Below are 72089 nucleotides of genomic sequence, written 5' to 3'. Positions count from 1 at the left end.
TACTCTGCGGCTGGAAGTGGTGGAGGACGAGGCAGAATGTGGCTTACTTGTGGTGGAGTTTTGAGGGTGCTGGGCGAGGCTGGCGAAGGCTTCTTGGCGTCGGAGTAAATAAATTTCTCGCGCCAATCGAGGATCTCTTCCGGAGTCATGTCGACGCTGTCGACGACGCCGTCCTGACTCATGGCTGCTGCAGCTGCTACCGCCGACGCACGCTGCCGGCGTTGCGCGGCAGGGGCGCGGGGGCTCGGATGTTTCGAATAAACGGCGATGAACCGAAGATGACAGGTCCGATTTCCGCTGAAGAGGTGTCGTTCGACAGCGGGTCACTTACAGCACCAGTGATCCAAAAATCACGAGAGTCGAGGCAAGAATTTGGACACAGCACACGAAAAAAGACGGAGCCGATGCATCATGCGACCACAGCGTTCGAAAGCTCCGAAGCGTCCCCCTTATTGCTGATAGTTTTTGATCGCGCACATGAATGTTTAAAGGTACTGCAGCCATAAAAGCTTCGCTTTAAAACTTATAACAGCGTTGCTCGTTAAATCTTCTCCTGGAACAAGCAACATACTCTGCAGTTAATTCACTCATCACGCCAGTCAATTAGCGTTAAATTGGGAAAACTCGAAACGCTTTCTGCAACTGTCTTTTACATATGCATAGGTGCCTAGTCGACAACTCAAATAATAGTGATGAGTGATAATTTCATCACCGCCTGTTATAGAAACGTACATGTGTGCGCCTGTAGATAACGAATATCTACATTGATAACACAGTGAAAGGCGGTGGACAAACGTATTCCATCAACCATAATCGGGCCACAAAAAAAAAATTTGCTGTCTCACGTGATCACAATCAAGAGCGATAGCACATAGCGGACGCTGAGAATGAAGATTACCTGATGCCTTTAGGATATTGCAGAAAGCATGTCCTAATCAGGCACCTTCTTCCCACGAACTACGCTGTGGCATACGGCCACAATTAGCTGATAAAGCGCGCCAGCCAAAGCCAATAAGGGTGCCTTTTCTCTGGCATATATCCTTCCCACGTTCCAAAAATGGTGGTAGGTCGTAGGTAATGATGCTGGCACATGAGGCAACAAAGACAGGGCAGAACGCAAATGAAGTGCCAAGAATGAAGGATACACGAAGAAAGTGTGAACGACAAATGGCACCACGAAAACGGCATCGAACAGTAGCGATCATTTGGACGGCAGCTTTCCTTCGGGCACAACAAATCTGGGCCATTCGTGCACGGCCCCGAGAAAGTGCCGACGCGACGTGGCCACGGAAGAAAGAAGGAAGCATAACCTTGGAGACCGGGCAACACGGGCCGGCAGCGAAACATCAGAGGCAACAATACATTTGCGGGCCGGGGGCACACGCAAAGAAATAACAAATAATGGATTGGCTCTTTGTCCCGGCTACGCCGGCTAAGTGGACCGCCTGGGGCGGATATATCAATAGAGCGTCAATGGAATAAAAGCAATACGTTCCCTCTCCAGCACCAGGGACCACAGGCGGATCTGATGCCGTATGCGATGGACGCTCTTAAAGTGCTCCGACCGCTGCTTTCTTCGCCACTTGGAAGGCCGTTTCTTTCCTTCTCTACTTTCTACACGAGGTGTTTCCAACACAAGTGAAACTCACCATTGTAAAGTTTGATTGCGCCTGTTTTTTTTTGTTTCTTTCCGGGGTAACCCAGCTATATACAAAAGCAAAATAGGAAGTAACGGCCTTTCGAGGGAAGCACGTGTTAAGTTTCTCGCCGCCATATACGACTTAGCAGTCATATGTACTAGTTGTGACGTGAGGGTTGCGTCTCGTTTAATCAGTGGCTCGCCACAGCAGCTGATTTGCAAACTCTGATTTGCCGTGGAATTCAGAGCGCCTATATCGTCGGCACTGGGTTAGCACAAACTGTCCCGATGATGGCCTTTTCACTATTACAGGCTCAGACTTAACATTCCGTATTCCTGCCGAAACAAAGTAACGCTATACACCTTGACCCCACAGACGGAGAATCGAGGGGCCTTTCACCGGATATTATGAGATAAGCAGCCGAAATGACCGCATCGCTGAGGCGTGTGATACCCATTATAGAGACAAACTCACGCATCATGTACGCGTGCTCCACTGGCAGAGTCTTCATTCCAGATTGGTTTTGGATGACGGACATCTGTCGGAGCGGAAGATGTTGCACCAGTGGAACAATATTCAAAGTGCAATGCGACCAACAAGTGAGCTCTTGGCATTTTTAACGGAGAGCGATTTCGCTCCCATGCTCTATAGAACGCCATGACGGGCACCTACGGACTGTGGCTGGCTTAGAGCATAATGTGTTAACACAACGCCCTGTAGTACTATCTACAGTTGACAGTACACTATCATAGTCATCTAACTGTACCTCCCTCGTTCTGTCTATGCATTTCCTTTTTTCTTTCTCTTCCATTTTTTTACGGGGATTAGCAGGCCGAAAAATTAAGGGCCTCTACGGTCGACTTCTCTGCTTTTCGTTAAAAAAAAATATTTGCGCTCTCTTTCTCTCTTATGCAACCTGCATTTGATTTTACCTTAGTAGAGCGGCAAGCCTCATCAGTGAAACGCGACATTTGTTGTCGCGCTCTGCTGCATTCTGGGATCCTTCATCTTGTCACTTTCATCTTTACAGGACAAAAAACAGCACGTGCGCCATGAGAAGTACCTCCTTCTCTCGACCCCCCGATATCGTTTTTCTTCTTTAGTTGTTTTTTCTTTTATTTAGCTTCATTCTATTTGCCTCTATTTTATCTAGAGACGCCAAATTTACAAAGAAAAATTCCCGACGTCCTGAACACATTTTTGTTTTATTTTTTAGACAAGTAAGTAAAAATAAATCTTCCAAGTGAAGTAGTTTTCACACTGTCCGCTACAAATATTTGTACCCAGGCGATGCTCTATGCTGTACAGCTAAAGAATGTGGACAAACTCTTAATATATTTTCTTAGCTTGAGTGGAAATACAGGATTAAACGGATCGGCAGCAGACAATGGGACAACAGTAGCTAAACTTTCTACAAACACAGCGAAAATATTTCGAGACAGGAACGCGTAAACAAAAACAAGAACACCAACACAGAAACAAGAACAAGCAGACAAAACACGTAAAATAAACCGCATAGATAAACTGCATGGTTTCAGTTTCAGCGGTTGACCCACTTTCCGCCCAACATTTTGGTTAACTGTTACGCTATTACTGCTCGTCATCAAATTTCGGCACGTTTCTCAGCGGATCAAGAAATAGCTAATATAAAATCACTTTTTTTTCACAAAATATGTTTTTTTTTCCCTCGACCATTTGCACCTATAAATTGATCTCAAGCTAAGAAATACATTATTTTCCTGTTACGAGCGAGAAGAAAGAGGGCTAACTAAGGGGCCCGATTTTTATTAATCATATGATCAGAAGCCTAGAAGCCAGCAAACGAAGGCACCAAGGATAACATGGGGAAAATACTTGTACTTACTAATTGAATTAAAAATTATAAATTAATGAAATTGAAAGTGGATGGAAAGAAAAAACTTGCTGCAGGTAGGGAACGATCTTGGCATTACGCGTGCGATGCTCTACCAATGGAGCCACCGTGGCGCCGTCTTGCTATCTACTTTATGGGGTATTGTTACGCAAATGGAAACTTACCCTGCAAACCTTTAATAGCCGAACTCTGTCGAGTGAGGCTAGCTTAGCAGGATTCTTTGAGGAGCTATCAGACGTTTGGGATATTATCGGTCATAGTGAAATTAGAACTGGTGAGGCTTATACATTGTTGAATAACGGCCATGTCCTCAGCTATAGAGGTCTCACTGATTAGAAGCAATACGGGGTAGGATTCCTAATACATAAAGACATAGCGGGCCACATTGATGAATTCTACAGCAGTATTGAGGGGGTAGCAGCAGTCGTAATCAACCTTAATAAGAGGTATAGATTATAGGTAGTACAAGCCTACTCTCCAACATCCAGTCATGACGATGAGGAAGTAGATCAGTTTTATAAAGATGTTGAAATAGCGATGGGCAAAGTTGCAAACTCGGTATACAGTAGTAATGGGTGACTTCAATGCAAAATTAGGGAAAAAGCAGGTGGATGAACTTGCAATTAGCCACTACGGCGTCGATTCTAGAAATGCTAGAGGAGAGATTCTGGTGGAATTCGCAGAAAGGAATAAGCTGAGAATAATGAACATCTTTTTGAGGAAACGAGGCAACAGAAAGCGGAGCTGGAAAAGCCCTAATGGTGAAACAAGAAATGAAATTGATTTCATACTTTCTGGCGATCGCAGCATAGTGCAGGATGTGGAAGTGATAGGTAGGGTAAAGTGCAGTGGTCAAAGGTTATTGAGGGCTAGGATTCACCTCAATTTGAACAGAGAAAGAGTAAAACTGGTCAAGAAGGAACGGGGCAACCTAGATGCAGTAAGGGTAAGAGCAGACAAATTTAGGATGGTACTTGCAAAAAAATATGCAGCCTTAGAACAGATATATGACGATGCTGATATAGAGGTAATGAATGAAATCGTAATGAGGCGAGCCTCAGAGGCAGCACTTGAAGTGAGAGGCAAGGCACCAAGGCAAGCAGTAGGCAAGCTCTCCCAAGTAACAAAGGACCTAATAAAGAAACGACAAAGAATGGAAGTGTCCAATTCAAGAGATAAGATAGAATTCGCGGAACTCTCAAAACTGATCAACAAAGCGAAAATAAGTGATATTCGAAATTATAACATGAGAAAGACTGAAGCCGTAAAAGAACGGACGCAGCCAGAAATCAGTAAGAAGGAAACTTGGCATAGGACAAACCAAGATTTATTCACTGAAAGATAAGCAGGGTAATATCATGAGCAATCTTGAAGGTATAATAAAAGCAGCGGAACAATTCTATACTGACCTGTGCAGTACCCAGAGGACTCAGTAGTACTCTATTCAAAACAATATTGAACAGGATACAGAAACTTCTTCTATAGCTAGACGTGAGGACAGAAGGACCTTGCAAGACATGAAACGGGGAAAAGCGGCAGGAAAAGATGGACTAACAGTCGATTTACTTTAAGGTGGAAGAGACATAATGCTAGAAAAACTGGCAGCTCTGTATACGAAGTGTCTATCGACTGCAAGGGTCCCAGAAAACTGGAAGTGTGCAAACATTATACTAATGCACAAAAAGGGTGACGTTAAAGAACTGAACAATTACAGGACCGTTAGCATACTCGTAGTATTTTATAAAATATTTACCAAGATAATCTCCTATAGAATAAGGGCAACACTTGATTTTAGTCAACCAAGGGAACAGTCTGGCTTCAGGAAGGGATACTCTACAATGGATCACATTCATGTCATTAATCAGGTTATCGAGAAAACCGCAGTACAATAAACCTCTCTACATAGATTTCATAGATTACAAAAACCCTTTGATTCAGTATTCATACCAGTATACCAGCATTCATAGAGGCATCGCATAATCAAGATGTACAGACCCTTTATGTAAGTACCCTGGAAAATATCTACAGTGATTCCATAATCCCCTTAATTCTATACAAGAAAAGCTGGAAGATACATATACAGAAAGGGGTCAGACAGGGAGACACAATGTCTCCAATTCTACTCGCTGCATGCTTGGGAGAAGTATTCAAGCTATTAAACTGAGAAGGTTTATAAGTACGGATTGACGGCGAATACCTCAGCAACCTTAGGTTTGCCGATGACATTGTTCTGTTCAGCAACACTGCAGAAGAGTTACAACAAATGGCTTAGGACTTTAACAGGGAGAGTGTAAGAGTGGGGTTGAAGAATAACATGCAAAAGACAAAGATGATGAATAACCGGGCAAGGGAACAAGAGTTCAGGATCTCAAGTCAGCCCGTGAGTCTGTGAAGGAGTACGTCCACCTAGGTGAGCTAATCACAGGGAACCCTGACCATGAGAAGGAAATTCACAGAAGACTAAACATGGGGTAGATCGCATAGGGCAGGCATCGTGATCTCTTGACTGGAAGCTTACCTGTGATCACTGAAAAAAAGGGTATGCAATCAGTGCATTTTACCGGTGCTGAAATATGGAACAGAGACTTGAATACTGACAAAGAAGCTTGAGTACAAGTTAAGGGCCGTGCAAAGAGCGATGGAACGAAGACTGCTAAGCATAACTTTAAGAGACAGAAAGAGAGCGGTTTGGAAAAGAGAGCAAACGGATATAGACGGTATTCTAATTGAGATTAAGGGGAAAAATCGCGCTGGGCAGGACATGCGATGCGCAGATTAGATAACCGCTGGACCATCAGGGTGAGAGAATGTGCACCAAGAGGAGGGAAGCGTAGTGGCGGACGGCAGAAGTCTAGGGGGTGCGAGAAAATTCGGAAATTTGCGGGTGCTAGTTGGAATCGGTTGGCGCAGGGCAGGGGTAATAGGAGATTGCAGGGAGAGGCATTCGTCCTGCAGTAGGCATAAAATAGGCTGATTATGATGAGGATGTGTCACTACTAGAACTAACTGTGGGAGTGTTAGCCAGCACCACCACTTACAAACCACGGCGGCGGATGTGGACCATCCTTACTGGTGCAGGCGTAACGAGTGCGTGATCTCTTTGGGTGAAGGCAACTGGTCTGTAAATGCACACGTGCTACCTAACCATCGGCCGAGTAATTTTTGTGTACAGCAAACCATTACGAGAAGTAAACAGTGTTGTTCCTGCTGGCTCGTGTGCAGCTGCCCGTAAGAGTTTTTAGGCAGGGTCGCAACCTTGGTCTCTCTCGAAGGCACTTAGGTCTGGAAACTCAGAAGAGCTGGAAACTAGTCTTCGAAATCATCACTGTCAGCCTTAGTGTGCAGCGAAGAATGACGGTATAGGCAATCAACACCCCTGTGACAGCGTCCGCTCTTGTTGTTGACGGAATAGCTGTACTCTTCAAGGCGAAATGCCCAGGGGGCCAACCGGCTAGATGAGTCGCGTAGCCCAACGAGCCAACAGAGCGAATGATGATCAGTCACTATCGCAATGCTCAGCCATGCAGATAGGGCCAGAACCTCTGAATGACGAAGACGACGGCTAGACACTCCAGTTCAGTAACGGTGTAGTTTTTCTCCGCTTTGTAAGTGTCGGACTAGCATAGGCCATGACATGCTGGCGACCACCGCAAATTTGAACAAGCACAGCGCCAACATCCACACCGCTGGCGTCAATGTGCAGCTCAGTTGACGCCTCCGGAACAATATGTCGCAGAACCGGTCCAGAAGTCAACAAAATTTTCAGCTGCTGAAACGCAGACTCGCAGCCAGCATTTCACAAGTATGGAGTGTGAGGGGAGAGACATGAGGGGAGAGGCAAGCTGCGTGAAATTCTTGATAGAGCGCCGGAAATATGAGCAAGGGCCGAAAAAACTTAGCATGTCCTTCACTGTCTGTGGCTGTTGAAGGTCGCGAACCACTGTTATCTTTTCGGGGTTTGGTGGTATGCCGTCTTTGTCGACCAGAAACCCTAGTAGGAGGGCTTCACACTCACATAAATGACATTTTTTGGAGTTTAATATAAATCCAGCTTGCTGGATACAGTCAAGAATGACCGACAGGCGCTGATTGTGCTCGTAAAATTTCCAGCCGTATATAATGACGTCGTCTTATTAGCACGTGCAAATGTCCCATTTGAGCCCACGGAGCGCTGTATCCATAAATCGCTCGAATGTCGCTGGATCGTTGTATAAGCTAAAGGGCATAGCGTTGAACTGAAAGAGACCGTCAGATGTTACAAAGGCTGTCTTCTCCTTGTCTAAGGAGTGCATTGAAACTTTCTAATACCTTCACCGTAAATCAACAGAAGAGAAATACGACGCGGAGTGGAGGCAGTCAATGGCGTCATGTATTCGTGATAGGGGTACATGTCTTTCTCTGTGACCGTGTTTAGGCCGCGATAGTCCACACAGATTCTCCGTGAGTTGTCTTCTTATTGACCAGGATCACAGGAGTAGCCCAGGGGGTACATGGTTTCTCGATCACTCCTTTCTGTACTATTCCTTCGACCTGCTCGGCGATGACTTCTCTCTCTGAACGTGGTACGCGATAAGGCTTCTGACGAAATGGCGTCGCTTGCCCTGTATGGATGCGGTGTTGCATACGAGACGCTGGTCGTGTATAGGACGCTCGTTGGTCTTGAGGAACACAAACACTGTGGCGGAGCCAGTGACCACTCCTTGAAGCAGACACTGCTAGAAGAACTCATTGCTAGAATGACGCTCACTAGAAGACGGCAACTCTATCCTTTTGCATTTCACAACTTGTTAATCATCCGCTTAAATTCAGCAGAATTATTATGGCGGCAAATGGGGTAGGATTTCTTTGCGGCAGTTGACATATCGACCGTTCCGACGCTGACAATGGCTTGTTCGTCATAGCTTGCCAGTTTTAGTCCTAGCGGAAAAATTATGGATTGGGTTGAAACGTTCACTGTCCACAAACGATTACAACCATCAGGGGTGACAACAAGGGAGCGAGGGACTATTACATTTTTCTTGAGCGCGTTGTTATAATCGTACTCGGCTAAACCACAGCAGGAACCCGTACGAGGGCGAGAAGTGTTGACAGGTACAAACATCGCAGGCTGAGCGGGTAAACACGCATCTTGCGACACGGAGAGGACGTCAGCGCAATGACTGGTTTTGTCTATAACTGAAGTTTGCGCATCGCGGTGAAGAGTAATCGCGCCTGTGCCACAGTCCAAAGTTGCGCCTCATTAACGTAAGAAATCAATTCCTAAAATAATGTCATGCATTCCGCGTGCAAGCACACTAAGTTGACTCCGAAATGCCTTGTCCCCTATCATATCCAAAACAGAACAAATACCAAGTGCGCGTAACATTTACCCGCCAACTCCACGAAAGGTAGCGTTCCGATTCCAAGAAAACATCTTTTTGTCGAAGACGATTTTTGAAAAACAGGCTCGTAACAGAAACTGCAGCCTCGGTACCAATTAAAGCAAAAGTACTCACGTTGTCAACTGAAACACACACGTTGCTTTTAAACTCCTGCCCTGGCTGCCGAAAGGCAGCTGGAAGTATTGTAAAAACAAAAGTAAATAAAATGAATCGGTTATATTGCTTGAAAAAAGAAAGAAACGGAAAAGAAGAAGTAAAAATAAACATTGTATGCATGCTCGACTGAACACAAAAATGTACCTCGAGAGCAGCTACGGAAGATCTCGAACTATAACGCTGCATGCCCGGAGTAGCAGGAGGAATAAACATTATTTGTGCACAGCAGATTTGAGACCTAGGCCTATCTACCTAGCTGACAGCCGCGAGCCCTCGGGTCCTGGCGGCCTCTTCGGCCTGCTGGATTGCCTTGAGTTTGTCTTCCGGTGCACAGTTGAGCAAAGCGGTCTCCCACTGCTCTTTGGTGTTGTTTATTTTATTCTGTGCGGGTGTCCGAGGACAAGCCCAAACCATATGTTGTAGGTCCGGCCTTCCTTGACAGAATCTAGATCTATCCATGCAAAGGTCCGGATAGTAGCGGTGGATAGGCCACCGGGTTCGTATATGTATCTGTTTGTAAGAGGCGCTATACCGTCGCTTGTCGTCCACTCACTGAGGAGTGTGCCGGGGGGAAATGCGCCCTTCCCAATTTATGGTGTTTGGTGATCTCGTTAAAACTGGTCATCCGGTCTCTCTCCATTCCCAGTATTTGTTACGTGTCACGTGCTAGGCCTGTCAGTTCTCGAGCCATGTTGTGCGCTATTGCGTTCCCGGGAAGGGAGGAGTGTGCGGGTACCCATATAATGTGAATGTCGCGATCTTCGCGAAAGTTGTTTAAAATTCTCAGCGCTTCCTTTTGCATAGTTCTTGATGGCTGTCTTGGAGTCGGTTACTACGATGCTAGCTTCCGTGGAAGCCATTGCCAGTGCTAAGGCAGCCTCCTCGACCACCTCCGCATTTTCTGTTTTTACCATCCCACTATAACCCTGCAGTCACCCTCTAGACTCGTAGCAACTATCGACATACTCTGTCGATTTGCGTAGTCCGCCGCCTCCACATAGGCCACGTCGCTCGCACTACGGAATCTTTTGTGGAGAGCTCTCACTCTTGTGTTTCTTCGATCTTGGTGAAACTCCGGCTGCCCATTTTTGGGGATTGTACGTATTGATAGATGCTCCCTTATTTTCCTTGGGATGTCTCTCCACACTCCGTGCTGCGCTTCGTAGGTTATCCCGATGCCCTCTAAGATGTGTCTCCCCGTCAAACTCTGTTTAAGCCTTTCATACTGCGCTACTCTCTGGGCCTCAATAAGTTTCTCTAACGTTTTGTGCACGCCGAGGGCCAAGAATTTCTCATTTGACGTATTTGCCGGAAGTCCCAAGGCTTGCTTATACGCCCGTATAATAATGCATTCTATCTAAGCTTTCTCCGCAGCGTAGAGCTTGAGGTAAGGGACCACATATAAAGTACGACTGATTACGAATGTTTTTATTATTAGAATGAGATTGTGCTCTTTCATGCCATAGTGCCTGTTCGATATCAGCTTTATTAGTCTGATTGTTTGTTGAACACTATTATCAAGTAGCCTAATGGTTTCTCCGTTATAGGCCGTTTTCAGATATGCGGAGTCCCAGTATCCTCAGGCTCCTCCACTATCGGTATCGTGGTGCCTTCCACTGTGACCACAATGCCGGCATTTCCATAATGCTTTCTCGACCCCGGCCTGTGGGTCTATAGAGCAGAAGTTCTATTTTTTGCGAGGAGCATCTCAGTCCCTGGTCTCTGATGTAGTCTTCAACCATGTTTATTGCTGCTTGAAGGGTCTCTTCCACATGCCCATCGCTTCCACCTGCCATTCAAAGGGTTATGTTGTCCATGTATAGGCTGCATCCAAGTCCTTCTATCTTTTCGAGTCTCACAGGAAGACCGATCCTTGCCACGTTGAATAGAAAAGGAGACAGAACTGAACCGTGCGGGATACCCTTATTACCTAGCTTGAGCGCCTCCGATTTGGATTCTCCGAATGAAAGGTTCAAATTTTAGTTTAAGTGTGAAATGACTGGCAATCTTTATTTTTGTTTTCATTTTAGCTTTTTTATGCTGGTTGTCAACTAGGGATATTGAACACTGTACATAAACAAATATGAATCCTACTTCGAGACGTCGTCGTTCCATGACGTCGAGAAGAAACTTGGTCGGCGTATACCATTGTGATCTGGCATCACGTCCGTGGTCACGAACTTGTAGAAACAGAAGGCCCACATAGAATTGCCATTTATTTAACATAATGACTGCGTTAATGGCGTGGCTACCATCGTCGAGCCTATAGGGCTGATGGCGCAGGTCCAATCTCTTCTTCTTCTACCGCTGGGCTCGATGAGTGCTGTCCACTGCAGTGAAATTTATTGCACTATAGAGTTAGAATGTACTAGAAGAACAGAAAGCTAAGCAGAGTTTAGCATGAGAAGTTCTTTCCTCTTTCTTGCCGGGATTACCACCATGTCGTGGTTACTTACGGAACAAGCTGCAGACTTCAGGCGTCGTTTGCGATAGTGTGGATGCGGCTTTCTATTCCTCTCTTCGGTAAGAAGACTTGACATGGCAGACCCTACACGTTCTACTGACCTTCATTGTCGTCTTTCCGTCTTTACGTCAACTCGCCTTTCTCTCTGCAAGTCAAGATCGAGACCTTTATTGATCGTTGTTGGGAGCCTATGCCCCGCTTTATAAAGATAACGGCGTGACTAATGACGTGCACGTCAGACGACGAAACTGCCTTTCACGGTGGCGCGACCGTGAATCGATTATATAAGCTGACTTATTAATTTTCGCCATAAATTTTTCTGTTCGCACCCTTGGCGCTGCAGCGTGCCTCTTTGTTGGGTGTGTCCTCCTGACCTTAAAGGGAACAGCATAAAAAATGTATTCATTATGCGAACAAATTAATCACCGCTTGTGAAGCAGAAACTAACCGAGAAGCAATGGGAGGCAAGAGGGATGGCGTCCGACATTACAAGCACGTCAAACTTCTACCTGCAATATTGTCTTGCGCTTCATTACGCCGCGTTTCTTCTTGATGTTCCGGTGAGGATTCTCTCCAACGGCGCCACATTATTACATAGTCTGAATGTTGCAACGCCGCAGTCAAAGTAGTGCCTGAGTGCACAAAATGTTCTTACAAAGGTTAGAAAGCTATGTGATGAAGGCTTCAAAGTTGGAAAACGATATTCTTGGTGATTTTTACCAAACTATGGGTAAGATTTGGGGGCTACACTACCGTTACACGTATGTTTTGTGCTGAGTTTTGTACGCGCTGTTTGGAAAGACTGCGTGATAAGTAGTGCTAAGCAAACAGGAAGAGGAACACTCTGTATGTTAATATGATCGTGTTGAGCCCTTTATGCCCGGAACATAGATGTACAATAAGATATAGAATAGACAAAAGATTGCTTTTTAACGTAAATGGACGACGTCAGTGCAGTAACACCTGTCTGCGTGGCGATGATGCGAACCGTGGTGAAAGCGTTCCAATGAATCTATATCGGCAGGTGCGTTCGTGCCTTGGTGAGTGCGTAGATGTCCACTGGTGTGAACAGCATCCTGACCATTGCATACATGCTTAAAAACCCGTGTAAGATGAGAATCGAAGTGAAGAACACAAAGCCACGTCACATATACGCATTATTTTAGCGGCGGCAGCTCGAAAGCAGAATACCAACGTTGTTGTCGTTTTTCTTTCCTTTTTTTCGGTACAGCCACAACATAAAAAAAAATAATTTCAGCTGTTCTAATCTCGAGGTCGTCTTTTTCGTCTTGTTTACATGGTCATAGTATACGGGGTGCATTATAGGAACGAAAACCGCGCAAACGGGATGGGGAAAATTCTTAAACTGGGAAACCCAGGCTGCAATCTTCTTAATCAAGTGTAGGGGCACTAAAAAATTTGGAAAATGAAGTCATGTACAAACGGGCCAAATTCTAGGGTCTCAAAACGTTATGTGGAGCTTCTTGGCCTTGGATTAAGACTGGCGAACGGCGCCTTGGGCCTTATCCACAACCTCGATGCCTCAAGATTTGAATTACTGGCGGCTTTTCTCTTGTGCCCATATAAAAAGCGCTGCTATCTTCGACTAACTATCGCACTTCACACTCGACGCAAGAGCGCCAAATGAAAATTTTGAACTGCCTTTGGTTTTGTTTTCATTTACCTTGCCTTCGCAGGACTGATTCCTGAAGGTCAACGTTTGTGTGCGTAACATGTTGTTTCAGATAAGAAAGATAAAGCAAGAAGAAGAAAGGCAGGGAGAGCAACTAGACCAATATCCGGCTTGCTGCTATACAATGGCGATAACGGAAAGGAGGAATAGAAAGAGAAATAAAGACGGAAAACGAACATACCGGCTCTGACAATGCTGGAAGAACTGATCTGGCTTTTGACTCAAAGTCATTTGAAAGTCGCCGACAACAGGAGCTAAAAGGATTTCATGCTTAAAATGTTTTAATTCATCAGTGATAGTTCGTAACATATTTTCGAGTGACCTGCTGGAACATAGAGCAGTCAGGGATAATACATGCACAAACTTGGAAAATAACTATCTTGAGTAATATAAAACAATTTAAATAAAACCTGCTCCCGTACTTTCCCGCACTATTTAATGTTTCGCTGCAACCTATACCGATAAGTTACGCCTCTTCGGGAATTTCCTAGAACATGACATGAACAGAACTTGAAGAACTTGAACAGCTCAACTGAAAACACGGGACAACGGTAGACTGACAAGGAAGCTGCTAAATTATCAACTGACTTTTATTTTCGCCCATGTTAATGCTAAAATGCTAATTAGGCTCTTCGTTAGGGCAGAAATTATTTTCCCACATTGCAAGTAACTGTTGGCAATAGTAACTGTTGGCACATTGCAAGCTGTTGGCAATAATGCGACACAGTAATCTTGCATTCCGAGGTGTTTTCCTCTAGACAAAAGCGATAGAAAAAAATTTATGCCTGATCACTTTACAGGAAAGGTTTGTGAAGGAAAGAAAACTCTCACGCGTAGTTGATAACTTTGGTAAGATATAGTCTGATAAGCTGTAGTGCAGTTGACCAATAAGACGTCATTACTAACATGACCACCTCGCATTGCAATACCTCGTTTATCAGTGACAATGCGCTTTGTTCGCCCCTCCCAATCATACGTAGTTCATCTGGAGCTGCACATAGCACTTGGTTTACTGAGTTTAATGAACACACGCACGAGAACAACATGTGTGCGTTCGTTGCACTGCTAAAGGCTTTGCCATTCAGCTCCAGACCATTCGCTTAAGCCAGAACGAGTGAGACTAAATACGACGTTCCTTTTCACCGAACACCCGGATACACGAAGACGCACTTGAGTCCATGGCGCCACAAGAACGCTATCCAAACGATTGTAGACATTGCCCTTTTTGGCTGCTAACCTTACGCCGGCGAGATCTTTCCACAACATGGTTGGTACCAAGACATTTCCGATAAGTGCAAGGAGATCCATGTATGCGAAACTGGTATAAGTATAGTTAGGGCGAATAATGTGATCCTTGAAGGGTTTCTGTAGATATTCTTGCCAGTCGAGGCCCGGCTGTGTTCACACGGCCTTCGATCTTAACGCTGACTGCTCTTACGTGGTCGCCTGTTTCGTCAATACCTTCTCAGTTACCCACTGCCACTTGATCCATTAGTGGCACTGACACAACTAATGGATGCCAGGAAAGTTGGTAAGCGCAAGCGTATACCCGATATCCGTCGACCTGATTCCAACCCATCTGCCTGCTTACCGATAAATCGCTTGGGTGGTCTGCTCTATAAACTCGGCACAAATTTATAGCAAGTTGGCGTATCTTGACTTCACGAGATAAATTGCCGTGCTTAATTTAGCAACCTTTGTCACATTCAATGTGCGAAATAATAGTAAAATATAAGAATGCCAAGCGTCCATGTACCTGGGCATTGGGTCTCCAATAGCCATGGGAAAGAAATTTGTGGAGTGTTTGTAGCCTTGGGGTTGTGCAGTTGAGTAAAACTGCATTGTGGGGAACCGGAATTGTTCGCTTTCAAACATATGATTTCCAACAATTTGGGGCCCTTCATCAAGAACAATATCTAGTTCATTTTTTCACTCTTCCTTCAGTGCAGAGAACCACCCAGTGCACCTGATATTAATTAAAAATGTGGGGAATGTCCCTGTCCTAAACTTGAAAAGCACAAAGTTAGCGAAAAAACAAACAAACGCAATTTGGCCTTAATATTCGCCATTTCTGAATTCTCGCATTGCCGCAGTAGAGCAGCCAGGAGGCCATTTAGTCTGAATGCAAGACGTCTTCTTTTTTATGCTAAAGCACATACTAAGGACAATAACACTCTGTAGGGCGGATTGCATGGGAAAACAATCTTTTGCATCGCTACTTTTGCTTAAAATTTTCGAAATGGGTGTACCCGTTAGCAGGGCACCCTTAGTGTACCCTTTCATTTATTTCAGGGTGTTACAAGGGTGTTTTGTGTGAAACATTCACGTTACATAATTTAAGGGTTCTCTGGCACTTGAACAGTTAACGCAAGTATGAAAAAGACGTACGGATTTGCTTCCCAATGATTTATGCCGAGTCATTATTGAGCTGCTCAGAAGGTCACAGTAGGCCATCTTGCTATTTCATTTAACATGGCGTTCCCGTTAATGAAATGGAGAAACATAGGTTCTCATTTTTTTTTATTCTCTATCCTTCCCTTGGCTACGTACCGCTGCCTTCGTTTATATTATTTGAGCGCGCGGTGCTGTTTGATAGCTGCCAAGCGTCAGCGCATCACAGCGAGTCAAATAGTCGTAGTTCTTCAGGCGCATGTTGTTTCTGGTTTATCATCGGCGCTGGCGTAATATCGTGCTTCATAAGCCTTGCACTGTTTCATGCAGTATAAATTGGAATAGGCCTTCGTTGGCACATGCGCAGCAGTCTAGCACGGATACGTACAAGGTACTTATTGCGGAGGTGGTGCGCCCAGTCGTAAAGTGGGGACTATCAAGTATTTTGTCCTCCTCTCGCCTTCCTTGTCTTTCCAATTGTACTGATAGGTTCCCTTAAAGTATATCACCTTGGTACTCGTTTAAAGCTAAATTGAAGAGCGGGAACAGCTTGAGGCACCAGAACATTTTTGGTGCGTTGTGTTATTCTTTCTAGCAGTATCAGTCAAGGGACCATGCGGTAGAAGTTCCGACTGCTAATCTGTAGGTTCGAACTTCGAATCCCGGTGGAGTGCTGAATGACTTTTTTTTCCTTACGTTGTTTAAACGTGTCGGAAAGCCTTTCGCTATTACTTCGGTGGCCACTCGAAAAACCAGGGTAGGGATAGAATAAGAGATGGTGCTGTAAAAAATAAAACCTAGTCTGCATTTCGGCAAAACAGCCGTTAGAAGAAAGAGTGCAGTTTGAGAGCGTCATCGTTCATATGGGTGCAGTAGTTCGCTCAAACGCCTCAAACCCTTTTTTATGGATGGGAAGGGTGAGTTACATATGCAATAAAGAAAACGCATTTAAGGGTGCAATTTTCTTGAGTGCGTATAGGTCTATTGTCATGAACATGAGCGACACCCCCATTTAAAATTCTAAATATATCAGCTTGACCTCAGGATCCGCTTCTCGTCAGATCCAAATAGGGGATGTAAGCCCCTTCCAGTGTTTTCTTTAGCGTGACCTTAGCAAGGGATGTTCTGGACCTTTTTAAGCAAAGTGGGAGAAAGCGCGAAGTGCAACTTCACAGCGAATTCGCATGAGAGGATCAAAACAGGACTTCACTATCATCGGCACGTTTGCAAGACAGATAAATGCCATGACAGCAAGTAATGACATAGGTTCACCCTGCAGTGTTATTAGCGCGTTTCGCTATTCTGTTTTTCTTTTATCTTTTGAAGCTTCATTTATGTTCACATACTGTCACTCAACGTCAACGCTCTGAGAAACCACACATCCCAGACAACTCCTGTTTCGGTAAACAATGTCACTTACACTGCTGCTTTCCCAACTCAAGTGTCATTAGGTGGGCCTCACGTCGGGCTCTTACTTAAAGGAAGTGTTTAAGACGAAGCCTTTCTAAGGCCGAAATAGGTGTGACAGTCCCTTCCGGCGCGGTGACAAAAAAGCTTCCCCAAGTATTTGGGAAGACTTCTCCGCAAAACACGACGGATGTCGGAAGTCGCTTTGAGATAACGAGATGTCAAAGTGAAAGGAGGCTCCACATTGAGAAGAGCCTGACCTGTCAGACATCATAATATATACTTAGGAAGGAGGAGGAGCTTTTCCACTCGGTTTGGAGAAGTGGCGGGCACGCACTGATACCCAGGCCAAACAGGTCACATATGCACGCTAAGGAAGCTTTAGCAAAATTAATGTTTGCCAGAATTGAGAACGTACCATCACACTGAAAGCACCATGAGAAAGAGGGCACTCCAAGATCAAGAAACAGCCTTTTGCACTGACACAACTATCCAAGCGGGAAAACAAAAACAAGAACAAACAAAGAAGCACGGGAAATAAAAGTAAAATATTTTTGCTGAACGAACAGCTTAAACCTATGGCAGCTCTGTATACGCACAGGGTGCGCATGAAGTGCGTCTTTTGCGAAATCGTTACGCTTTTGAAGAATACATGGAGATCATTCAGATCACTGAGAATCTTGCAATGCTGAAATTGATGATATTGCGTTGTCGTCTATGTGAGCGACCAGGCAGTGCTCTTATGCATTTAAATTGTTGCATAAAACCGCTAAACGTTGTCATCATCATCAGCATTAACCTATCTTAAGTCCACTGCAGGACGAAGGCTTTTCCCTCCGATCTCCAATTACTTTTGTTCAGCGCCAACCCATTTCAGCCAGCGCCTCCAAATTTTTTAAATTTCATCACCCCACCTCGTCTTTTGTCGTCCTCGATTGTGTTTTCCTTCTCTTTGTATCCATTCCGTAACCCTAATGGTCCACGGGTTATGTAAACTACGGATTAAATGAGCTACCCGGCTCCATTTTTTTCTCGTGATGTCAATTAGAATATCGGCTATACCCATTTGCTCTCTGATCAACACCACTCTCTTCCTCTGTTTTGACGTTACGGCTATCATTCTTCGTTCCATCCCTCTTTGTGCGGTCCTTAACTAGTTTTCGAACTTCCTTGTCAGTCTAGAAGTTTCTGTCCGATAGGTTAGCACCGGTAAAATGCACTGATTGTAAACCGTCTTTTTAGTTATAATGGTTAGCTCTCATTATGGATCTGAGTACGGAGGCTTACCATTATCACTAAAAGAAAGGTGTACAATCAGTGCATTCTGTATTTTATATGAAATTTTGCATTTCTGGCGTGAGTCTAGAGGCATTGACCCAATGTTAACCCCTAGAAGCAAGTTTAATTTGACTGAATACTTCAATCAAATTTTATAGCATCCAAAAATATGAAGAACGCTGATTAACTAATGGCATGGCGACAATTCTACTGTTTAATTTATACTGCTGCAAAGCTTCTCACTTTACCGAGATAGCTGAGTGACGCAATACGTGCGTGGGAAAGGAGAGGCAAAGCATATGAGGGAGAAAAAGAAAAGACAAACTGAGTGGACGGAACGTTGGATCTGATTTCAACATCGCTTCCTCTTACAAGTAGCACTGTGTACACACGCCGCTCCTGTGATAATATCCCCTGTCGTTAGCAGATATGATCCTGTCGCGTGGGCACAGCGTGTGCCGAGGCACCAAATGGAAAACAGGGGCCGAATATATTTACGGACAGACTTGTATTTCCTCCGGCTAATGTATTTGTGTGGGTGCGTGCAAGAAACGCAAACGATCAATGTCCCGCGCTGAGAAAAGGCCACGAGGTCCAGCCAGTGGTTTATTTCTCGCTGTGGCTACATCAGTGGCGAGAAAACAAAGATGCAAGGAGTTTCTAACAAACACTGTTAAGTGTAAACTATTGAGGGGTAAGAATAATAGCGTCCAAAGGGCTGTTTTAGCTTTTAAGGAAATAACTACTATGGAGAGCTTCCTCTCCCTATGTAGGATTTAAGAAATAAAGGCTTCCATTTGTTGCTTGTTCACCTTGCGCTATTCATGTGCGCATCTTCTATGTTTCGTAATATGAAGGGAAGTGCGAGATATGAATAAGAAAAGCTCATTTCACGACGTTCATGGCTTCGAACGTTAAAAGGCAGTTGTCGAACTTTGTTGATTGTCAAAAGTGCGTAAAATGTTAGATTTCACAGCCGTTGAGAATTCTTTAAAGCATTCTTGCAGACCAAGTGAAGCATTTCTTAGAAACTTACAAAAGTGCAAGTTACAAAAGTGCATATGCCGACTACAGCTGCGTCTGGGCTTCTGTTGTGACATGGCCGCAAGTACGCGCAAGGCTTCAAACACCTTTGACGTTAACATCGACGTACCTAAATAAACAAGGCCTCAAGATCTCGCCAGAAAAATGCGCATTGGCAAAGCGCAAAAATGCGTTTAGCCCAAAGCGAATGAGATCATACCATGTCTTTGTCGATGGTCAAAGCATACCTCATGCCAAGACGCACCGGTTCCTAGGCGTAATCATCGATCGTTAACTCTTCTGTAGTCCCCATGTGGCCTACCTAAAGAAGCACCTGACGAACGTTTCTAATATGTTCACGTTTCTCGTAGGAAAAATGTTGGCTGCGTCAGTACATGCAATGATGCAACTATACAGGACGCTCTTTCTTGGGTATTTGCCATAAAGCTTGCCTGTACTGACCAACACCTGCAGAACTAATGTCCGCACACTCGAAGGCGTCCTGGCCCAAACACTTAGAGTGTGTCTTTTATTGTCGCGATGCTCGTCAGCAGCTGAAACAATTGCGATTACACACGACTTCCCAGCCAAGACCCATATAGTCATGGGAGTGCTCAGAGCACACGTAAGAAACCTTGCTTGAGTTCCTACCCATCATGTAGCCTCACTGCCAGAGGATCGACAACGTGCCTCTTTTTGTCAGACCGTTCTGCCCTATCGGGCATACCTTCCATCGGGCTATACAGCTCCAGCGAGAGTTCCGTTTCACCCTTGGTGCTTGGCTCAAGGAAAAGTTACACTAATGGCACAACGAATACGAACAAAAGCCCAACTCTCGTCTCCAGCACTCAAGCAGCTTTCACTGCTCTTGCTGTACGAGACATCGACAACAAGCATCACCATCTATATACTGACGCTTCAACCATGGTGAATCGTTCTGCAGGATCGGTGATATTTCTTGCAAAACCCTCCACCATCACGTCCCGGTGAGTTCCAAGCCACTGTGTCATAAAGGGCAACGAACGCGCCGATGCAGCAGCACGATCTGCACATGAGGAAGGCTTGCAAGACTCCATTCCATTCTCAAGAACAGATGCAGCAATGAAAATTCGTGTACTTGCAAATGAAGCCATAAGATTTTTATGGAACACACCAAGCTTACAGCACACACATCTGCACTGACTGGACTCGTCCATTCGGCTTTCAAGCCCCATCTGGACTCTCTCGACTCGAGACAACAGTATTTTGCCGACTGTGGCTTGGGGTCACTTTCACAAGATATTTTGCTTTTCGAGTCGGTATGGAGGAGAGCGTGGCTTGCAGTCACTGTGGTGACGAGGAGACTATAGAACACGTACTTTGCCACTGTCGTCGATACAGCGCTCACCAGGTCTTGCTAGCGGCCATGTTGGCACACCTTGACGACAGGCCACATACAGAACAGATAGCCTTCGAATGCCGACATGAACTGTCGTCGCACCGAGAGTCGGTCACGGCTTTGCTGACCTTTTTACGTCCCAGTCGCCGATTAGAAAGACTATAACGATCCCGTTATCCCCCCTTTCTTTTTAACGCTTTTCTTTTGGTCCCCACTCTTATTTCCGTCTTTATTTACCCTTTCCCTTCCCATAGTGCATGGTAGCAAACTGGAGGATTTAACTCTGGTTAACCTCTCTGCCTTTCTCTCACTTGCATCTCTCTCTCTCTCTCTCTCTCTCTCTGTACAAAAGGGCACTCTCTGCAAGCGTGAGGAACACCAAGGGACCAAATGCATGGGAACATTGCCAAACGGCAAATTTTAGATTTGTTGTTTTCGCGTTCATGCGAACGGGAGAAGTACTATTGCTGCGCTTTTCTTTCATGCGATGAAGTGGTATAGTAGAACTTCAGGGAAGTCTCAGCACTTTCACTTCTCTGACCGAAATTTTCTTTGTTCTTTCCGTATGATTTGCTTTTTAGGTGGTGGTTCTGTTGGGCGCTCTTAACTAAATGAGAACAGGACGCAGAAATAACAGCATGGCAGTTTTGAGCTTTTCCCGGAACCTTTCATTGTGTTGTCAACAGTACAGCATTCCACTAGACGGTAAAAAATAGCTGACAATAGAACTGTTGAAGATATTTTTTGCTGTGAACCTTTTATGGTACCATAGCACAAAGGTGCAATAACACAGGGAACGGGAGGGGGTGTAGGGAAAGGGGAGCCTTTCACTGGCGCTCCGGTCAGGGGAACCTAATCAATTTTTCTTGCCTGTCTCCAACCTAGGACTCAAAAATGACAACAAAAACAGGCGGGTAAATTGCATTTTTTTTCTCTCTTTATGGAACTTGTGAACCTCTGGCTAATGTTGTTGAATGATGACTTTGAATGTATGCTAGTGCACACTTGACAAAATCGACAAATTATAGAGGCAAAATGTGGCTCCTGTTCATAATTTTGTGGTAATGTTTTCTTTTTCGCGCTTTTCTATTGACGTCTTGGGTTTCCGTTTACATCAGCTACGAAAAGCAATCTGTTACAGCAGGTCTTCCTTAGGAGAAGTGAGTGCTTAGTAATGTCGTAAGCTCCTTGCCTTTATCTTTATTTGAGGACAACCTTGGCTGCAGAAACGAAAACAGCCTCAGTGCGGCGATCCACCATCGATCTTAAGCCCGGCAGGAAAGAAAGCGGAAATTGACCGCGAAAGCAACCACCACGGTTAATTGCCAATGTTTGGCGTAAACACGTATTTTATCCGGAAATTGCTTCTCTCGTGATAATTGCGTTATAAAACGTCTCTTGTGACGGCAGGAATTAGGGCCGTTTTGAAGTGGATGCTAATAAATAAATGGAATAGGAAGGAAATGTTATGGATGAGGCTGATACATAACACTTGGGAAAGAAGAAAAAGAGAAAGAGAAAGCAGAAAAAGAAAAGAAGTTCCGATGCTTCCCAAGAAGAAAACAAAGCCAAAAGAAAAGCGCACGTGGTGCCATACCTACACAAGTTGTCTCACAATCTGAAGAAAGTTTCCAATAGACATAATATTAATTTGGTTTTCAGTGCCCCGTGTAAGTTGTCCTCGATATGCAATTGTATGAACAAGCGCGAAAGGCACCTGTGCAACACAAATCATAATACTCGTTTCACATAGTGCAGGCGCAATGTCATCTATCAAATACCGCTCAGCTGTGGAAAATCTTATATAGGTCAAACGGGACAGTGCTTCAATGAAAGAGCTTGTCAGCACAGCACTAACCTAAAGAGTGGCTATGGGAGTCATTTAGATGGACACTGTAACAAGTGTCAATGCACCCCAATATTTGAAAAGACAAACTTCATTGGAAAAGGAAAGAGTATGAAGGAAAGGGAAATAGTAGAGGCCTTTCATATAAGAAAGGAAGGCGATAAATGTGTAAGCACTCCCTCTCTTGCCTTGTCGGGAAAAGAAATCACATTTTTGGAAGAAAGATTAAAATGTTGTTGATTTGCAGATGTTTTTGCGACTGATGTGCGCATGCCTATGCTGAAAAAGGTATAAATGCCCGGTGAATTTCAAATAAACGTCCATTGGGCAGTCCGCACTTGTCTGTGGTAATTGTTTCCTTGTGTCCTCGTCTTTTTCGCGCTGTTTCACCTCAGTTCTGACTATAAGCAGTGCGGCGATCAACACATTGACACGTACTTTGTGGGACAAACTAGCTGTGACTAACTTACCCAGAAATGGGGCAGAATCGTCCGTATTTCAAATTACCTACATAACGTGCGTGCGCAATATGACGTTGTGACAAAGTATTGCGGCCCATCGGTGGTGTGTTGTTATCTTTTGAGCTAGTTAAAAGAACCGAAGCGGCTGCTATAACAGTACGCTAAAACAGCGGGGACGCAGCGTAAATGAAACGGCTCACCGAATACTAACACGGCATCACTCAGTGACCGCGAACAGAGGATGTCGGTCAAACTGTGCCCGTCTGGCCTACGTTTGGAGAGACGGTCCCGGCCTTCTCGGTGTGTGTCAATGAAATAAGTAAATCCCTTTTTCGGTGTATGACAGAAAGAGAAAACTCTGAAATGAGGTGAAGGCTGGTTTTTCAATTCACAGGAGGCAATGCAAATCACTCCCCACTCATGTGGCTCCTGAGCGCTAAGCGCTTTTGCGTGAACCTGATACACGAAGGAATAAAATAGATAATATAAATTAGCACACGCGTTTTCTCATCCGTACTGAGCAGTTGGCATGATGTTGTTCTTGTTTAGATCTGAATCCTAAGAATAAATGTCAAAGCTATACTTTAATGAAAGGCGGCGCAGCGATTGTATGTTGCTGTGACGAGCGATCAGCCGTGTCTCAGGTTTTCCAGCTTATTTCTAACAATATTTTGTAAATAGTAGACTGTACCATTAAGAAATATCCATGAAATAACCGTCTCGTTAACTAAATAGCGATGAAATTTAACTTGGTCACATCAACGTGGCTGCCGGCTCTTTTTGAGCCACGTCAATCGTCCAACCAGCCCAAAGAATCGTCAAAACGATTGCAGCAGCCGCATCTCCAGTGGTGGGCCTTGCACCTAATATGCGGAGCTATGGATTAGTGGTTCCGCATATTCCACCCCAGTGACAAATATGCGAAGGCCACAAGTAGTGCGTACTCCTGAGGAAGAAGCTGCCTACCACTAGCGTCAGCAAGAATTGGCTCGTGAATGGGCCCGTCATCGTTGAGCCTGCTTCACCCCTCATCACCCCTAAAATCACCCCTAAAACATGCTCACTACGCGAACCACGCAAAAGCGAAAAGAGGTGAAAGAATTGTCAAACAAAAGATTTACAATATAGACTGGTTGCGAAGTTTGACTTGAACTGTTTAACACTTGGTGTACCTAACAAAGCTTCGCTGTTCGTTCATCTTCCCCGACTGGATGGGGCGGTGGTTTTAGCTCATCGCCGGACACGCCGCCAAATTTTCCACTTCATGAGCTATATAATATTTTCGCAGTAATAACTTAGCCGACAATAAAACCCGGTTCCTTCTTTGCCTGATCGCCCTCACCTGCTCGCCTTCTCTCTAATCCCCGCTCCCCATACGCCTATAGGCCAAACAAGTGCTCTAATCCTGCCATGAGTCTTCCCCTTTACAGTAATCTAATTCGGGTGGACGAAGCCGCTCTCCTGAGGCTAAGGGCTGAGGTGGTCCTTGCCTCGTCCGTAACCTGCACGTGGGACAGACCAACAAGCCCACAGATTACGAGCAGTTAATTATGGGCGATAAGTTCCGCAGGACACTTATTCTTTGAAACGAAGCAGACAGACGCATTTATTTAAATATAGTATGCCTTATGGCATCGCATGGGTTTAAAATAACCTGTGAAGGCATAGCTAAAATCTCCGTCTCGCACACGCACACGCGCACACAAACACACACACACACACACACACTGACCGGCAGACGCGCACGCGTCCACACACTGTCTTTATTTCTTTACAGAAGGGGGAAATGGAACTGAAAGATGAGGAGATGGGGAGAAGGAGAAAACGCATTGAGTTCGCAAGCATACTGCTTTTGAGAGAGAACTCCTGGCCTGTTCAACTTTCTTGTCAAAAGGCGAAAACTGCGCATTGAGTTCTGCCACTTCGATTCTTTATTAGTTTTCAACGACTACGCCTACCTGTCTTCGGTGAAAGCGCGCGCTTCTTTTTAAATATCACCTATTGTACAGAGACGAGAAGTTCAGCCTTTCCATGTGAGAGTGGATAGATGGGCTGAAGTCTGCCTCAATGGGAAGATTTGCTTGAAGAAGAGGAATGCCCTAGAGTTAGCACTAAAACATAGCCTGTATGTTAACTTCCTTTGATGCATGAAAACTGCTTTCGGAGCACTCCGCATAAATTATGTACAAAAAAAATGCTTGCTCTACAGAGCAGCGCAATGATTTTGTGGACTAATGATTTCACCACTGGCGAAAATGAAAAACATGCATTGCTAACCTTTTCGCCCTTCACAAGCATATACTGCCACAGAAACAGGACCGCTTTCGTAAAACAGTCGTCGCGGAGTGTCCCATTATAACTTTTGGTATTTTCTCAGCCGCTATTGCTGTATCTCCCCAGAAGTTATCAGCACGAGGATTTCATGTCTAGAAGAGTTAAGCATATACAAAAAACACGAAGCGCAAGTTAAAAAGAAATGACTTCAGAGCTTAAGAACGTCGCTAGCCTCAAGCTTTTAGAAATGCCAGCTTAAACAACGTTTTTAGTGCGTAAGACTTGCGGAACAGCGTGACACGCAATTCCGCGCAACGTTGGGACTTGGTTTGCGCTGGCGCTAGCACGCGTTCCTCGTTGGAGACGGCTGAATGAGCGACAGCAGTGAAAATGACAGATGAATTTCATGCAACGTAGAACGTCAACTACAGTTTTCGCTAAGTGCCCCAACCCCTTAATCTAGAAAAAGTACACACTTATCTCTGACCTGACGAAACACTTGTACCTAGAATAGTCTAAAAGCGCATGCCATATATTCCTTATATAATATAGACGCCACCAAGGTAGGAAACTAGATCTCTAAAACAAGTCACAGGCTTGCGGTGGCACACCTAGCACAGTCAGCTGGAGGAGCTACAGAGCTCCATTTTCAGCAGCACGCACTAAAGTATATTTGCAGCGAAGTCTGCCTCGTTTTCGCGAGAATGATCTGGACTTTTCCCTCGGCGTCAACGGCGAGCTGCGGCTTGGTGCTTTCTGCACGGCAGTCTGCTGGGCCTGACGTTGGCTAGTTGTAGCTCCCAGCATTGTACGATTCTAGTACTCGCTTCTTCGGCAGTGGTTCGTAGCTTGCGAAGACGTGCCATAACGTGTACCGAAGTACACCTTATGGCACGCAGCACAAAGGATGTGTGCCGCGTAGCCTCGTTACCTAGGTATCGAGTCTATGCGGCCCAGATTACTTGACCCCTGGCACAATACGGTGATGTTGGTGTTCATGGTGATGATTTATTGGCATTCCCTTTGAAACGGGGAGGTGAAAAATTGTCACCTTGCCTGCTTTAGCTAACCAGGTCCAGCTACATGTAACATACAGCTGTAACTGCCGCATGTCGGGACACCTGGTGTCATACAACGCAACTCCAATGCAAAGTGTGCATGTATCGATGTTATGCGGTGCTCCTGTCACATTGCGTGACAAGTGGCACGTTTGAATGCTGCTGCTGATGATGATTATTATTATTACTTATTGGCATCCCTTTTCAAATGGGGTGGTGACAGTCACCTAACCTACTCGATCTAATCAGGTATACTTTGAATTTTTTTTCGTTCTGGAATTTGTACACATCTCCTTCATCTGTTCTTCCTCAAGGCAATCCATTGATTTCTTGACCGATTCCCCAAAGTGGGTAGGAGCCACATACATGATTGGAAACTCAAACAACCTTGTACCGCTACTCATGCAACTGCTACTTGGTGTTCGACCTGGTGTAATAACATGCAAATGCAATGCAAAGTGCGCACTTATCGACGCTATGCAGCGCACTTCTCACACTGCATGAAAAGTTAAAAGACAATTTGCTGCTGATGAGGGTGATAATTATTATGAATTATTTTATCGTTATTACAATCGGGGTAGTGGCAAATAGTCACCCACCTTCTTGTTTTAATTTGGTATGTCGCACATTGCTACGACTTTGCACCGCTGCACCACTATTACGACTTTGTGGTCCCGTAGCGCTCGTCACCCGTTTCGTGACAGAGCGTTGGTAGCGAAGACTCCGAGCCAGGCGTCGATGAGAATAACGAAAGGGATTTTATACATTATATACAGGTCATTGTACAGGACAAGATCGGATCGGCACTGGGGCCGAGAGCTCACACAAACGCGACTGTTCCCGCACGGCGATCTCCGGCGAAAACACGCGACACATCTCACCCCAGTCGGGAGCGACACTGTCTCCCGGTGGGTCGGCGGATCCTGTTTTTCAGGTGGCGCGTCGCGTCTTTTATAATCCCCGAGGAACCATTGTCACTCAAACGGCCCAATACAAAGTCAGCACTGGACGGTCGTCCGAGGGGTCCAACCAGCGACCGCGCTGGCCACCCGGGTCAAAGTTCGCGCGCGCGGTGACCTCCAGGCAAAGGGAGGTGCGGCGCCGGGCTGTCTGGCACTCGCCGACACGTCTGAACACGTCGCCTGTCGATGCTTCTCCCGCAGGACACCGCTGCCTGACGGCTCAGCATCTTGACTTGTGAAGAGAGAATTTGGGCGCTCGCAGGATAAATTCTGCATCTTGCAGTTTCGGAATCCGGGCTTGTGGCAATGGCACAACAACATGCATGACATGCATTTCACATGTGTATGGCACCGACCTGTGATTTTTTTCTTCTTTAAGACAATCGAACCATTCTTTGGCGAATCCCCCACAGTAGGTAGGAGCCTGGCAAAAGCTGCGACGGACACCTGCCACGGCCGGCGGTGGCGGTAGCGGTGGCTGTAGACAACATCGCCAACCGAAATGGCTATTGGAATGAGCCCATAACAGCTTGCGCTGGAAATAAGCATCATGTACTGTGTGGCAGAATAGTCTAAACAGATGAAAAATTACGGCTGTGCATCTCTATGTACGTAATCGGAGGGCGTCAAACTGGAGACCACTGTTGAGCTTGTTTTATGTCATGTACCATCATTCACTCAAACCTCAGGGATTCGCTGCCAATCTCGGCGATGTCATAGGGAACTGGTTGCCTGCTAAAGCTCTGACTAATGCTTACAAGCAAAGCAGCATGCAATGCATCCAAGGACGCTGTTCTGTGCTGATAAACAAGCTTCACATCTCGTTAGCTTATAGGTGGTTTAATATTTACGAGTGCAACTTTCCTTCAATGATTGTTCTGTCACGATAGACGTTGCTTACTGACTTCAGTTGACTGCTGCTGGTTACCACATTTATGTAAGCTTTCTTTCTTTATACTCATTTGCATAAGACCAGTATCATGCAATTTCTTAATTTTCCAGAAAATAGAAGCCTAAACGTCCATGGATTGACACGTTGAATACTTCCAGTATCACTTATGTATATTTAAAGATACAATGTGCGACATAAAAACAGTCAAGGCCTTACAACTCCACAACCTACCCCTCTAATGACGCAATATTTACTTCGCATGTGTCTGGTTTGTTCCTTAGGAAACTTGTACATCTTCCATAGTGCAGGAAAATGAGAAGCAATGCTCGCCCAGAACGCTATGCAGCACTTCAAACTTACTTCTCACTTACCCTGAACGCCTCAGGCATTGCACTGGACCATCTTTCAGCGACCTGAAGCAGATGCGTAGTATGAGAGCTATACTAGGTCAACGGACCTGTTCCCCTTGGTTATTTTGTGCGTGTGAGATAAATCAAATGTCTTCCATGAAAGAAGCGCGTAACGGGTAGACCATAATCAAGCAACAAAACTTTCTTGCGGATTGGTGGTTGATACGTGAATAATACACGTGCTGCGCAAGATGCACAATAAAAGAAAAAAAACACGAGGAAAAGGCTGAGCGCAGAGAAGACGAGGCTGCGCTCTGTCATGTCCTCTTTCTTTTTCTTTTCTTGTGCTTCTTGCGCATCACTTTCGTAATTCCTAAGCAAACGCACTGATTATTTTCGTACGACCAAGTATGAATGACACGTTATACCTACGTATAGCTCCGCTGCTCACAAACAGCGCTGGTTTCCAGTAAGCACTATTCGAGATTCCAAGTACACGATCGCAACCCAGTGGCCGCGTCGAGAAACAGCCGATGCAGGTTATAGCTGGAAGCGAAATATGGTCTCCTATCGCTGCAGGCACCAAATGCCTCATAGTTCTGATATCGTGATGCCGCCGCCCACACGCCCGAACTTAGAGAAAGAAGGCGGTTGTCGAAAAACCTTCTTTGTTTACTATTATGCGTGCCATCGCAGTCTAAAGAAAGGAATGTATGAGTTAATCTTTACCCGAAAGAAACAAATGACGCGCAACCAAAAGCGGCTTGGATAACAAACTTCCGCATTGGAAAAAGCTGACTGATGCTATACCGGTTTGTAAGAAAGACTTCCCTCGGAATCACTAATATATTTCCCGGTATGTAGAGCATTGCTTTATTTTGATATATTTTAAATATCTTGCTGGCGTTTCAAATCGCGGAGTGCACTTTGTTTTGCCAGGCGCTTGAAAAAATTATAGCGATATACGCTTGAGCTTCATTTGGTATTTTTTTTTAGTTTCCTGCCCCAGCATTAGTGTTACTAATGCTTTACGCAGCAAGAATATACTCGCTAATTTACTTTTGTCTCCCGGCACGGTAGCAAGAATGATAGCTGCCTCGGTAGGTCTGAAGTTGATCATGACACATGTTGTGCCGCGAGGCGACGTATCGTCTTGATAGTATGCTTTAGTTTAACGGTGTGAGCAGATGCTTTTTCATTCAACGTGTTGAGTTATCCGTTTATTTGCTTGCTAGAAATTCAGAAGCAACTGCAAACAGTGCTCATTTCTGCTTTGCAGCATTCGTCATGCGCACTGCACCGCTGGTTTGCTTTCCGGCTTTCAGACAGATAAATTCCATTACAACTGGCTCAGTTCGTTTCCAAGTCATGTAGTTGAACTAATACAAGTTTTTCTGCCCCCCTCCCCTCCCATAACAAAATTAACCCTCCCTAATTTTATAAACCTGCTGGAAGAAACTCAGCTTGGTCTGATTGGTTGTTATTCACTTCTCACGTGTCAAAGGGATCTGAGAATTCCTACGTGCGACAGAAAGCTGCGGTGTTTCCAAGCCCGGGCCCTACCTCGAACTCTGCGTACTGTGAGTGCGAACAAGCAACACTAATCGGACGCAGGCGACCTTGTCACATGTATCTGCTAACCATAAAAAGAGAGATTCATCCCGACTAACAAATGGAACTCTCATTTGTTTTTATCCCAAGACACACTGACCAGTTACCTATACAGTTTTAGTCGCGTTCTATCAGTGCAGCATACTTGTATTTAGCTTCTCAAAGCATGATAGAAGTTACTGCCTATATATTGTGAGACGCTATAAGTCATATACAACTCGTGTCGCAGTGGGTTGTTGCCTATATGAAGGTCGAAAACAGCCAATTGAGTGTCTTACATGTAGTAATGGAGAAACAAGTGCTTGCACCTCTCAAAGGCCTGCTATACACGCTATGCGGCATGACGAGAGTAAGGTCACATAGCTGGAATGACGACAATGGAACGACCACTTGGCGTCACGACGAGGAACACATACGTAGTGGCTCAAGCGGATCCACAACTTTAGTTACTTGGTTGGCGTTAAAAGATGGGTGGTTAGACGGAAAGACGGATAGATAGATAGATAGATAGATAGATAGATAGATAGATAGATAGATAGATAGATAGATAGATAGATAGATAGATAGATAGATAGATAGATAGATAGATAGATAGATAGATAGATAGATAGATAGATAGATAGATAGATAGATAGATAGATAGATAGATAGATAGATAGATAGATAGATAGATAGATAGATAGATAGATAGATAGATAGATAGATAGATAGATAGATAGATAGATAGATAGATAGATAGATAGATAGATAGATAGATAGATAGATAGATAGATAGATAGATAGATAGATAGATAGATAGATAGATAGATAGATAGATAGATAGATAGATAGATAGATAGATAGATAGATAGATAGATAGGCAGGCAGGCAGGCAGGCAGGCAGGCAGGCAGGCAGGCAGGCAGGCATGCTCAAAACGGCTGAATCCATTAAACAGTGTTATTCCCATTAAAACCTGATGAAGCTCGCTTTCGCAGGCCGGACATTTGCGCGCACAGCGCAACTATTTCTGGGGTTTCGTCGCTCAAATCCTTGAGACCCATATAAATAAGGTGGTGGGCAGCAAATACACTTTCGGCTTCGACAAAACACCGTGATTCCACGCCGCAAACGAGAAACGGCAGTGCAGCACCAAACGAAAGAGCCGCAGCGAATCTAGATTTATCTGTTTCTGTTTGTTTGTACAGCGTTTGCAGTACAGGTAAGGGAGTTTGGAGTTGTCGATAACATTCATCAGTGTGTTGAGGCTCGGTATCTGGGAAGAATTGACATTGGTGTTTTAGGTAATCCTTTGTAAGTGGGTGGTGGCGGTAGCGTAGCTGCAGGCAGGTTTAGCCTGTAATACATAGTCCTTTGTAGATTGCTGCGACAGCACTATTTGAGCTATTCGCGGGTAGCTCAAAGATGATGAGCTATGTCGTTGTGAAAATTTTGGCGCAAGAGTAAATTGATTTACGAATGTTTTCGCAACCGTTAAGTGCATGCGTCACAAGGCGCTTCCTCATTGCTTTAGAACGACAATGCTCTCATAAAAAAATAGAACCACGACAATATGGCACGTACACCTGGAAGATTGAAATATAGGGCAAACAGCTCCCACGAAACAATCGTTTAAGTGAACGGCACAAAAGGAGGCAGCATTTGCCCCTATGTCAACTTTGCTTGCTTTGAGGAAAAACGGCGATTCACGAAATACAGGAGCTCGAATCACAACTGCGGGTCGGCCTAGTTGGAACAGGCTCATCTTAAAACTTTTTGTGCGCAAACAAAGAGGGACGAAGAATAGGGGCAACACAAGGACGAGCACAAGGATAAGCGCTCGTCCTTGTGTTGCCCCTATTCTTCGTCCCTGTTTGTTCGCGCACAAAACGTTTTAAGCTCGAATCATGTTGCTTTGATCGCAAAGGACCATCGAGCGTAGACAAAACCTTCATATGTGAATCGCCAAAAAATGTAAAAAAGATAAAAAGCAACAGCGGTAACCAAGTGCTCGAATCTCCTCCCGTAATGGATATGGAAGATGATGCGCAAGATGCTAGAATTTCTATTTCGCCTGGCTTTTATTTAAGGCATCTTTCATTAGAAGAACTTGTATATTGCGCTTTCGTTGTTTAGGTGTGCCGCCATCCATTGCATCTCTCAGAATCCCTCTGAGAAATTCATATAGATAACACAACTGGCACAAATGCCAGCCCTTCGACGACAGTGTATACGAGCGAGAACAAAACAAAAATACCGTTTTTTTCGTCTTTTTCTTTATGGGCCTGCTATGTTGAACCTTAAGTGCACAGAAAGTAGTCACATCGTAATCATTTTTTAAAATCATTTAAGACTAATAGTTGCACTCATAATAAGCTTTAGCAATAAATACTTATTATACATTTTGTTTCATTCCATGGCTTTTTACAGTGGAGCTCCTGTACACTAGGTTTTGGCGTTTAGGCAAAAGAGATGGCGGCAACCACAGAACTAAAAGAGCTAAGCATAAACCAAACGTAAATCGCCAGGTATGCTCCAGCTGCGCGCAAGAAGTGTCGTAGGGTATTGCGATAAAGAATATCGTCATAAAAAAATAAAACAGGAGTAGATACTGTTGTATGGATTGCGGTTTGACGTCATGGGCTCTATAGGCAGACCACGTAACCTTACCTCAGTTCCCTTCTACCCGTGCAATGAGTACGCCACGTGAAAATCAAATTATGTGGTTTTACGTGCCAAAACCACTTTCTGATTACGAGCCACGCCGTAGTGGAGGACTGCGGAAATTTAGACCACCTGGGGTTCTTTAACGTGCACCTAAATCTAAGTGCACGGGTGTTTTCGCCTTCATCGAAATGTGGCCGCCGTGGCCGGGATTCGATCACGCGACCTCGTGTTCAGCAGCCCAACACAATAGCCACTGAGCAACCACGGCGGGTAGGCCACGTGCGGTGACGACTGTGGAAGAACAGTGCCTCTACTAAGAAAACCGCTGCGAACAGAAGCGGGAATGTGCGTGGCGACGGCGGGTATCACGGAATACGGACGAAAATTGTGCCCGAAACGCAAAGCGTATGCAGCTTTGGTTGGATCACCCCTACATACTGGACTATCATAGTAACTGCGGGTGATTTCAACAGAGACGTGTCTCGGCCAAATCAAAAGTGGTTCGTGGTGTTTCTCTTGCAAAGACTTGGCATTCAATGTTACACAAACATCAGTGTGCTCAAGATGGGTCATTGGTCCTGCATAGGCCTCACATTGGCCAATAACCTTTCCGGTGTCGCCACACAACGACAGGCCGCATATCATAGAGACCATAAAGCGATTGTAACCTTGGTGACCAAATAATAAATCAAAAGGAAGCAAACAAAATAAGGTTAAAAATAAAAAAAAAGCCTTTAGCATGCAATTTAATAAAACAACAAAAATCCAGCAAGAAACAGAATTCGTTGTGGTAGGTGTCTTATTTTCAGTCAACCTCTTTATTATCAACATATTATCATATATACAGCTCCTCTTTTCATCCACCTTCAGAGAGCGGAATGGCTCCGAATTTTCTGGTTGTTTTTGTCAACACACTTTCTCATTACGTAAATGAAATATGAGGTTGCGTGAAAAGAAAACGAAAGTGTGCAATTTAAAAAGAAAGAGCCTGATCCTGGCAAAAGAAGGCAGTGCAAAAGCAATGAAAAAGCAGGCGTTGCATACGCATAAGAAAGAAAACTGTGAAGAAATCTTTTCCACACCACCATTACTGGTTTAACCGAGCTGCAATCAACTAAGAGGGCAATCCTAGACATCCCTGCTTTAAGGTATCTCATAAATGCTTTCAGCCTGCCAAAACAGAGTAGGGTAGGAATATCTTTAATGGAGTGCCGGCAACCGATGGTTTAACGCGTCGTGATGCTGGTTAAGCGTCGACCCGGGGTTATACCCTACTCTGCACTACCCCAGTTGGGCCCGTTTGTAGTGGGCCATGAGTAAGCGATCTCGTTTAGTGAGGTCCAAAAATGCTTAAGATTACCTGTAACAATCAACAGAAATTCAATTTTATTGCCAGCATTAGCTCCTGTGCATCATTTGTAAATTTATTTATGCTTTACCCACAGTGCCAAAAAGGCATTACAGTCAGCGGGGTTGCATTTCGTCAAACAATGATAATACCAGCAGACATTCTTTGGCAATACATATAAACAAAGTTCAAGAACATGAATAAATTAACATGGCTTACTGAAACAATAAATAAAGCAATAATACATTAATGTTAGCAAAACTTATGGTAAAATATGTGTGAACAATGTTCTACAGTGGAAATCAATTAACATGAGCTACAAAAACAACACTGGACGAAACATGGGCTTCAAGGTAGGGGAGATAACATCAAGAATCTACGCTCACATCAATAGCACGAAGAAGCATCACAAGAAAGAACACTGATGGCATCGGAAGGTGATGTATTCAAAGCACGAATAGGTTTTCAGAAAGAAAAAGGCATGTTGAGCAAATCTTATCTTCTAATGCGGGGGCTACTGCGCTATAAACAGACGGACAACAACAGTTGAAATGGGCAGGACACCCGCAGGCAAATCTTACTTGCAGGCAGGTTCTTGAGCTTCAAGTGTGTGGTGAACGCGTAGTGACTGCTAATAGGTTGTATTATATGCCTCTCCTCTGCATACCAATTTTCTGAAAGATGTTCTGAAAAAATTTCAAAGGAAGTCTTTTTCGTCCAGTTTTTACCGTATCCCACTTGAATGATTTGTTAACATTTGTCAGACTTAAATTTACACCGACTTTTTTTAAACATACTGAGCAGCTAAATTCTGTATTGTCTCACGATTCCCGTTGTCATGCAGTGTGGGAAAGTCCCATACTACACACGTATATGCAAGTGCTCTTTTAAGATATGTTTATATAAAGTAACGTGTGCGTAAATTTGCTGCATAATTGAGAGTAACGTCTGAGAAAACCCATCGCCTTATCCACTTTAGTTGCATAACTCTCAACTTGTCGCTGCTAGGACAATTTGGCTGTGTAATACACCCTTCAGTATTTAAACTCTGTGACTTTCGTTATTAGTTTATTGTTAATAATGTAGGAAGAATTGAAGGAGTTAATTTCGCGAGCAAATGCCATATTAACTGTTTTAGTTTCATTGAATTCCATATGCCATTGATTACAGCACTAATAGATTTTATCTAGGTTCTTCTGAACAATTACACCGTTATCCGTTGTACTAATAGCTCTGTACGAAACGTACTCATTTGCATATAGCCTAAGTATTATGTCACACCTTCAGTAACGCCGTTTATGTGTAATAGGAACAAGATGGGCTCCAGGACGGAACGCTCAGGCACCCCGGATGTAACACTAAGTAAGCGCGACTGAACCCAATGTATAACCATGAACTGTCTTAATGTAAAGTAGCCGCGACCCGAGAGGCAATCTGAGGATGAATATTGTACATGGTCATTTTTTTCTGTGAGTAGAAAATCCGGTAGCATATTGAACGCTTTTCTGAAGTCCAGAAAGGCGCAGTCAATAGAAAATCCTTTTCCTAAAGCAGAAGCAAGATGATTCCGTTAACTGTGTGATATAAGAGCGTTCCCGAAATCCATGCTGAGAAGGCGTAACAAGATAATGACGATTCATTAGCACGACAGCAATCATGGAAAAGAAATATCGAAACTTTTGCAAGCAACACATCCGAGAATAATTGTACTGTAGTTCGCTACATCGCTTAGAGAGTCAGACTTGTGAATAGGAAAAATGATAGCGATTTTCCAGTCGTCTGGCAGGCAAGTCTCTACGAGTGATATATTATACATTAATTCCGAGTACTGTGATTCTGATGCAGCACAATACGAGAAAAAGGAATTTTAGGTGAGCCACCAGGGCCAACAGCTTCTAAAGAGTCTAAACTTCACAACAACAAATCTACGCCGCGCTCAGTGATTACGATATCATCCGTATCAACCAAACCCTGTAACTGTAATGGTCGCACGAACATCAAATGATATGTCAGGTGTGAAAACGGAACTGAAATAGCCATTGAAGCATTCTGGTTTATTGATCTCATCATGAACAATAATACCAAGTGCGAGTGGGTGTACAAGTAGTAACTCTTGACTGTTTTTTTTTTACCATTATTCCAGAATTCCAGAGGTTTTTACTGTAATCGCTTCTGAATAGAGTCAAGATACAGGCTTCAGAAGAACTTCAGTTTGGCCTAGTGGGTGTTTACTGGATATCATATTGAACGCATGCTGGTAGTACTTCCCTCAGGCACAGAAGGGTTTGGCCCCATATGACTCCGCTCATTCAACGATTGTAAAATGCGGGGTACTGATGCTCTGCTTAGAATCGGCTCTCCGCAAGTCGTGTGTGCACAGGATGCAGCTTGCCTTTGACAATGAGATTTCCTGTTTTAATACAGCGGGCTTCCCGGACTCTATGGTAACGCCAGTAGTGGAAACCCTCATGCAGAAGTTGAAATGATCTAGGAGCAAAGCAAGGGGAAGGACGACTACTCTGGCCATAAGACCTGAAGCGGTACCTTATATTCACAGGGTCACTCGCAATCTAAGGAAGGTGGCAGGCAGGTTTGGAGTCCCCCTTGTCTTTAGAGCCCCTTTCAAGCTGGCACGGCTCTGCCCCTGCATCTCCCGTGATCCTAAAGGAAGGTAAGGCTGTGGCAAGAACCATACCAGGCCGTATGCAAAATGCAATGTCGGAGTTGTGTACGAAATCCTCCTGGCGTGTGGCAAGTCCTACATGGGACAGACAGGACGGTGCGTGAATGATCGAGCCAGAGAACATGAACAAAAGTTAACGAAAGATGAATGGGCCCACTTGCCTGGACGCACTGCAGTGTCTGCCCCTGTGCACCACATTTTAAGGAGATAATGGTTCTGGGGAGAAGCCAGGACCAGAATGCGCGTGAACTGATCGAAGCATGTCACGTAAAAAAAAAAGAAAGGCCAAGACTATGTTAGTGACACTTTCATTAGGTTGTTTCAATCAGAGATAGATTTTTTTATAATTGGTTGCCCCACTAGGCTGATGAGTGTTCTTGTTTGCTGCGTTCTGCGTATGTTCTATTTGTCTCTATATGCCCACGATTAGCCGTGAATAAACCAGGTGAAAGTTACCGCCCGTGTCGCTTTCATGTTTTCTTCCGCTGTCCCCGTCTTTATTCACGGTGAATATGATATGCAGAGTCAAGATAGCTGTCTCGCAATGCGTGTTGCAACCTTGACTTCATGCGCTATTTTTTCATATATTAGTTCTACAGCGTTCTTATTTGAAGGTGTTTGGCCAAAAAGCGGGAGGCTATTTGTCTGTTTTTGTAAGAGGTCGCAAATTGTTTGTGAACCAAAGTTTTCTATTGCCTTGGGTCGCTGTTAGTATCAACGATAGTTCAAACATTTTCTGTCTCAAATCTGCCTCCCAGATCATTGACACTTATGACCTTAGCTTGGATTCTAAGTACAATAATATGTGTACCTAAAAGTTCACTTATATTACCTAGGTCTGCTTTTTTATTTATACACTCCATGTTTCAAGCAGGTAGTAGAAGATTGAACGAAAGCCAACAACATCTCGGACACCACAGCCTCGTGATTGCTTATTCAAGGAATAACATTCGTAGAAGAAGCGAAATCACGTCGATTAGTCAACAGCAAGTGTAATATGTTAATTTCGCTGACTGTTCTATAGCCATTCTGGTGCAGTGCAAGCGTATTTATTAAATTTATAATTTCTACTTTTCAAGCTCGCGTCACAGAAATGTTGGCAGATGTTCCGGCCCATTTAATATATAGCCCATCCATATGCCAAATCCTACGCCGTTGTCTGCAACACGAATTAATCAGGCTTTTGAAGCCGGGATTTATAAACATCCGAAGGAAACGTTTATATTCCATCGAAATATGCAGAATACATCGAAGATATGGATGCTCAATAAAAAAAATAAACATGTTCTTGCGGAAAAGTTTTTAACAATGGGTGCGTAACAATAAGAGTAACACTGGATTCCAGCTTCACCCCAAGCCAACTACGGCTTCGTGTAGAATGTATGTAGATGGTTCTCGTCAGATCTGATGTGGAGGTATACATTCCTTTTGCCAAAGATTACCTGAGTGATGCCACCTCAGTCGGTGATCTTGCGTCGGTCCAGCTCCTCTGATCGGGAATTATGAGGGAAGCGAGTCCTCTGTTCCCACTGTAATCCAACAAGTGACGCCTTCTACCTGTCACTAAATGTTAGCAGAAGACATTTAGCCAGAAACTCCACACTCATAACCGAAACTTAGAAAAAAAAGATTCTGGAGTGATGCCTCTAGGCAACACTCGTCCATAAAGGTTTATACGTGTGTAATCTTCAATAAAAAAAAGAAAGCCTGGACACTCTAGGTTCTGAGCTGCCAGCACACGTTTTAGTGCAACCAAGCAATTTGCCTCGTCCTTCACAGAAAATGAAGTATGGCAAAATGAGAATAAAGCGACATCGACTTGTAAAAATAGCTCATTGATTACCCTAAGTTCATTCTTAATCTTTAGATTCTGCATTTGGTGTCATATGTTTTGCGCATCCTCCCGAGCACTAAATTCGATACATAGTTAGTCATTCCCACCTCTTTATTTCTGCTTTTTTTGCTTGTTCTTGTAATCAGCTGATTCATGGCAAATACTTCGCTGTTGCTATGTGCAACAATCATTAATGACAACAACAGCGACAATCGACCGTCACTTTTTGCGACATGACATTCAGCAGTCCCAAACCTGCTATTTACGTTATTGGCCGAACTGTTGTAAACAAGCATTTAATTGCAGTGTTTTCACTGATTAGTCGGGGAATTTCAAAGAATCCACAAGTCATCTGATTATTTTTGCCCACTGTTACGATTTCTTCGGTTTGTAAACGCAGATGTTCTAACTCATAGCGCTACTTCAAAATTTATGTGAGCTACTCTTCACCCTAACCCACTCTGTTATGTTGGAGCGTGTTACGCCTACGTGGGGAAGTATATAAAAATATCTTATATGGTTTTGTCGCAGTCCACTGCTCTTCGAGACAGTGAAGTTCCTGTCTTCGTCAGTCAAGGCACCCAAAAGGCATAAAAATGGCTTGGCGATGTTGTGATTGATTTTGGGCAGAAAAGGTGGGTTATGGTGGGTTATGCGCATTAACATCCTGTTTGACCAGCATGGCATACATGCAGGTTTTAACACATTCTGTGCTTAACGTTTGGCTAGTTGTTTCCGCTTACTTTGCGGATGACTTAACTATAACATCCGCTATCGTTTAATGTGTTTACTGTCTCTGTTACAATACCACGTAAAAATCATCCGTGAGCTTTTGAGGCCGCATTTCAATTGCACTGTTTACATGTATATTACAAATATATTTTGCTGTTGTATAAAATATCCAAGATATTCGCTTTGCATTTCAACATAGCGGACAAGTTGTCATAAAGAATGGCTGCCAACTGACTCACCTCTTTTCTTCTGCAATAAGGTTCTATTTCTAAAACGGTAACCATAGGGTGTACCTGCATTTTCACAGAACTTATTTTATCGCTTTCATTGGTTCACTGTTGTAAGCACAGCTCTATGAATGGGAAAGAAAAAATACGTCAAGAAGGGCACCGGCAAAGTAATCACACTGCCGGTCTAGAGTCGCAACTTTCGAGTGTCGCCCTACTGCAGGATATTGCTTCGGGCCCAGGGTTATTGCAACCCACACGTCTTCGCTAGTCAAAACAGCATGGGAATGGAGACAGTGCACTGAAGACAAACTGAAACCAACATAAAAGTCAAGAAAATCGCGCAGGTAGTGAACAAGTTGAGCATGTGAACCTCAGTGCAGGGCGCTCCAGCGAGGTTTAATAACGGCTGCTTCGAAATGTGCGCTGTGTGCAAGGAAATATAGGAAACATAATATTGGCCTGACTTGAGGCAGCTTGAAGTCATTCATGAGATGCACCGCAGCCCGCTTCATTTATTTTACAATATACCGGTCTGTTTTTTGAATGTTTCAGAGAACATCGTTGGGGCTGATATTCACGCTCCAATCGAAACGCCCACACTGAAACTTCCGCGCAATTTTTCTCGGTAGTGGCAGATGGGGCCACATATTTTTTTGTGGGTGGATTAGTCGAACGGCGGCGCAAGGATATTTGCCACAAGGCGCATCGCCTGAGATTCTAGAGCAGCTCTTTCCAGTTTTCTGTAGGTACTTATTTTGTTTAGTCGGAGTTCATTACAGAGCGGCCCTTCCGGCCAGTAAACGAACCACATTGCAAAGTTGTCTTGCAAAACATTGAAGAGGTATGGTGGCATTTCATAAATCATTCGTAAATCTTAAAAAATATTTGGATAATGAGAATAGCAAGAGACTCCGCAACGTTTGCGAAGTGGCATTGTCTATTATGTTGAGACTAGCTGTATATTAGTCACAGCATATCCTGCTGGCATATATACTAGATAAACCTCATAATTCCAAATTTTGGTTCTTCATTTTTCTCATATAATATCCTGAGATATTTTCTTTCCGATACTTCAATTTTGAAGAGTTAAATCTTCAGACAGAAGGTTCACAAAATAAGATATTTATTTATACTATGTATTTTTCATTACGGTTGATCCCATGCGGTATCAACAGTATTATCTGGACCATGGACTCGATCTACCTTCCCGAAAGCCACTAGAGGCCTCCTGCACGTTTGTAAAGTGAATAGCTTTCTTCGGGTCTTTCGCCCGTTTTCGGGACGATCGGTAGTGGTCAGACTTTCACTGCCGCTGAGAAGGGCATGTGGTCTCGTACAACCACTTGTGAGCTGCAGTCTTTTCCGAATACCTACTGTTACAGCTCTTGAGACGCACGTACTGTGGAGGAGCGCTCACTAATCACAGCATTCATCTTCTGCCCCTGTTGAGGCTGCGCGAGAGGGCTCTGGTGGAGAGAGAGGGAGGATCGCAGTAGTCTTCCATGCCAGTCCCAAACCGTGACAAAATTAAGAAAGGAGATTGATCCAAACGGAACCTGGGTAACTTCGAGTAACGTCGAGTGGCGCTCAGTGGCACGCAACGTATCTTCTTTCTGACCATCGCCATTTAATGGAGCCATCTGTCAAAGACGCCCTCATAAATACAACTCACAATAGGAAAGCTCGTACATAGGGTGAAGTAAACGTGGTGCGCTCATGCTACCAGATGCTCCACATTTGTGGCCCTTTTTGTTAGTTAAAATAACTACGAGAAAGCTATCATCTGATAGAGCAACTGTGCTGCTGCGTGTCTAAGGCAGTCGTATTCACTTCAGGCACTAGCAGAGCCAGTACCGCCTGCGTTGTACTTCGTTGTGTTACTATGTGTATTAAAGACACCTTTACTGGGAATAAAGATTACCAAGAAAAGGTTTCAGCTTTCTTCGGGTCTGATCGCTGCAACATTTTAGGTCATTGTGTACTCACTACGATGAGTATATCAGCAGATACAGAGGATGTGTCCGCTTAGAAATGTACAGGTACAGGTCCTGAGTTTGTAGGCGGATGGTAGGGTGGTCTAATAGGTATTCCCCTTTTACCGCGTCTTGATTTTGTTGTGTTACGCACATTTCATAGCAAGGTCAGCATCCAAGACCCAATGTGAAGCATATATATAGAAATCAATACTGCAGATCGACGTGACCGGACTCCCGTGGAGCGCAGCTGAAGTGGTCACTGCCCAGAAGCTGTCACCCATAATAAATGACGGAAATTTTACCAGTTTCTAATTTGATTAATAAAGCGAATAATATTTTGCCTACTCTCCCTGGTTTGGAGTGCCTGCTGTTGCGTCGGTGCGTGTCTCAGTGAGTGTATTTTCGAATGCGCAGCTGGCTTTTCCATCGTAAAACGCCAAAACAATCTACATATAACCGCAACAAATAGTATAGGCTCATAAATATATCTGAAGCACACCGACAGCCTAATGAAATAGCTCATCATAATCAGCAATTTCTTTGATTTAACAATTTTACTGCTTTAACAGTCTTCCAGAATAGGCATGCGCGAATGGCATAACTTAACTGTAGAATTCTTGCTGGCGATAGTTCTTTGCGAATAAACTTGTCAATGCCAATCTTTCCTATGACAGCATTATTGATCGCCTTCGTCCCTGTGACATTGCAGCGTAGGCATCTCACACAGTACATGCACCTGACTTGATATTTCATTTCGGCATACTTGAGTGGTGTGGTGCATAAAAAGACAATCACATGACATCAAAGTTGTGACGCTTGGGGTGGGGAAACACAAACATGGCATGAAGTTGCTTGCTTCATTAGATTAAAGTACATATAATCATATGCATAGCCGTTAGTTACAGAAAATTTAAAAGAGGCCCCGTTAAATAAGCTTCGCTGCAGATTAATTCCTACGTGGGCGTTGGATCTGCATAACTTTTTTTCTGCTTGTCTGTTGTTTTACCACACAAGGACTTCTAGTGCGGGTATTTCGCAGACTTCCGTGTCACGGATACAAAGAAAATTACGTCATCCCTTGACATACCGGCCCCTGTCTAGGCTGCTTCCTTCAGTCCAAGCGAGTAGGTGTTTCTAACAGATTTGTGCCCTCCTAGCGAGCTAAATGGTGTTGTAGACATTAGCTGCCCTGCTCTAATTAGAATTTTGTCGTTATCTTCGTGGTTTTGCTGTGATTACTTCTCGATGTGAAGGGATGGAGGCCTTGCTTATTGTTAGACCTGCCACTCGCAATGTCACTGCAACGGAATGGTATCGCACCACCTGTAACCGTTATGAAAGAACACGGCAAAGCAGGCCGCGCGGAGACAGATGCTGTCACTGACAGCTCTACTTGCCAGGGCCATTAGCTGGTGTTGGTTCAGGCACCTTACGCCACTATTTGCGAAAAGTAACCAGCGAAAACTAAGACCCTGGCCCAGAAGGAGGCACACACACACACGGTCGCCGGCGACGGTGTGAGTGTGCCTCCTTCCGGTCCAGCGTCCTTGTTTTCGCTGGTTACTTTTCGCTTAAGACTGAAACCAACTAGCCCAGTAATTCACGCTTTTAAACTCCAATATATATGCTACTCGCTCATACATTGAGGCTCGGCCACATCAAATTGATCGTATAAATATTTCATGACTAACGCATCCCACAAGCGTACCTGGTAGCTGGACCTGGTTAACTCGAACAGGCTAGGTGACTATGTGTCAACGCCTCGTTTCGAAGGGACCGCCAATAAACCCTCATTATCTACATCATCAACAACAACAACGTACCGTGCCACGGGTCAAGGGATGTGACATGTGCTCCAAGAAAGTCTCTGTGTTTATTCTTCGGTAAACCGTATGGCACCTCCTCTCAAGTTATACGGAGCGCTGCTGAAGAAGCGAATCGCAGAGCTACGCATGCGGCTGCGGCCAGGCAGCGTAGGGTTCAGCAGAGCGCTGTGCATAGAGGAGCACAAGCCGCAGCTCGCCATTGACACCGGGCGGACATTTCAGACAGTTCTCGTGAAAACAACGCGAACAGATTTCGCTGTGGAGGCCTTGTAGTCTGTGGTGCTGAAATTGAAGCTATATCGAGCGGCTCCTCAAGCTGATGCTGTGACTGTGTGGCGTGTGCCGCGAAGGCGTATGAATTTTTTATTTATTTGCTTTGAACATACAAAAACAATCGCAGAGAAGAGACGAACAATTCGCCGCAGAGTTCCAGAGTTCTTAAGCCTTGTCCAATAAAGAAATCATCAACACTTGTGGGCCTACATAAATACTTTGTTGCCCCCTTGTCCATGCTCTCCAAATTTACTCCTTTTCAATAAGTTATGCACATTTTAATGACATATACTTGCAAACATATTTGTGACTGCTGTTTGCGTTTCTATGGCCACTCAGCTGCCGCATCTTCTGCGGTCAGCTACTTTGGTTAGGAATGAAATAGTTCAGAATTATTTTTTTTTATTCTGGTTGTGCCCTATTTGTACAAGGCGTCAGAGTTTCAGGTAGGTTTAGTTTGTGCCTTTATGCCAGTAAACCACTACCTACGCCGTTTACGGTGATATACCATCATTACCGACATTTTCGTTGCGCATCTAATGCATGCTTCTGAGCGTCCCAGTTGTATGTCTCTGAATTTTTGCGTATTCATCCATTGTTGCTTCTCGTAAATCTTCAAACAATCCCATACTTCTATCGTGAATTTCGTAGTAATTTTCATGATTGACCTCACCTAAGGATGTAGTTGTTTCAAGTTCAGATACAACATATTATTATTCATCTCGTCCTCCTTGACTCAGCCTGTTGCCCGCTTTTGACTGGTTAACTCATTCACAAGATAGCTCACACCTCCAATCTGGCTTAAGTTACAAAACATACAAGCAGATGGTATCCTTAATTATAAAAATACACCATAATACTCTGACAACAGGACACGACATCATCTTACATTCGCTTAAGGCTCACTGTGGCATCGCCGGCAACAATTTTGCTGACAAAAGCTGCCCCGTCTGCCCACGAAGACACCCAGAGCCTCCAATACGTTTTGCAAGAACGAATGCTGCCTGAGAACTTCGTCTACTTACACTAAAAATAGCACATGTTCTCTACAGTTTCCCAGACAGACGCAGACATGCAGCAGTCATGCGCGCAAGGTAATGTTTACCATCAACTCACCACTGTCGTGTTAGACTAAACGTTGAACAAATTAAACATTCGCCGTCAACATCACCGCTAACTATCGTCAATAAACGAAAACAGCACAGAAAGCTTCGTTTACATCGATTCCCACAGTGCGTGGGACCTGCAAAATTTTTTACACAAAATGTAGTCACATTAATTCTCGTCGCCGTCATCAAACGCTGGTTGTTGACGAGTTTAGTAGCTCGGTTACTTTCAGCACAAGATCACTATGCCATTTAACCTCTTGCATGAAAACTGTGCATCATATGCTTCGTGACGGGATTGCTGATTCATGAGTGCATTAGGCACAGCTATAGCAAGAGAGATTTGCTTAAATCCCTATTCCTCGAAGCGTGCTTTAATTATCAAGCATGAGGACTCAGTCAGTCAGGTATGCAACCATAGTGTAAACAGACGCGTGGAGCAAAGTCAATTATGTTGCGCCGCTTTCAAAAGTCATGGAGCTACGCTCACGTCACCTTGACAATCTGTAATACAAGCTGGATGTCGGGCCATCAAATGAACGCAACTTGAGAAGCTGGGGACGCCACTAATTGGGGTCAGCCACAGAGCGAAATCCTCCCCAATCGGGCAAAGCCTCGCTTCGCATCATGTCAAGCGGTCACATAATGAAACAAACATACAAAGCCTTCCATTTCGGCTCTATATGCGCATTACATGGTTTCCGAAGCCTGAAGTTGTCAGAAATTCTTCGATTAAATTATTATACTGAGGCAAAACGACGCTTCCACCCGCCAAGCAGTTCTCTCGTTTTTTTCTTGCAAAATATATTTATTAATATTTCTCTTTTTCTTTATAAAGAGAGGACGTCAAATATTGCATGTATATATCATGCGTCACTGTAATTGACGAAATTATACTTTGATATAATAACCACTTATTTGTATATAGAGAGACAAAAATAAAATGAATGGCAGGGAGGTTTACCAGGGCGCACCTGGTTTGCTACCCTGCATTGGGGTAGAGGGAAGCGGAGAGAAAAGGAAAATAAAAGAAGGAGAGAAGGAAAAGAAGGACAAGTGATTCGCGCACAACTGCATTCACCTCACCATCAGGGCGGTCACAGAGAACAGTCGTCTCCGAAAAGTGCAACAGTTCCCGTCCGGCCCACATTGACAATGGGTACAAGACTTGGAGGACGCTTGAGCTTTGCTTTTAAGAGTGCAACATGATAGCATTCAAAGATCCCTGACTCCTCCTCATGCTTCCGGGCAAGTTCAGGTTATGCATCCTTAATGTTTACCGGGAAACGCTGGCGGTGAACGCTATGCACGAAGGAGAGCTTTCTGGTAGACACGCCGCCTCATGCGTCGGCTGATCTCGAAGGTTGTAGCCAGCAGCGCCAAAAAAAGAAAAACAACAACATAATTTCCAGGCTTCTGTTATTAATTCGCATTTTTTATATTTTAGTCGGAGAAGATTTCACATGAAAGGAATGCGGTGTCGGTGTTTTGGGCTGTCATTTTCAAAATTAAGAGGAATAACATTGTCAATAATGTAAGACAAGGTATGACCAACTTTAGTGATAAAATGGTGTAGCAATAAAACCCGCATATACCGAATGTCATATAGAAAGGCGTGGCATATACAAGTACCTAGATATACACTAAAACTTTTGCTCCTAGGGACGCCGGCGGCGGACGCCGACAGCGGATTTTCTGCGACGTGGGGTCCCTAACGCTGGAGTGTTTGCTAATAATTGTTTCCTCTCGGGACGCCCCATCGTCCACTAGACTTAAAGCGGGGCGCAAAATCTTTGTTTCATTGTTAAAGGAGGAGCATGGTGTAGGATCTTCTTATATGGATTTATCGCAATCGCAAACGCTGCCCCAATCACTGTCAATCATGCCAATACATACACTGTAGGCCTCCATGAAAGCGACGCTCAGCCGCAAGCAATATAGTAAAGTTGCATCGCATCGGGATACATCAGGCAATAGTTGAAGACACAATGAAGGGTAAGGGAAATGAAATCTTTAGGTTGCACATTCCGATCCATTCCAAGGTTCTGAAACACTGCGGCGAGAACGTAGACAAAGAGTCCTCGCTTCACCAGGCGTTGCAATGACAAAGGCAGACGCTCGAGTAGTTCGTGGGCGGATCGCGCTGCTTCGTCACCTTTTTCATTGCGATGAGGCAGCAATGACCCTGCAACCACTGAAATTTTATTATGATTATGTGCTTGTTTTCAACAGCGCGCTGATTATATTTTCTTATTCAAATACTAAATAACTTCAAAGACACACAACGCGTTGACGAACCTTTGTCCATGACTCCCTAAACGCGCCAGCGTTCCTTGGCGACTTCCGTCATCGTTCCGTAGGGGGAAAAGGCTGTCCACACATCTTCGTCCTGCACATTGTACAAAATCGAGTGGATCTTCATCGTCACGTCCTGGTCGTCGGGATCAATAACACTGCACCGTCGTTCTTTCATAGTCACTTCACGGGCTGAAAGCAGCTTCTCCATTCTTTCAACACTCTTTAACGTGATAGCCCAGATGTGGTTCATTTGCACGCCCCCAAGGCGATAATCACGGGGAGGAGTGCCAAACGAACCAGTGCGTCACGAAGGCCTTGCTCTGACGTCGCCGTGCAAAAACAGCGTATTTAAAACAATTCGACTTGTTGGTAGCCGCGTCAAAATAACTTCATAATCCTGGTTACTCGAGACAGCTAACCTGTTTCCACGTCCAAGCTGGGCCGCTAATACCTCTCTGTTGGAGCAAATGATGCGCACGACCGTCACGCTCGGTGACCGAAAGCGGAATATCACTGTGCTACAAGTACCACACGAACGCAGTCATGCGGATGACTGTCCCGTTCTTAGGCTCATAGTGAAATCTGATAAACGCATTCCCAGAGAGAGTTGCAGCTTGCACACCACAGAAGACTACACCCACCGGTACCAATTACTTGGCAACTACATACCCCCCCCCCACCCCCCGCCTCCTTCTTTACGTGCCTTTATTATGCTGTTACGTTGTTGGATACATATTAAATTAGTCTGTTACCTTGCATTGAATAAAAATAAAAAATTACAATTCCGTTTTGTGGTCTTCTGCGCCATAAACATATGATCTTTAGATATACCGTACTTGGACATTCTACTTTAACTTTGACTACCTGATATTCTTTAACGTGCACCCGATGCAGGGTACATGGGCGTCCTTGCATTTCGCGCTCATAGAAAAGCGGCCGACGTTGCCGGGGTTGGATCCCACGCCCTCCGGCTCAGCGCACATAATAAATGTGCATTATAATGCAGCCCTCTGTACAGTGGTAGCGCACAGACCTACGAACCACTAAAAATTCACGCTGTACGAAACAGGCAGCATCACTGCCGGGATCGAACCCGGGACCTTTGGATTAGAAGTCCAACGCGCTATCCACTGCGCTACAGGGACCACACGTACGCAGCCATGTGGGTGACTGTCCCGTTCTTAGGCTTACAGTGAAATCTGAAATACATAGGCGTACAGAGAGTTGCAGCTTGCACACTATACAAGACAACACCTACCAGTACTACTTACTTGGCAACTGAGAGCCCCCCCCCCCCCCCGCTGCTGCCTCCTTGTTTGCGTGCCTTTATTATGCTGTTACAATGCTGGATGCATAATAAATTATGCTATTACTTTGCATTGAATAAAAAGTAAAAATAACAATTCCGTTCTGTGATCTTCTGCGCCTTAAACATGATCTTTAGCTAGACCGTAGGTGGACAATCCATGTTAATTTTGATTACCTGATGTTCTTTAACTTGCACCCGATGCAGGGTACATGGGCGTTCTTGCATTTCGCTCTCATCGAAACGCGGCCGACGTGGCCGGGGTTTGATCCCACGCCCTCAGGCTCAGCACACAAAATGAAAATGCATTCTAATGCAGCCCTCTGTACAGTGGTGGTGCACAGAGCTACAACACAGAAGAAATTTACGCTGAAAGTTAGAGGCAGCATCCCTGCTGGGGTTCGAACCCGGGACCTTTGGATTAGAAGTCCAACGCGCTATGCACTGCGCTACAAAGTGTTTTTTCTTTCTTTCCGGTTTGCAATACATACAAATATGAACAAAACACTGCGAGAAAAAAAATTAAAAGCGTCTGCCACTCTGACGCTGACGCGAGGTACTTAAACGCGCTTCATAGATGCAAGCTCATCTAATACTGAAATCCCGTCATTGTCTTCGTTCCTTGCCTTGCACACTTCCCGCATGAGGACCATGCTCTCAATAAAGTTTTCCCTTGAAGTCTGAATCTTAATATGCTCATGACGTATCGCCATTCATGTTTTCCATAGACTGCGTAGACACAATAACATGAACATATCATGAGGGGCTCCATCATCATTTGAGGTAGGGAGAAAGCGGATTCCGTACGGCGTCACCGGTAGCTCTCCTTATTAAAGTTCGTTGCAAGATCTGCTACAAGAATACTGCGTCTGGGCAGTCCAGGAACATATGCTCTATTGTTTCTGGTTGTCTGCGTAATAAACAGATGACTGGCCATGCTACAAACAAGCCTTTTTGTTCGAGCCATGGCTTAACCGGTAACGTTTCGCTGTCAAGTTGAAAGAAAAAGGACTTGGCTGATGAGCGCACCTGCATCAACTTTACTTTTTTTAACACATTTACTACATTTTCTATACAAAACTTGGTCATATGTATTGGTGTAGGCAGCAATGTGTCGACAATATCTTTGTAGAGCTTCTTTCGCTTAACACTGCTTACACTTTAAGGAAAAACGCGTGCACAAGAATTGGTACGCCCATACAACTTCATGCAGAAAGCCCTTGATAATTGTTCTCGCTATCAGTGTTGACACAATACAATTTGGTAAAGCGTCACTCAGACGCTCCTGAAGCACAGTTCATAAAAATAGATTTTGTTGATCGCGCAAGAACCTAAAACGTGAAACCACTTGCTTCAAGTACAAGTGAGCTAAGTCCAGGCCTCCTCGTTTCACCAATGTGAACAAATTGGTGCGGCTGATACGTTCCGACCCAGATCCCCAGTTATATACGGCAAATTCTCGGTGCAGTATTTGTATGCTCGTTTTTGATGCGCATATGGCCTGTAACACGAACCAAATCTTGGCGACGAGAAAGAGGTTACATACGTTTGCTCTCGCGAACATAGAAAGGTTCCTCCCACCAAATTGTTTAGTTTTTTCCTTCACTTCTGTGCATTGCTCTTTCCAGTAAGCTTGCGTGTTCCGAAAATGCTGTAGTGGTGCACCAAGGTATCTGATAGGAGTAGTCGTCCACTGTAGATTTTCCATTTCAGTGGGAAAATGTTCCCAAACCCCGTGCAATATTCCTACTGATTTTCCCCAGTTAACGGAACTTCCTGACATTTTACAAAGTCTTTTGGTGACGTCAACCGCTTTATTAACGCTTTCTTTATCCCGACAGAACACTGCCACGTCATCTGCGAATGCTAGTATCTTTATTTCACTCGCGCCTACCCGATAACCTACGATTTCACTACACAAAAGTACCTTTAAACAAAATGGCTCTAAATATAATACAGTAAGCAAAGGTAACAAATAGCAACCTTGTCTCAAAGGAGATTTGAGTTGTATATTTTCCGATAATGTATTAATAATTATGATCTTAGAAACTATTTCATCATAACACATTTTAGCACCTAATAACGTACATCCAACGTTGGCATGTTCAAGTATAAGAAAAAAGATTTTATGCGCCACCCTATCAAATGTCGTTTCCAGGTCCAACTGTAATATTGCCACCTTCTCTGAAAAGGCATCACAACACTCAAGGACCGTCCGTGCCACACGAATGTTAGTCATAAAGGACGGGCCTTTTATTCCACACGTCTGGTGTGGTCCCACTAACTTCTGTATGACCGACTGTAGTCGCCTCCCGAGAACTTTCGTGTATATCATGTAGTCTGTATTTGTAAGGGTAATGGGACGATATGCCCGCACCGAGATTAGAGTTTGAGGGTCTTGACTCTTTGGTATTAATACCACATGGCTCTCACGAAACGAAGCTGGTAGAACTTGTTCCTCATATCACTCATTGATTAACTGATCGAAAAATATTGCCATTTCCTTTTTAAACGCCTTACAAAAAGCGGCGCCTAATCCGTCAGGGCCGGGTGCTTTACCTACAGCTAACTCATTTATTGCTCATTCTGTTTCTGCGACAGTTATTGGCTGCTCAAGGTTCAGCCTTGCGTCCTAATGCAACTTTGGAAGAAGCCTAAAAAACTCACTATCGGAACCTTCCGAGTGCTCGCGTGTACTGCGTAACAACTCGCTGTAATACTAATAAAAAGCCCGCTGAATGTGTTGATTTTCATGCACAATTTCCTTTCATTATCTAATGCCTCTTATCTCCTGTCGTGAAGCGTAGCTCTTTTCGTCCGAAAGCGCTCTTTTGGTCGGTACTTCAGCGCACATAATGTTTCTGCGCGCGCACGTATAACCGCATCTCGATATTTCTCTTAATCGCTGCTTTCTAATTGACCGTTTATTTCTTTTATTCCCTTCGCAAAGCTACCTAGGCAAGCACCTTCCACTGTTAAGTAGAAGTGAAGTTGACACTGCAACTCTTTTTCTTTTCTTTGTTCCTGCCGTCGTAAAGTGCATGATCTTTCCGTTGCCATTAACTTCGTTTCCTGCTTGAAACATTGCCATGCTTCTGCAATACTTTGATGGTCCTTTTCTAATAGGTTCTGAATATGAACTTTAATTTTCTTAACGAAAACATCTTCATCTAGTATTTTCGAGTTTAATTTCCGCAACGCCCAATTAAATTTTGGTTTTCTAGGGCCCAATGTAAAGAAAACTAAACAGTGGTCACTATATGACACAAATTTTACCTCATAGTTGCTACACATTGGAATCCAATCAGCAGACATATACACTCAATATAATCGTGCATGGCTGACTCCTTGAAAATGCTTGAACCTCGGATTCATACCATTTCCCACGACATGGCCTACATCTACCAAATCCACTTCGCCAAAAATTCCGGCTAAAAATTGCGCGCTTGTGTCGTGAACCGGTGGGCTTAGCACTCTGTCCTCAGCGTAACACACACAGTTGAAATCCCCCATCAATAAAATGTTGCTTTGACAATTCAATTGGCTTTTAAGGCATTAAAAGAAAACCTTGCGTTCACGTTCCTTGTTAGGCGCGTAAACACATATCAGTCGCCACTTCACAGCTGCAATAACAAAGTCGCACACTATTTGTCTGCCATTCACGTCACAAACCACGCTTTCAATAACCGCATCCAGTGAACTGCGAACAAAATGGGCGCACCCACCAGACCTCCCTACACAATGTGATACACAAACCTAACACCGTGGCTGAAAAGCCGCTACCATACGTTCCGTTCCTTCTTCACTTTCGATTTTACTTTCTTGCACCACGATAATGTCAAGATCAGTTTCCATGAATAGCGTGCTTAGCTGGTACTGCTTTCGCTTAGAACCAAGGCCCCTTACATTTATATTTCCAACAAGTAACGCAAATTGGCGGAATTGATTATGTTATGAAGAAGGAAAGGACCGGTCAGCACCTACATTCACTGCACACAACTCGCTGCACACTCAAGCTTACCGGCATAGCGCAGCGAAAACCATCCTCTGGACAGTCGTTGTTGGATTCCAAATCTATGGATTTCTATCACCGAACTTGCGTCTTGTGGCAGCCGCCCGCTACCCCACCATTCCCCCCCCCCCCCCACACACACACAAAATAAGTAAAAGGAAAACGGAAAATGTCTGTAGACACACTATCATACTATGTCGGCAATGACGCCGACGGTTTCCTATCGGGCGGCACATTCGGCGTCGGCTTCAAAGTCGGTCGCCGGACATTGGTTGTATTCAAAGGCGGCTTGCTTTGAACCGCTTTGATTTTCCCTGGTTCGCCGTCATTGCTTTCCTCAAGGGACCGCTTCGCTGCCGTACCACTTGGGCCACTGGTGTCCATAGGGGTTGCCTTCTCCGCTGCTGTCTTCGTTTTGTCTTTACTGCTGTCTTTTGCAGCAACTTTAGTCACTGCGTCCTTGGCAGACGTCTCCGCAGCCGCCTCTGCTCTTTGCACTTTATCGTCCTTTCCATGCATGACAGTGCTGCAGGATCCGTCAGGCGTATAGCGAGGACTTTTGCCTTTGAGCCCTGCGTAACGTCTGACCCACCAGCCGCTCCCTCGGCATCAGCGGCATCAATGACGTGCTTTTGTAAGACCTCGTCAGACTTTGCGGGGCCTGTGATGTTCGCATACGTCCGCACACACTGACTCTCGTCGTGGCCAAAGTGCTGGAAAGTAGCACAGTGCGGTACGTGACACTGCTTCCTGATATGTCCCGAACGGTTGCACCTCAGGCATAAGGGAAGCCCTTCAGTGGCCACGAGAAGAGCCATCATACCGGCTACTCGAAACGGATGTGGCAGATCCTCAATGGTCACGCCCGCCTTCAGCTTCAAGGTTACGGTGCGCGTTGTCGAACCTTTATTGGAGACACCTCGCACACGCCAGCGTTGTCTGGTCATCTCAGTGACTTTTCCATACGCTGCGAGTGCCGCACGTACGTCTTCGTCGGGGACATGGTGAAGCAGCTAGAAAACTTTCAGGTGTATCTCCTGGTTAGCCGGGTCCAATACTAGCCACCTTCTTTGTGTCACCTCAGCTTCGTCGCACGCCAACATTTTGTTCGTACACTCCGAGTTCCTGAACGTAACCCCCCAAACTTGGTTCATCTGGAACGCCCCCAAAGTGACAACCTCGGACAGCAGCCCCAGACGGGCCAGCATGTCCCGGAAATCTTCCGCGCGAGATGGGTTTGCAGTCACGACCCCGTGAAGGAAAACAGTATTCAAAACACAGAGTCCCGTTGGCAATTGCAGCAAAAGAACTTGGTATTCCTTGTCTTCATCTGTAATAATCCTGTTTACGTGGCTCGGCTGAGCCGCAAACACCGCCCCACCGGTGGAAGTCATTCTGCGTCCGCACCGAACGGTAGCCGGAAGTAGAATCTCTGTGCTACAGGGACCACACGTATGCCGTCATGCAGGCGAGTGTCCCGTTCTTAGGCTCACAGTGAAATCTGAAATACGTACGCTTACAGAGAGTTGCAGCTTGCACAATATAGAAGACAACACCCACCATTACCAATTACTAATTACCCTCAGGCTCAGCAAAAACACTAAAAGTGAATTCTAATGCAGCCCTCCGTACAGTGGTGGCGCGCAGAGCTACAAAACCGAAGAAATTCACGCTGCACAAAAGAAGCAGCATCCCTGCCGGGGTTCGAACCCGGGACCTTTGGATTAGAAGTCCAACGCGCTATCCACTGCGCTACAGGGACCACACGTACGCAGTCATGCGGACAACTATCCCGTTCTTAGGCTCACAGTCAAATCTGAAATACGAACGCGTACACAGAGTTGCAGCTTGCACACTATGGAAAAAACACCCACCAGTAGCAGTGACATGACACCTGAGTGCCCCCCCCCTTTCCTCCTTTACGTGCCTTTATTATGCTGTTACCTTGCATTGAATACATGGTAAAAATCACAATTCCGTTCTGTGGTCTTCTGCGCTATAAACATGATGTGATCTTTAGATAGACCGTAGTTGGACAATGCATGTTAATTTCGATTACCTGATGTTCTTTAACTTGCACCCGATGCAGCGTACATGGGCGTACTTGCATTTCGCTCTCATCGAAACACGGCCGACGTGGCCGGGGTACGATCTCACGCCCTCAGGCTCAGCACAAAATAAAATTGCATTCTAATGCAGCCCTTTGTACAGTGGCGGTGCACAGAGCTACAAAACAGAAGAAGTTCGCGCTGCACGAAAGAGGCAGCATCCCTGCCGGGGTTCGAACCCGGGACCTTTGGATTAGAAGTCCAACGCGCTATCCACTGCGCTACAGGGACCACACGTACGCAGTTATGCGGGCGACTGTCCCATTCTTAGGCTCACAGTGAAATCTCAAAAACTTACGCGTGCAGAGAGTTGCAGCTTGCACGTTGTAGAAGACAACACACAGAAGTACCAATTACTTGACACCTGAGCGCCCCCCGCCTGTCTCCTTGTTTACGTGCCTTTATTATGCTGTTACCTTGCTGGATACATACTAAATTATTCTATTACCTTGCATTGAATAAAAAGTAAAAATTACAATTCCGTTCTGTGATCTGCGCCTTAAGCATATGATCTTTAGCTAGACCGTAGTTGGACAATCCATGTTAATTTTGATTACCTGATGTTCTTTAACTTGCACCCGATGCAGGGTACATGGGCGTTCTTGCATTTCGCTCTCATCGAAACGCGGCAGACGTGGCCGGGGGTTGATCCCACGCCCTCAGGCTCAGCACACATAAAAAAAGTGCATTCTAATGCAGCCCTTTGTACAGTGGTGGCGCACAGAGCTACAAAACAAAAGAAATTCAGGCTGCACGAAAGAGGCAGCATCCCTGCCGGGGTTCGAACCCGGGACCTTTGGATTAGAAGTCCAACGCGCTATCCACTGCGCTACAGGGACCACACGTACGCAGTTATGCGGGCGACTGTCCCGTTCTTAGGCTCACAGTGAAATTTGAAATACGTACGCGTACAGGGAGTTGCCGCTTGCACACTATAGATGACAACATCCACCAGTTCTACTTACTTGGCACCTGAGCGCCCTCCTTCCCTGCCTCCCTCTTTACGTACCTTATTGCTTTCCAAGCCATTACGGCATCTGTCAGAATATTGGTGCTTGCTATATCTATATATCTTCTGTCCGATTGAAAAAAAGCCTGCTGAACTGGAAATAGTGCTGCGCCGCGAGCGGTTGCGTGGCATTGTTGTCGAGCCTTAATGCACTTCTTTTAGTTTTGCAAGAATTTTTACATATCACGTATTGAGTAACTGAAAGTTTGTTAGAAATTGTTCAAGATGGCCCGCAGTTTTCTCATTGTCACTTTTGCTCTCAATATAATATTTGTGAGGTTGAATATTATTAATGCATAGTTATACCAAGTACCAGGATTTGCGTCACTTGCCCCAAGTGAAGGCCAACACCACTATATTGGTTCTATGCAGCCACGTGGCACTTCCATATATTTAAATTTAGGCACAAGTGCGAGGTCTTACATATATACATATTGTTACGGTGGGAAAAGAGGACAATGTCGACGACGGCGAAGACGACAAATTGGCAACAGCCTCGCCGCATTGTCAGCTGCTGTTTATCGATCTCTTGTAAAGTCATCGAGTAAACAGTTTTATACCCGTGACATTTTGGCGGAGGTGCAGGGTACTTGTATTCGTCACGGAGCTCCGCTTGGACGTCTCATCCAGGCTGGAAGCATGCTTCCAGCGGAAGGCATCGTGTCTGCCGCTGCAATGCCGACTGCGCATACCCAGTACGTTGTTCTACCGCAGCCACGAGACCCCGATAGATTCACCGGCCTTGATGGTGTTGACGTAGAAGAATTGTTGGGGATGCATGAGCGCATGAGTAATGTGAGCAGGTGGGATCCGACCATAATGCTGGTCAATGCAGTGGTCTATCTCGACGTAACACCACGAACGTGGTTTTACACACACGAGGATGAGCTAACCAGCTGGGAGTTGTTTAAAAGTAGCTTTCCGACGTTTCCACCACCTACCATCCTAACATCCACTACCAGTCGACCACTAGCCGCCAAGCGACTACTCGCCACGCGTGCCCAAACTGCTGCTGAATGGTATGTGTCTTACATTCAGGACGTCCTCCCCTCTGTCACAAGATCGACACGTCCATGCCAGAGGCCGACGAGGTTGGACACATTAACAAAAGCAACGCGCACGACACATTAAACCTTCTGTTCTTTAGAAATTTATCGACTGTCGACGCCATCAGAAAGGAATGCAACCCTATCGAGCAAGCCCGAAAAGTCGCCATGTGCACAATCAGTTTACACGGCTTTCAAATAGTGCAACGACCTCTTCTTGTACCTACCCCACCGACCAATCTAGCTTGCCACGACCAACCGAAAACCTGACCTGCTTCGTACGCCGCGAACTCGAAGGAGTGATCCCTGCCTCGCCTCAACAGATGTCTTGGAACACCACAGCTGAGACGATATCGCTAATACAATCCGTGGTTCGCCAAGAAATTGCTAATGTTGGCCTTCCCAGTGCCTGCTCTTTGAGTCGTCCTGACACCGGCCCTGCTCCTGAGCCTGGGTCCTATCGCAGTCCACCCTACAGTGTCTGTTATCCCTACACTGCCCGGAATCCATCGGACTGGCGTATACCTGATGACAGACCGATCGGTTCCTGCTGCGGCTGAATCGGTCACGTTTTCAATCACAGCTGGAGCCATTGGCCGTCCCCTCCTCGAAAGACCTGGAATTCAAGTTCACCCCGAAGCTCTTCACCTCGTCATTTCTACGACGCTTCCGATGCCACTACTTCGACTCGCCGCTATGTTCGGTCGCCCTTACCTTAACGTCGCCAGCCGCCAGACCTACACAGGATGGTCCCAGCAGGAAACAAGGCAATGCAACACTTCGAGGTGGTGCTGCAATGTCGGATTCGCCGCAAGATCTTCCTTTGCCGCAGTTCACGAGACATCCAAGACATCCTTTTTGAGATTCAATTTGATGACACACCCGTCCCAGCACCCGTAAATACCGGAGCACACATATTCATCATGACCAGCCGTCTACGCCGCCATTTAAGGAAAATTGTTACGCCTGCTTTTACTCGGCTCGTACGAATCGCCGACGGCAGCATGGTGACCGTGGTCGGAATGTGTACTGTACGTGTGAGCATGTTCGGCTGCTATACTGTCGGCCTTTTGACTGTGCTTGACCAATGCCCCCATGATGTCATACTAGGCCTAGACTTCCTCTCTGCCCATTCAGAGCTCATCGATTGTTCCTCAGTACTGTGCGTCTTGACCTGGCTCTGCTGGACGTCGATCCGACACCACACGATATTCGCCTAAGACCGACTGATTTTGTTTACGTTCCACCAAAGGTCTTGATGTACTTCGATATGTCTCTTTCTACGCCAGTCCCCGATGGTGATTACATCTTCGCTCCTATAACTGCCATCGTTCTCACCTACAACGTTGCTGTCCTGCATAAAATACTGAGGGTCACAGACAATCGCACGTATCTCCCATTGGTGAACTTAGTGCTCACTGAGCAAATTCACCCTAAATATATTAACCAAGCTCCGATCACTGCTTTAAAAGTTAGCTGCGTTGACATTTTTGCCGTCAACGCTTCCTGTGAGCCTTTCCGGTCTGCCAATTGTACTTACAACCACATTTAGAAAATGATCGCTCCGAATCTCACACCTGTGAAGACTGAACAGCGCTGGAGTTTATTGCTTTTGTACAAGGACATATTCGACCTGAACAACCGACCCTTAGGCCAGACGTCACTTGTCAAACATCCTATACATACAAGCAATAAACCACCCATCCATCGGCGACTCTACCTAGCTTCAGCTTCGGGGTGCCACGTCCTAAAAAGGGAAGTAGACAAGATGCTAGCGAAAGACATCATTGAGCCATCATCAAGTCACTGGGCGTAACCTGTCGTGCTAGTCAAAAAAAAAAGGACGGTGCATGTGGATTCTGCGTCGATTACCCCCACCTCAACCGCATCTCAAAGAAGGAGATCTACCCACTACCTCGTATCAATGACGCCCCCGCATTTCTGTACGGGGAACAGTATTTTTCGTCCATTAACCTAGGGTCCGGATATTGGCAAATCGCTCTGGATGACCTCGATTGTTGAAAGACCACCTTTATAACGCCTGATGGTCTTTACCACTCCAAAGTTATGTCTTTTGGGCTATGAAACGCTCCGGCTACCTTTGACCATATGATGAGCTCATTACTCCAAGGACTGAAATGGTCGACTTGTCTAGCTACCTAGATGATGTTATTGTGTTCACGCCCATATTAAGCACAGATATTGAACGCCTTTCAGTGGTATTTTCAGCGTTTTTCGCAGGGCCAGTCTACACTTCAACTTCAAGAAATGTAACTTCGGCCAACATGAGATTACTGTTCTTGGACATGTCGTCAATGCGACTGGCATCCGACTGGACACGGAGAAAATTCGCGCCGTGAGCGTTTCCTGTTCCACAGTCCGCAAAATATGTCGTCCGTTTTGTGGACCTTTGCTTTTACTTCCGCCTCTGTGTTAAAGAATTTTCCACCACAGCACGCCGTCTAGGAGATTCCCTGAAGAAAAGTGTGCTGTTTTCGAGAGGAGCCTCTCAGGCCACCGCCTTTTCTCACCTTACCACCATGCTCACCACTCCATCGGTTCTAGGACACTTCCCTGCTTCAGCCTCTACAGAGTTGCGCACCGATTACATTGACCACTGAATCAGAACCGTCTTGTCACAAGTTCAACATGGCCATGAACGTGTCATCGCGTACGCTAGCCGTCTTCTGTCACCTGTGGAGTGGAATTACTCTATTACCGGGAGCGCATGTTTGGCCCTTGTGTGGCCAGTAGCGAAATTCCGCCCCTATTTATAATGCAGGTCTTTTTCTATTCTATCGGAAAACCACGTCCTCTGTTGGCTTTCGTCCGTAAATGATACCACAGGGAGGCTCGGATGACAGGTTTTGCGGCTTCAAGAATATTCCTATTTGGTGGTCTGGTCGCCTACGCAAGGACTCCAACTGCTTGCCCAGTTACGCTGTACACACGCCCGCCAACACCGACACGGACGCTTCCACAAGTGTTCTTTCCATTTCCCAGCTTTTGGACAAGCAGAATGAGCCACGGCATGGCGCTACTTTGAGGAACCTCATTGACCAAATTGAATCTGCTCCTACTGATCCATCGTTACGGTGGTCCGTCGTCAACTACGGTACATTGTACTGGGGCAATTTTATCCTGATGGCCCTTCCCTTCTCTTTGTCGTTCCTCAACACCTCCGGTCAATCACGCTTCAGAAACTTCATGACGTCCCAACTGCCGGACACCTTGAGGTTGCTCGCGCTTAGGACCGCGTCTGCTGCCGCTTCGGCTGGCCCGGCCTCGCACGCTCCGCACGGTGCTATGTCATCATCATCAGCAGCAGCAGCATCATCATCATCCTGTTTACGCCCACTGCAGGGCAAAGGCATCTCCCATACTTGTCCAACTATCCTGGTCATGTGCTAGTTGCGGCCATGATGTCCCTGCAAACTTCCTAATCTCATCCGCCCACCCTAACTTTCTGCTGCCCCAGCTACGCTTCCTTCCCTCGGAATCCAGTCTGTAACCCTCAATGACCATCGGTTATCTTCCTTCCTCATTACATGTCCTGCCCATGCCCCCCCCCCCCCATTTCTTTTTCTTCATTTCAACTTAGATGTCATTAACTCGCGTTTGTTCCCTTAACCAATCTGCTATATTCTTATCCCTTAACGTCACGCCCATCATTCTTCTTTCCATAGCTCGTTGCGTCGTCCTCAATTTAAGCAGAACCCTTTTCGTAAGCCTCCAGGTTTCTGCCCCGCACGTGAGTACTGGTAAGACACAGGTTTTATACACTTTTCTCCCGAGGGATAATGGCAACCTACTGTTCATGATCTGAGAATGCCTGCCAAACACACCCCAGGCCATTCTGATTCTTCTGATTATTTCAGTCTCATGATCTGGATCCGCAGTCACTACCTGCCCTCAGTAAATGTATTCCCTTACCACTTCCAGTGCCTCGCTACCTATCGTAAGTTGCTGTTCTCTTCCGAGACTGTTCAACATTACTTTAGTTTTCTGCAGATTAATTTTTAGACCAACGCTTCTGCTTTGCCTCTCCAGGTCAGTGAGCATCTATTGCAATTGTTCCCCTGAGTTACTAAGCAAGGCAATATCATCGGCGAATCGCAAGTTACTAAGGTACTCTACATTAACACTCATCCCCAATTCTTCCCAATCCAGGTCTCTGAATGCCTCCTGTAAACACGCTGTGAATAGCATTGGAGAGAGAGTATGTCCCTGCCTGGCGCCTTTCTTTATTGGAATTTTGTTGCTTTCTTTATGGAGGACTATGGTGGCTGTGGAGCCACTATAGATATCTTCCAGTATTTTTCCATATGGCTCATCTACACCCTGATTCCGTAATGCCCCCATGACTGCTGAGGTTTCGACTGAGTCAAACGCTTTCTCGTAATCAATGAAAGCTATATATAAGGGTTGGTTATATTCTGCACATTTCTCTATCGCTTGATTGATAGTGTGAATATGGTCTATTGATGAGTAGCCTTTACGGAATCCTGCCTGGTACTTTGGTAGACAGAAGTCTAAGGTGTTCCTGATTCTATTTTCGATTACCTTAGTAAATGCTTCGTAGGCAACTGACAGTAAGCTGATCGGTCTATAATTTTTCAAGTCTTTGACGTTCCCTTTCTTATGGATTAGGATTATGTTAGCGTTCTTCCAATATTCCGGGTGCGCTTGAAGTCATGAGGCATTGCATACACAGGGAGGCCAGCTTTTCTAGAACAATCTGCCCGCCACCCTTCAACAAATCTGCTGTTACCTGATCCTCCCCAGCTGCCTTCCCCTTTTGCATAGCTCCCAAGGCTTTCTTTACTTCTTCCGGCGTTACTTTTGGGATTTCAAATTCCTCTAGACTATTCTCTCTTCCATTATCGTCATGGGTGATACTGGTACTGTATAAATCTATATAGAACTCTGCGGCCACTTGAACTATCTCATCCATATTAGTAATGATATTGCCGGCTTTGTCTCTTAACGCATATATCTTGCCTATTTTTGATTGATCTTTGCCTATTCATAGTTTCTTCTTGAGTACTTTTAGGCTTCCCCCTTTCCTGAGAGCCCTTGTGTAGGCATAGCCCTCTCCGAGATGCTATGCAGTTGCTTGCAAGCCCTGTCAACATCGGAAAAAGCAGCACGGCTTCTTGCCGCGTACTCACAGCCGATCGACATTCCACCTGAGCCATTCATTCGCGTAGGTTTGGATCTCCTTGGCCATTTCGCCGAGTCTAGCTCCGTCAACAGGTAGATCGCTGTCGCTACTGATTACGCAACGCACTGTGCCATCACTCGTGTACTTCCCGTGAGCTGAGCAACCGACGTCTCAGATTTCCTACTCCAGGATATCATTCTAGTACATGGCGCCCGCGACAGCTCCTTACCAACCGCGGCCGCACTTTTTTCTCCCGCCGATATGCTTCGCTCATGTTCTACCAAGCATGGACTGGCTACCTCCTATCATCCCCAGACCAACGGCCTTACTGAGCGATTTAATCGGACAATTGCTGACATGCTATTGAAGTACGTTTACGCCGACCACAAGGATTGGGATGTGGCGCTGTCCTACGTCACGTTCGCCTATAATTCATCACGCCACCATACTGCTGTGCATTCCCCCATTCACTTGCTCTTCGGTCGTGACGCTCTATTATCCTTGGACACTTCACTGCCCTTGGTATGGGATTCGAGCACCGTGCATAGACAACTCACGCTGTCCTTGCACGCCAGTTTGCCCTGACCCGTTTGTTGACCTCGCAGGAAACTCAGCGGTACGATTACAATCGCCGCCATCGTAGACACATACTTTTCGCCATGCTCTCTCGCACTACTTTGGTCCCCTTGCCGCCGAGTGGGGGCTCTCCGAGGAACTCCTTCCGTACTACAAAGGCCCTTACCCCATTCTACGTTAAGTGACCAATCACCTGCCGTCGTACCTGTCTCTCACTTAATAAACCATACTATTGCCCGCCACCGGGCAATAGTATGGCTACTAATTCCCTTACTGATGGCCCCGTCTGAAGCACCGCGACGGTGCTTTTTCCGCCAGAGGTTGTGGTACGGTGGGAACAGAGGCCAATATCGGCGACGGGGAAGATGAAGTGGCAAAAGCGTCTCGGGATTCTCAGCTGCGGTCTATTTATCGGTTGTAAACACATCGCGTAGACAGTTTTACACCGATAACTATATATATATATATATATATATATATATAGTTATTGGTGTAAAACTGTTTACATATGTAATATAACTGTTTATAAATACGTATATATATATATATATATATATATATATATATATATATATATATATATATATATATATATATATATATATATATATATATATATATATAAACAGTTATATTACATATGTAAACAGTTTTACACCAATAACTATATATATATATATATATATATATATATATATATATATATATATATATATATATATATATATATATATATATATATATATATATATATATATATATATCTTGCCGTGATATAAGAATACGTGGTTCATTTAGTAACCGCGTAACTCCTCCTTAAGAATGCGCAACAAGTTGAGGGTGAAACGGTTTCTTTTTGACGATAGCGGGCAATCAACCACGTGAAGATGTACCTTTAAATTCGAATCATATAGGGTTACAGGCGAAAGCAGTTTGTACTCCTCTTGCGCTGTTCGACGGCATGATTTCACCACAAGATCATTCTGATTTATTGAGAACGGCGCGATGCATGGTTAGATCCTCTGCCTAAAAAGTCTGTCACCGACAGTGCGTGAGGACAGTCGTCAAAGCCAAGCGCTCTCAAAACTCGGGCTGGGAAGAAAGGGGGCCAGTTTTGCAAGCAGTCACGCAGTTCGCGGTCGAGCGTGACTAGGAAACCGAGCGTCGCACCTTTCCCTTCATCTACGAGACTACGGCGCGCGGGCCAAAGGACAACGGCAGGAGAAAAACTATGAAAGAAAAGAAATGCTATTTGTGTACGGCGCGAAAAATGCCGGTCTCGTGTGTCGATGCCATGCGAGCCAAGAATGCCGATGAGCCCGGAGAACGGAGCGTGAAAGTAGTCAGTGAAAGAATGAAGAGCTTCGCTCGCGGCTCTCTTCACACCTGACGCTGCTGCTCAGTGCCACTTTTCCTCGCTTGGCAAGCCACGTACGAAATAGATGGGATAGAATGGCAGCTCGCGGGTGGTGTGGCTGGTGTAAGTAATTTCACCTTGCGTGTTTTTTACACTCAATACAAGAATCTCGATCGGAGCTGAATGAGTCACTTAGCTCTCGTTTAATAATTTCCACTGGTGGCATTGGATTGCGCTCTTTACTATGCATTGTAGGTGATTCTACATACATACCCGTAGGCGAAATAAAACAGAGGAGCTGGTGCTTAGAGCACTGTCGTGGTCGTCTTACTTAAACATGGGCGAAAGTATGCGTTGCCGGATTCCCAAAAGCGCCTCTGTTGCTTCAAGCTCTTGATGTGTAAAAAAAGGAAAAAAAACGAAATAATTTTATTACTTTCTTTTTCTTTCCACCTCGAATCAATCCAATAATCAAAAGATCGCGGATTCGAAATATTGAATTCTCATTGAAATTCTGGATGCCACCTTTGAGGCAGGAAAAATTAGATAGGAAGTTTACCCAAATAAGCACATCTTATTAAAGAAAAGTTTGACATTGAACAGTGCAGGACGCTTAAGTATTCGGGATACGAAAACCTACACCATGGCGAAATAACAGCATAATGCAATTGTACCCTAGTGGCTCCGTGGTCATTGTGTAATCACAACAAATAATACTTCGGATGCCTTGGCATGTGAGGCACATAGAAAAATGGGTCTTCTCTATGCACTTCTTTTGTTAAAGATGGATACCCGTTGCGCTCTTAACAAAAGCGGCGCCCGAATTTCGACATAAACTTTTTTTATAAATAGTTACAATAGACCTAATTACGAAGGTCAACATGTCGATCATGCTCAGCCGCACTACAAAAACAATCATACGGTGACAAAATACTTGCTACACAGGATAGCGCAAGCTAATAGTCAAGTTTGTTCCCCTGAAGAATCCAATAAATCGTGCGCATTTCTCTTTCTTTAAGCGCTCATGTCTCTACCTGCTGGAACCATCACATTGTCAATATGATCAGCTAGCCAAAAAAAAAAAAAACTCTTCTCTTATAAAACACTTTCTAACACAGCGTAACAAACGCCTGCCGCCAACAACTGTGCAGACTACTGCAGATTCTTGATAGAAAACCGCTGTCTCTGAAAAACACTAAAAGCGTCCAAAACATTTGGCGAGGACGGACGCTGCCAGGGAACTTTGCTTGCAGGCAAAAAGCCCCAAGCTTCCTTGAGTTCTCCAAGTTTCTTGAATTGCCGACTGCATAAGCTGGACTCCTTGCTCGGTCTACAACTGCCGTCTAGCCTTTCCAGCGGCGAAGCGACCTTGCAGCGCCGCCTGTGGCTGTGAGTGGCGTTTCACGAATGCGTACTTCCTCCTCTGCTCCTGCGTTGTTTACTTCCTAGTGCTCCTGTGCATCCTCCCATGTGCACTCAGTACTCACTCATTTCCTCTTACCCTCTGTGTATTCCCCCTTTCCCTTATCTAAAGTGTTGGGTAGCAAACCGGACACTCGTCTGGTTGACCTATCTGCCCTCCCTCTCCTTGCTCTATCTCTCTCTATCTTCTGTGCGTGGCGAATAGCGTGACTAACTACGCACACGGACAGTGCACGCAATGGTAGAATTTTTTCAAGGAAGGTGAATTTTGGAGCGCTGTTAGGAACTGCATGATGCGGTGCATCGGTGTGGTCGTCTCTAGGTTCTTCTTTTTCCATTTTTGATTTATTTTCACGAACACTACATTGCATTAGTGCATTGACGCGACATCTCCGTCGCGACTTGCGAACTGCTTCGATGGAACTCGCCCCTTCGGCATTTTCGGTAGTGCTAGTGCTCTATTTCTCGCAAATTACTTTTCTTTTCGTCGGCCGTTGAAGCAAACGAGTAGCTGGCGTCTCCACGGAGTGCCACCTCCTCTCATACGCTTCATAAATAAATAAGTATCAATAGCTTTGTGTTGGCGATGGGTATATACCTCGTTTATTTACTTGAAAAATTCGTTCACATATTTTTTTTTTTTTGCAAGTGGGCCACATTGTGTAATGCCGCTTTTTCTGCTGGCTTAATTTCAAAGGCATAACCAGAACCCAATGTTCAAGCAGGTATCTAAGGAAAAATCAGCCGAATAACATTTTTGCTTCATAGAGCCCATGTCGAAACGGCTGAGTCGAAGCCACGTGAGGATTACATTATTCCTGTTTGGCAAATATTCTAAGAGTATACGATGAGTATGGAGGTATACGTGACAACAAAGTGCGCTGTAGCTTGTTGTCACAATTGCCACGGCGCACTCTTTATTGCTGCCCACTGAGCCTCGACGCATAATCGCTGATAAGTGTTGTCAGTGTCATTGCAACAGTGACGCCACTGTCATGCTTTGGCAACTAACAGATTTGCAAAAAAAAAGAAAAGTATGCCCTAAGGCCTTCGGTATGTAAATGTAATGACATAAATATCACCCTATTGTTCGTCATATTAGAAAAGTTCTCAGGTCCGGGGCCGCGATGCTGAGCGGGTTAGCTTTAACTCTTACTACAACGTAATATAGAAGCGGGAAATGGCGGTTTGCAAAATCACAAGGAGAGAAACGTCCGATCACAGGTAGAAATGTTCGCAAAGTTCGCCTTATTTTATTTTCGCCTAGTCACGTCGCTCAGCAACTACTTAGACTATGCCCCCCCCCCCCCCCCCCAAAAAAAAAAAAAACAACAACGCCAGATCCTATGCTCACGATTTATTGTGGCTTACAAGTTTGATCTACTGATTTTTTAAAAGCTTTGTTCGCTACATCGCAGGTTTCAAGCCCTTTTAGAAAAAACTGTGGTTTTCTTTCTCGCGAACAAGATGCCCTTGTTTATTGTTCTCTTCCCAACGGGGCTGCTTGCTTTGGTAAAAGGCTTTGCACACGCACAAAGAACATGCGGGTGGGTAAACCATATGTTTTCGTTTAAACGACCATAGTGTTGCAGCTGGCATAAGCAGTGATCTTTCCACCCAGAACCTTTTCATCTGATTCTTGCTTTTGGTTCCATGAGGCATACTTTTTCTTCCTTATACAGCAAGGTTATTGTTGTCATTTTTCTCATTCAGCCCTTGAAATGAGGGAATAAAAATATAGAGCACGTTGAAAATTTGATGACTAATCGACCTTCTGACAGGAAAATCACTTTTGCTTTTGTTTTGGTGGAGGTTCTTTTAGCAAAGTCACAGAAAATTAATTTTTTCTTCACATTTTGGACTGTGTTGAATTTTTTTAATAAGCAAGAAAATTTAGACGTGATTTGGATACGCCTCTCGCATGCTCGAAAAAATGTTCAATAACTGCAGTGCAGAATAATTGTATACAGATGCTAAAAAAATAATAATAAGCAACCTGTATAATGCAAATATGCATTTTTCAGCAGTTTCAGTACTCCCATTGATCAACACGTACCCTGAAATCACCCAGATTGCTCTGCATTCAAGACGACGGCTTTTTTTATGTTAAAGAGTGTGGAGGGGGGTTAGGGCAGGGAAGTATGGTTGTGAATGCCAGCATGACAGGGAGAGATGTACTTCATAAATGTACAATTAGGTCCAACGGGATTGTCATGCTTCTGTGCAAAGGGTACCTAGCTTCGATAATTATCCACATATAAGCTCGAGGAACAGAACAAGAAAAAAAAGAATCAGCCTATTCATTCTCTTAAGAGAGCAATGTCGCTTACTGGAAGAGCATCCACCAACTCGCATATCTCACCTTAAATGAACATGTCTGCTGAAGATGATTTGAAATTTTGAAGTGGAACAATTATATTTGTGCATATATGACGGTGAGCAAAAGAGAGATTTGTGTATTATAGTAATTACGTGATCCCTCAGTTGTGCTCTGCTCTTCTTGCCACAGGAAAGGTTAAGTATTCAGTTGGTCAGCAACATATTTTTGAAATGGAGTATTTCATGCTAAATAATATTTCAGTGCAGTGAATCAGTCAACTGCGCCCGAAATTGCCGAAATCAGCTCATGTTCTCCTATGTGTGACCTTTTTTTGTGTGACAATCGATGAGTGACGGGTCATAGTCAGCAATGAGTATTGCCGAAAGCGTGCGAGGGACTGAGGTGGGGCAATACACAATGTCCAAAGCCGGAGCGAAATAAATAAAAATAACAGAGAGAGGTAAATGTATGGCGTAGTTTTTGAAAAGCATGCAAATAGGAAAATTGCAGTCCAAGATCTCTATGCGGAAAGTGCCCGATACGAGCGGTACTGAACGCCTGCTCCGCACGCGTGCTCTTCAAGTCGTAGGGCGACCGATTTCAATTTCAGACATATTGTCAGGCTGTGTTGTCAACGTATCTAGAATCTAACGCTGTGATACTGAGAGCTAAAGCTCTAACCCTTTTTGTTCTAACGTTTGCCCAGATTAAGAAACAACACTCGAACCACAACGATGAGGCCGAGCACAGCCGTCGGTTGTCGAAATCGGAACTGACTAGTCCGCTGAACTGACTAGTTGATCAAGTCCGCTCGCTATTTGCACCTGTACCACACTACATTCTAAAGCAACTACTGGCATTACCGAACCACTGGTACGCTCAATTGTGTACAACACTATTCGCTTCACATGCGAATTGATTAAAAGAGACTCTTCCATGCACGATTGGGACTCCTTTATGCTTAGAAACAGACCAGCAGAGCGATTTCAGGTCTCCAATTCATGTTATCCCGTGTTATAAGAGGTCCGATCAGTTATTTACTGTTTTGGATTCAATTATGCTGATAGCGCATTGTTTTTCTCTTCGCGGGTGACCGGATTCTAAATATTATCAAATTACCAGTTGGCGGCAATATTTTGTCAACGTTGTCGGCGATTAAACGCTTGCACTGCAGTTATGCTTTCCATTAAATTCATTTATGTGACCGAGCAATGAGAAATTTTTCTGACAGGCTGAACGCTTTCTGGACTTCGCCCCAGAGATGGCATTTGTAAAGTAGTCCGAACATCAGAGTGCTTGGAAACAGCATGTCTTGGACATTCATGACAGGGAAGAAAATATAATGTAGCACGGAAGGCTGCTAATGGCTCCGTAAACAATGGAAACGTTTGTAGACTGCGGTGGTGCTTTTATTTCTAGTGTTACCTCACATATAAACTTTTGCCGACTCAAACACGCAAGTAATATAAGCAAGCTCATTACGAAGTGGAACTGTAGCCATGGGAACGTCGTTCTTGTAGCTACTGAAAATGAGGTTCAGGACGGTAAATTCTCCCTACAGAGATACTTGTTATCACCTAATCAGGCTGCTTGCGCATGAGAAGGCGTGTCTCATCAGCTTTCGCAAGCCTCGTCTTATGGATAACGGAAATTTTCAGCGGCAAGGAACTCAAGCAGTGGACCTCCCCGTACGGGATAATTGCGGCGCATTGTTCTCACCGAACCTTATACCGAACGCCACTTGCGAAGAGCTTGCGATGGTACATTCCCGGCATTGCGGGAGGGATCGATGGTTTCTATGAAGGAGGTTATAAACGTATTTGGCGTCTGAGCACATGCTATTGTCACTCCTTCACACGTAGTATTGTTGAAAAAAATGTCGCAGTTTCGCCTTTCGACCAAGACTTTTTTTTCTAACCTTCTTTGATTTGCTTCTTTGGATTTATTACTTGGTCACCAAGGTGACGATCACTTTATGATCGCTATGATATGTTTTCAGTGGCTATGTGGTGAAAGTGAGAAAAATTACGGGGTCTTATGCGCCAAAACAACTTTCTGAGTATGAGGCACATTGTAGTGACATACCCCGGAAATTTGGATCATCAGGGGTTTTTTAACGTAGACCTAAATCTAAGTACACGGGTGTTTTCACATTTCGCTCCCATTGAAATGCGGCCACCATGACCGTTGGGCTGCAAAGCCGTGCTTAGCAGCCCATCATCATAGTCGCTAAGCAACGACGGCATGTGTGGTGACATTGGGAAATGTCTCGGCGAATGTGAGGTCTGTACACGACCGATGAGGCGTCGCGGGCACACTGATGTTTGTGTCACATAGCATGGCGAACCTTTCCTAGAGAAACGCCACGAACCGCTTTTAGTCTTACCGATACACGTCTATGTTGAAGTCACCCACGATTACCATGGGAGGGGAGTTGGTTAGGGTTATCCAACCAAAGGTGCATACGCTTGACGTTTGCGACGCAATCTTTGTCCGCATTTCGTGCTACCCGCCGTCGCCGCGCACATTCTCGCTTCTGGTCACGACGTTGTTCATCGGTGGCGCGCTGTTCTTCTGCAGTCCTTACCGCACGCGGCCTACCCGTTGCACGGGTGGAAGGGAATTGAGATAAGGCTACGTGGTTTGCCTGTAGAACCCGTAACGTCAAACCGAAATCCAAACTAAACAGTGTCTATTCCAGTTTTACTTTTTTATTACGATATTTTTTGATCTCAATACGTTTTGAGACTCCTCGCGATTAAACGCAGCTGGGGTGTGCCTAGCGATGCATTTTTTCTTTATGCTTTGGCTCTGTTAGCTCTGGGTTGGTCGCCACATTTTTTGCCTACGAGCACAAACCGCCAGAACCTAGCGTACAGCAGCACCGCTGTAAAATCAGCCACTTTCGCTAGTTGTTTCACCAAGATCGCAGAAATGTGACTCTTGTTGGTAAGGTAACATTACGACTACATGATAGATAATATAGTCAAGGGACAAGAGACCTCATCTACAAGTTCTTACGTACAATAAAACTATAGTCCATCTGCGGTGAAACTTCGCTAGCGAGCAGCAGCGTATGTAACACACACCCTAGTGAGGGAACAGCACATGTTGCGATTTCATGTTAGAAAATTTGCCCTTGCCATTCAGGCACATGTATCCAACTTCTGACCTCAATAGGCAGCGGAATGTTATCGCAAGAGAGCATTCGCTCCTCGCAAAGTGCATTGACGAGGCCAGAGCTGGCTGTATGCATCGCACCAAAGCAAACATCGATAGACTAGCGCGTCAGGTATTATTCATAATGTTGTGACATTTTCATGGCCTCCTTTTCGGAAGGCGTCGGCGTATTTGACTTGCCAACTTCAACTTCCTTAGAGCATACAAGCATGCTGTTTCCCTTGAAAAAGCACAGCTAACAAACTGTTGAAACGTAGCCGTAGCATCTTTCTACAGTACATGCTCATCAGGGCCAGCCTTTGTCAACAGTTTATCATTCCACTCAAACTAGCTTACGAAATCGAAACAGTGTGAATGTCTTTCAGTGTCATTAATAAAAAAAAAATAAGCGAGAGCAACCACTTGTTGAACTGTTACATTTAGAGCGTGCCTTTTTATACGAAAATACCATGCGTTCTAGGCAAAAATACCACTGCATCCACTGTGCGCCAGGTGCCCTCAATGTTTCGCTGCTCGCACAACGAAAACCAATAAGTGATATCCTGCAGAAAGAGAGCTATAAAAAACCAGCCTATACGCTTCGTCGTCCACAGGGAGCGAATATCTCCTTCCACACAAGTGCGCCTTCGAACTTGGAACAATATTTTTCGTCGTCCTATTGAACAGGATCTGAGAAAACATTCAGGAGGATTCATTTCGATCCCTTTTTTTCTCTTCCACATCGAAATGAATCGGCACTAGGTTGTATTGTTCTGCTCATGCTACTTCCAAGACGTCATTCGAGGTTTCCTTGTTTTTATTTTGTTTCGCGCCAGATATATAGACGGCTCTTTCACTTGCACTCCTTTGAAAGTTTCCTCGGTGGAGGTGGCTTTATTTACACTCAAAACAATTTTTTTGCGTCCTTCCGTGATGACATTGAAACGTCCTGTTAAGAGAGAAAGACAGAAAGGGTGATAACTGCGCCGCGGTAGGCTGCCCGACTCTTAAAGAGCAACATAGAGGTCTGTAAAATCGGTCAGCAAGAGCCCAATGCGCCGAATAAAACGTGCGTGCTCGAGAATTGCTATTTGAAATGGTGGCACAGCATAAGCGTTCGCTGAACGCAGTTCACGCGTAAGGCTCTCATTTGACTAAGCTTCTGCCCTCGCTATCGAGAAACGAAGAACTCGCCTATGGACGTGGTCTACCGTTCTCTTCATGTGATATGGCGACTGCTACAAATTAATAAGTGTTATACGCATTCTAATTTCACCATGCCATTCGAGGCCATCAATGCAGCTGAATAATATATTGGAGCTTAAGATCTACCGGCGAGCTTTGACCATAGCGCAGCGACGTTCTTACACCACTGTTGTCACAGCGAAGTTCAGCAGCTGTGATGTCTTTGCCTATGTAACTACGCCACATGTTCGCAGTCACCGGTCGGACTGAGTTACTATTTAGGGGAGGTGAAATGTGCTTTTTCATGTACTGCGGAAGTAGTTCATTCGTATTTTAA

The 72089-nt window shown here is 44.9% G+C and overlaps 4 non-coding genes across 4 annotated transcripts; all 4 read right to left on the bottom strand.

Annotated features, from left to right (window-relative positions):
• Nucleotides 1-48161: 48161 nt before the first annotated feature.
• TRNAR-UCU (transfer RNA arginine (anticodon UCU)) lies at nt 48162-48233 on the bottom strand. The gene has a single exon. It is a non-coding gene; the product is annotated as a tRNA-Arg (tRNA).
• Nucleotides 48234-54095: 5862 nt separating this feature from the next.
• Nucleotides 54096-54168, bottom strand: TRNAR-UCU (transfer RNA arginine (anticodon UCU)). Its single transcript has one exon. It is a non-coding gene; the product is annotated as a tRNA-Arg (tRNA).
• Nucleotides 54169-54672: 504 nt separating this feature from the next.
• TRNAR-UCU (transfer RNA arginine (anticodon UCU)) lies at nt 54673-54745 on the bottom strand. The gene has a single exon. It is a non-coding gene; the product is annotated as a tRNA-Arg (tRNA).
• Nucleotides 54746-55280: 535 nt separating this feature from the next.
• On the bottom strand, nt 55281-55353 carry TRNAR-UCU (transfer RNA arginine (anticodon UCU)). Its single transcript has one exon. It is a non-coding gene; the product is annotated as a tRNA-Arg (tRNA).
• Nucleotides 55354-72089: the final 16736 nt, after the last annotated feature.

Source organism: Dermacentor albipictus, chromosome 3, assembly GCF_038994185.2.
Source record: "Dermacentor albipictus isolate Rhodes 1998 colony chromosome 3, USDA_Dalb.pri_finalv2, whole genome shotgun sequence".
In the NCBI taxonomy this organism is placed as follows: Eukaryota; Metazoa; Arthropoda; class Arachnida; order Ixodida; family Ixodidae; genus Dermacentor; species Dermacentor albipictus.
The sequence above is the reverse complement of the archived record's forward strand: the minus strand, read 5'-3'. Positions and strand labels throughout refer to the sequence as shown.